The sequence below is a fragment of the Scardinius erythrophthalmus genome, assembly GCF_964197995.2.
Source record: "Scardinius erythrophthalmus genome assembly, chromosome: 25".
NCBI lineage: Eukaryota > Metazoa > Chordata > Actinopteri > Cypriniformes > Leuciscidae > Scardinius > Scardinius erythrophthalmus.
This window is the reverse complement of record NC_138245.1, coordinates 2246453-2318541: the sequence shown is the minus strand read 5'-3', so window position 1 is coordinate 2318541 and position 72089 is coordinate 2246453. Positions and strand designations below refer to the sequence as shown.

At 42.1% G+C, this 72089-nt stretch overlaps 1 protein-coding gene across 1 annotated transcript; it reads right to left on the bottom strand.

The window, feature by feature from the left end:
- Positions 1-27938: 27938 nt before the first annotated feature.
- On the bottom strand, positions 27939-39343 carry LOC308685328 (uncharacterized protein; the record flags this gene model as incomplete). Its single annotated transcript, XM_081357027.1, has 14 exons — positions 38661-39343; positions 37699-37858; positions 37219-37441; positions 36999-37125; positions 36548-36846; positions 36367-36457; positions 36167-36283; positions 35982-36057; positions 35616-35873; positions 35296-35467; positions 34828-34976; positions 34598-34740; positions 33976-34027; positions 27939-28102 (listed from the first exon to the last, which is right to left on the bottom strand). Exons 1-14 carry the CDS (start codon positions 39030-39032, stop codon positions 27939-27941), a joined length of 2403 nt encoding a protein of 800 aa, XP_081213153.1. The 5' UTR covers positions 39033-39343.
- Between the last annotated feature and the right edge of the window lie 32746 nt (positions 39344-72089).

Genomic DNA, 72089 nt, shown 5'->3' with positions numbered 1-72089 from the left:
GCTCTGTTAAGTCTTTGTCGTCGGTTAGGAACCTGGTTGTGCTCTTTGATACCAATCCTTAATTTAAAAGTCACGCGTCTAGTATCTGTAAAACCGCATTTTTCCATCTTAAAAAAATAACTAAATTACTTCATATGCTCTCAATGACAAATGCGGGACAATTAGTTCATGCGTTCATGACATCAAGGCTAGATTATTGTAATGCTATTATGGGTGGTTGCCCTGCAAGCTTAATAAACAAACTACAGCTAGTTCAACACGCAGCAGCTCGAGTTCTTACCAGAACCAGGAAGTATGACCATATTAGCCCGGTTCTGTCAACACTGCATTGGCTCCCTATTAAACATCGTATACATTTTAAAATATTGCTGATTACTTACAAAGCACTAAATGGTTTTGCACCACAACACTTATGCGAGCTCTTAGCGCATTATAGTCCTTCACGTCTATTGCGATCTCAAAATTCCGGCCAGTTGATAATACCTAGAATATCAAAATCGACTGCTGGCGGTAGATCCTTTTCCTATTTAGCACCAAAACTTTGGAACAGCCTTCCTACCATTGTCCGGGAAGCAGACACACTCTGTCAGTTCAAAGCTAGATTAAAGACACATCTCTTTGACCTAGCATACACATAACACATTATAGACTTCTATAATTCAATGTTAGGCTGCATAGTTTTGGTCAGCCGGAACTGGGAACACTTCCCATAAATCCTGATGTACTCGTTACATCATAAGAAGAATGGCATCTACACTAATTTTAGTGTCTTTGTTTATCCCGAGGTTTTCCCGCAGCCTGCCGGATCCAGGCCGTATCCAGATCTGACGAAGGACCTTCGCCTGGACCCGATGACAACGCAGTGCTGAAGTGCCAGCTAGTCTCTCCCTATGGAGGATCCCTTTACCACTCTACAGATAAAGCGTTGTCGGGAAAATTTTGGTTTCGCGTATCTACCCCGAAGTGATCAAATTCTGTATCAAAATGTTAAGGCCAGACAAGTAGTTTAAGGCGTGGTTTGTAGGGAATTACAAACCTGCGCACATATATTCAAATGCGCATAACTATAGAATTAAATCTTGATGCGCACGTGAGCGCCATCAGCGTTTCTCACAGGTTCGTGTTTAAAGTCTGTGTAGAGAGAACGATGTCGTCTCAGCGGCCTCTAATTTATTATCTAATGATCCTTGCGACGGAAGTGAATCAATCAAAACTAATTTTAGCTGGAAAATAACTTTATTAAAGAACCGCTATAAAGCCAAAACAATCTCTGTTACCTTAAATTATCCGTTTGTTACTGTAAAGCCGCTTTGAAACAATCTACATTGTTAAAAGCGCTATATAAAGATGAAGATGACTTGACTTGGCTAGGCGGCCCATCCCCAATTTTCATTCAACCCCTAGCCACACGGGTCGAGGCCTGGCGAGCCATCCTCAAGTGCCGAACTGGGTTATGAACACAATAAGCGAGGTTACTCGCTCCACGGGTAAACGGTCCCCCTTCACTAGGCGCCCAGTTGTCATCTCTCAACCGGGCCACGGCCTGTCAAGCCAGCCCCAAAGAGAATATGTGCACAAATCACAACACAAGGGTATTAGGTCCCCCTATGCTAGGCGGCCCATCCCCAGTTGTCATTCAAACCCTAGCCACAAGGGTCGAGGCCTTGCAAGCCATCCCCGAAGTGTCAGTTTGGGTTATGAACATCATAAAGCGAGATTATTCGCTCCAACTTGCTCACAGACCCCTGCAATTTCAGGCGGTTGTCGAGACTTAGGTGAGAAGCAACGTAGCTCACGTGCTTCGCACCGAAATACAAAACCTATTATCAAAAGGAGCTCTCTCATCAGAATATAATTATTATGAGAGAAAAGTCCATGATCTCCAACCGACCGCAGTCAGTCAAGTTTCCTCCTCTTCATCCTTCTCTTCCCGTGCCAGCGGTGAGCTAGTCCAGCAATCTGAAACCGGTTTCCTACATTTGAATTCAAAACATATCACTTGAATATGATGTAAACATAAGTTCCTTCATGAGAAGCATATTAACATGTTTTATACAGGACCGTGTCCACACCCACCCACTCAGAGGAAGACGACGACTTAGTTGAATACAGGGCTGTGCAACCCAGGGCTGAGCTTATACGCAAAATTAGCTATGAATTAAGTGAATTTTTGTATATTCTGATTGTTTCAGTTCAAATTAATTTGACAATTTGAATTACTTGGGCAATTATTTTAGGAAGGTGACGATATGAAATATCTACTGCTTGTAAATTGTGTGGAGTAAGTTTTTCTTTTGTGTGTTCTCTCTTTCTTTCTCAGTTTTTTATGTAGCGAATCGTAAAGAGGACCATCATATACCTCAGAAGGAAAGTGCCATATCTGAAAGAGAGCTGAAGGCAGAAAATAATCGGGACAACTTTGAGGCCAATCTTAAACCCTGTTTAAAGGGGGGGTACAATGGTGTTTCATGTATTCAGAGTTGTTTACAGTGTTAAAGAGATGGATTCTCATGCTAAACATGGCCAAAGTTTAAAAAAAAATATTTTGGACGAATAACAGAGAATTTCTGTGCCGAAAATCTTACTTCCGGGTTGGTACAAGTTTCGGCTGTTTTTTTTCGATCGTGGATCTAATGACGTAGACGAGAGTGGAACTCCTTATATGAGCATTTCTCTCGGAAAAGCGCGCCCGCGCACACGTCGACCAGAGGAGAGTGAGACCGCGCACATTAACGCGCTTCAACAGGAAATCATCGGCAGCGCTGCATAGGATTTGTTCAAGAATGTCTCCAAAGTGTGTTTTTGGATGTGAGGGAAGGCTTACCGTGTTCAGCTTCCCAAAGAACCCGGCGTTACAGGAACAGTGGATGCAGTTTGTTTTTCCGGGGCAGCAACGGAGTGTAGCAAGTGCGGTTGTGTGTTCTGGTCATTTCAGTGACGAATGTTTTATTAACAAGGCCCAGGTCGACTCTGGATTTGCAAATCGTTTGCTATTAAAACGTGGAGCGAGCGTTCCCAGTGATAAAAGACCCCATTCATGTAAGTACAACTGGATCAGATTTCTGTCTTTTGCTGGAAATCAGCACATAAGTGAATGTTGACTCTATAGCTCCGCCCACGGCACGCCTCCAGGAGCTCGGCTTTTTCCGGAGAGAATCGGAAAGCTGTATTTTTCTTTTATAAATATGATAAAACTAAAGACTTTTTGGAGATATGAAGGATGCACTACTACTCTATAGGTACTCAAGATTAACATGAGATTAGGTGAAATTGTGTATGTTATGTACCCTTTAAAAGTGCTGAATGCACCAGAGGCCAAAAAAGTGTAATTACTTTTACATCATTGTTAAATGTTGATTTGTAAATAATCCAGTTTCAGTTTATATAGATCTGATTGCCAGACACTGACACTGAACCGCCCCTCCACAACACAGCTACTCTATTTTCCTTATCCATTTTAAACAATAATATATCATTACATTTTATTCATAAATTGTTTTATTTACAAAAGGTACGCTTTTTTTACTCATTATGTAGTTTTAGTCAGGGGCAGGAGCCGTCACTAGACTATGAAATTGGCACAGTCAGAGCTTACCATCTTAAAGGAACAGGCAGAGATGAGGAGCTTTTGTAGCCTGGCAAGCCAGACCTACATCAAGATGTTAGGTCTGGAAACTCACCATAGTCACGGCTCAATCCGAGGGGCGGGATAAACGGCTGTCTTTCAAATTCCCTCTGCACGCAATAGGACAGCGCTTCAACCAACCAGAGCGTTTTCCCAACAGCGGAGCTTAGTTGATAGATTCAACTTTTGCCATATCTGGCCGGCAAAACGACGAACACATCTTCCTTTTTTTAAGAATGACTTAAGTGCCGTTCTTTGCTCTTTTCTCAAAGAAAAACTTAACTCCAAGTCCTCCAGAGTCGCGGCCAAAGCCGATTCGAAAGACCGTTGTTCTCCATCAGCAGCCGCCATTCTTTGTTTTCAAGTAGCAGCAGCCAGGTAACCGTCGCAACTCTGTCGTGTATGTTAAGCCCGCCCCCGCCTACTCAATACACAACGTGGTTGGCCTGACCCAATCTGTGTTTTTGCAGCGAGAAGGTTTATTGAGAGTTGCTAGACGTACCTGGCTGCGAAATACATTTTGCTGCCGCTAGGGTGCGTCTAGATTTCTAGGCTAGAGCTTTTGTGCTGAAGTAGAAAAATGGGTAAATAAATACACACACAAACACATTTACATATAAAGACACACTGATGTCACTGTGTCTTCTGTACAGTTCTGTCTCAGAAGATTACAGACTAATCATGTGTTCTACAGGAAATGGAATCAAGTGAAGATTCACAAGAGGAGCTCCAGTACTCTCATTTGAAGGCCTGGGTCCAAAAAATATTCGAGAGGGTCACAGACGGGCCCTATCAAAAGAGCTTCTCCAAGTTTAAGGACCCCGTCAAACAGGTGGAAGTGGTAATAATGCACAAATATTAAAAATAATTGAAATCTTGAATCTTGAAATAATCTGTATTTGTTGTTGATGTTTTTATGTTGATGTATATCAATTCAGAACTGTTGTGCCCTTCAAACCACACAAGAAAAAAACGATTTCAGCACAACATTTGAACAAAATTCCCTTTATTTTGAACAATTCTAATAGCAAAAACAGTGATTTCTCACTACATGTATAGACATTCCAGAAGTAATCGTTTTCAAACTAATGTATTAAATATATAAAAAGAAAACAATAAATGTTTTAGAACATTTGTAATTACAAATTGTGGTTTTTACTCAAATAAATTGCAATAAACTGATAATTATAATGAATATCCTATTACTTTCTGCTGCTCTTCGTCGCTGCTCCTCTTCATCTTCATCTTCATCAAAAACACCTCCAAATCTCTTCTGTAGTCGACGATCCATGATAGAGATGCTTAGATATATGTTTTGGAGTAAATCCGTGCATTTATGCAAGCTCCATGTGTCAAAACATTGCGTGTATATGTGTGTTTACAGTCTATGGTCGGCGAACTATGTGTGTGCGTCGCGCGAGTGGCGAAAGCGCTCATGTGAATGAAAACATTGCGCACTTGAATTTGACGAATATGCTTGCATAAACTGTCTATCACTGCAATCGATTTTAGTTGGCTAATACTTCCATCAATCAAAACTGAACTGACTGGACATTGGCCGGCTTTATCCAGGCTTTTATCCAATCGAAAACCCAGGTGCGAGATTGACAGCGCGCGCAGCCTGTCAGGCACTCTCTTACTGTTTTGGTCTAAAACAAAGCCTGTGATTGAAAGAGAGAGAAGTGAGAGGGCTTGTTTGATATGTTAGACTTTGCTCAACAAACATGACACCCAAATGTAGTATTATAAGTCTCGAATGAGAAGTGAGAGTCGAAAGAATGTCCGGTAGTGAACTACTGTTTACAGTTTTTATATCGTAATTCGGTCAGAAATGACAAGATTGTGAGGCGAACAAATAGTTTTGGATTAAAAGGCTTGGATATTCCATTTCCTTGGACTCTTGGGGATTTATGAAAACAATTTGTTTTGGACAATTTCACCGAAGTGGAAAGAGGGAAGAATTTTGACGGTAAGTAAACAAACTGAATTGGCGCCGCCCAGTTCAGGTGACTAACAACTAGATTACAGTTTTATGACTGTTATAAATCATATTATGCTTTGTGTGTGGGCTTAATGGAATCTTGAGAGTCTACGCTTTCAAACGATGTGCTGTATGACCGTATATTTTGAAGATTTAATGCTTCAAAGTTACAATGAAGTTTATGCAGCGTCACTTCCGAGGGTGGGTGTGCCGTGTACGGCACAGCGATCCTTAACAGGTTAAACGAAAATGAGCTACAGTAAAGATTTAAAGTCGGCAAACAGCAATGTGTGATCAAATGCAACACACAAGCTGATGTTTTTTTCACAACTGCTTTAATCAATAACGTACTTGGTTACTTACGTAACCTCGGTTCCCTTAGAGATAAGGGAACGAGTACTGCGTTGCAAACGCTGTGGGAAAACTCCTTTTCTCGAGAATATTGAAGCCTTTATTTTAAAACGCATTGCATGCAGCACAGGCGAGAGCATCAAGCTCGCGCGAGCGAGCTGATAGGCTGTGCTGTGGGCAAGTGCACGAACCAATGGCGGATCGGCAGAGGCGCGCGAACCAATCAGGGAGCTTGGCACACTGCCAGTGTCAAGCGCGCGAAACTGCACGTGACCAAAGCATATAAATATAGACAATATTCCGCCATTTGACAGATATAATCGACTGAAGCGAAAACACCTGACATAAGAGAGATTGCACGGCAAGGCAACGCAGTACTCATTCCCTTATCTCTAAGGGAACCGAGGTTACGTAAGTAACCAAGTACGTTCCCTTACGAGAACGTTCTCTCGTACTGCGTTGCAAACGCTGTGGGAACGCTTATTTAAAACGCCGTGCAATTAATCTCTTATGGCCGCTCTGACTCACCAGAAGTTCCGGGAAGTTACAGAATAGCCAGGATAAAACGAGACCGAATTTCGGGCCCAGAAAATATCCAATAATAAAGATCTGGGCCAAGGGCCAGATTAACTTTACCACAAGTCCAGTGACAACTGAGTGTCCAATTTCACAACTAGTCTGGGTCCACAGAGCCAAAGTCTAGAAGGAAAAATTGTGTCTGCAGCAGAGACATATAAGTTGAAAAAACTCACAAATGTGGACGGAGTGGACTTAGCCGGCCGCCACACAAATATCCTGTATAGGAACACTCACGTGTTCAGGTCTGAAGTCAGACTGAGTCCGCAGAGCCAGGTTCTGAACAGAAAAGAGCTCGTGCCTGCAGAGCAGGAACATCCAAGCTATAGAATCTAACAAATGTGGACAGAACGGACCAACCGGCCGCCGCACAAATGTCCAGATAAGAACACTCATGTGTCTAAGTCCTAAAGTAAGCCTGGGTCCGCAAAGCCAGGGTTTAGACAGAAAGAACTCGTGCCTGCAGGGCAGGAACGTCTAGGTTATAGAATCTGACAAATGTGGACGGAACGGACCAGCCGGCCGCCGCACAAATGTCCTCGATAGGAACACCACTCGACCAGGCCCACGTAGAGCAGGCCCACGTAGAGGCGACACCTCTCGTGGAGTGAGCTCTAACACCTATGGGACAGGAAAGGCCCAGTGAAGTGTAAGCCAGAGCAATGGCGTCAACTATCCACCTGGACAGGGTGAGCTTAGTAACAGGAAGGCCCTTGGTTCGGCCCCCGAAACAAACAAAGAGCCGTTCAGACTGTCTGAAAGAGGCTGAACGCTCCAGATAAATTCTCAAAGCTCTGACGGGGCAAAGCGTGAGAGAATCACTGTCCTCTTCGGAGGAGGGAAGAGCTGACAGAGAAATAACCTGGGCTCTGAACGGAGTTGAGAGCACCTTAGGAATATATCCATGTCTTGGCCTAAGGATGACCTTGGAGTCATTAGGGCCAAACTCCAGACAGGAAGCGCTAGTAGAGAGCGCCTGCAAGTCCCCTACTCTTTTAACTGACGCCAGTGCCAGAAGCAGGGCGGTATTCAGATAGAGGGGCTTGAGATCTGCCGACTGAAGTGGTTCAAAGGGAGGTCCCCTAAGAGCCCGCAGGACCAGTGAAAGGTCCCAGGCCGGCACAGACGGTGGCCGAGGCGGGTTAAGCCTTCTGGCACCCTTAAGGAAACGAACTATAAGGTCGTTTTTACCTAAGGAGGCTCCAGCTTCCAATACGTGAAAAGCAGCGATGGCTGCCACGTACACTTTGAGAGTGGAGGGGGAGCGACCCGCGTCCAACATCTCCTGTAGAAAAGAAAGCACATTTGGCACTTCACAAGTGTGTGGGTCGAGGTTTCGAGCTAAACACCAGCTGGAAAACACTGACCATTTTAGGAGATAGAGGCGTCTAGTAGACGGAGCTCTAGCCTCCATAATAGTGTTTAGGACACCTTCTGGGAGATCCTGGGGTACCCGTTGAGTGGCCATACATGTAGGGCCCACAAGTCGGGACGAGGATGCCAGATTGTCCTGTTGGCCTGAGCCAGAAGGTCGCACCTCAGTGGAATTGGCCAAGGGTCTGTTACAGACAGTTGCATCAACTCTGGGAACCAAATCTGGGTCCGCCAGAGAGGAGCCACCAAGAGGACCGCGCTTTTGGTGTTCCTGATCCGTTCGATGACCTGAGGGAGCATCGAGACCGGAGGAAACGCATAGAGAGGGAGGTTGGGCCAGTCGTGGGCCAACGCATCCCTGTTCTTTGAAAAGAATATTGGGCAGTGACAGTTGTCTTCTGAGGCGAAAAGATCTACTTCTGCCTTCCCGAAGACCTCCCAAAGCAGGAGAACCATCTGAGGGCGGAGAGACCATTCCTCTGGGGGAACTCTGCCCCGAGAGAGCATGTCTGCTCCTGTGTTCAACGTGCCTGGCACGTGAGCTGCCCTGAGCGAGCGCAGGTTGGTGTGAGTCCATAGCAGGAGCTGCGTGGCTATGGCAAGCAGGTTGTGGGATCTGAGGCCGCCCTGGCGATTTATGTAGGAGACCACTGACATATTGTCCATTCGGACCAGCACGTGGTGTCCAGCCAGGTGAGGGAGGAAGGTTTTTAGGGCTAGAAAAACTGCTCTCATGTAGGCGTTTCTCCGAGCTCGACCAGAGGCCGGAGGCAGGCCTGCCCTCGTACAGCGCTCCCCAACCTGAGTTGGAAGCGTCTGTTGAAATCACCCTCCTCTCTGAGACCACCCCCATGCTTACGCCCTGCTGGTACCAGCTGGCGTCTTTCCAAGGAGCCAGGGCTTGAACACAGCACTGGTTCACCTTGATAACCAAGTGGCCTGAATGTCAGGCGTGGGGTGGCACCAGAGGTGCTAGCCACAGCTGAAGAGGACGCATACGCAGTAGGCCTAGTTGGAGTACTGATGATGCGGAGGCCATGAGGCCAAGGATCCTCTGGAACGTTCTGAGGGGTACATAAGAGCCCTCTGTGAACGATGCTGCGAGCTGCTGAATCGTTAGAGCACGGGCCGATGTGGGCCATGCTCTCATAAGTACGGAGTCGAGAACTGTTCCCAGGAACGTGATACGTTGGCTGGGCAACAGAATACTCTTGGCAAAATTGACCTTGAGCCCTAGACATTCTAGATGTCTGAGGAGCCAGGCTCTGTGAGTATGTGACTCCGCCTCTGACTGGGTCAATATGAGCCAGTCGTCGAGGTAGTTCAGGATGCGCATTCCCCGCTGTCTCGGGGGGGAAAGAGCTGCATCCATGCACTCCGTGAATCTACGTGGTGCCAGTGCCAGTCCAAATGGTAGGACTGTGTACTGGTATGTCTGCCCCTCGAAGGCGAATCTCAAGAATGGCCTGTGGTGGGGGTTCACTTGAATGTGAAAGTAAGCGTCTTTTAGATCTATTGAGAAAAACCAGTCGCCTGGGCGAATTTGCGCCAGGATGTGTCTGGTCATGAGCATTCTGAACGGCCGTGACATGAGAGCCTTGTTCAGATGTCTCAGATCTAAAATGGGTCTCAGGCCGCCGTCTTTCTTTGGAACAAGAAAGTAACGGCTGTAAAAACCTGACTCGCTCTGAGAAAGGGGGATCTTTTCGATGGCCCCTTTGGCCAGCAGACTTAACACTTCGGTGCGGAGGACATGACTCAGTGTGCTCCTTACCGTGGTTTGTATAACCGCACGGAAACGCGGTGGTCTGCGGGCGAACTGAAGTGAGTAACCGCGCTTTATGATGTTCATTACCCATTCTGAAACTCCGGGGATAGCTTGCCAAGCTAGAGCCCGCAGAGATAGAGACATTATCATATCTGGAACGCCCAGTGTTGGGGGTTCGAACTGACATGTATGTGAGGGAGAAATTTTGCTCGATTTGTGCTTTTTGTGGGTCGCTGTTAAAACAGCGTTTGTGTGCAGGGGTGCGTGACAGGTGACGGGCCCATGTTCTGCATTTAATACTGCTCCAACCGCCTGAACTGAAGAGCGGGCTGAGAGTAGCACTCGAGCGATCTTCGGGGCTGGTCCGGCCGCGGCGGGACAATGACCCCTTTTTAAGCCGGTTAGGACGGCTTCTTGGGCTCGTGATCGAGCGTGAGCTTCGGCCGCGGGCCCTGGCGCTTAGGGAAGGGGAACCGTTTTGCAGGCTTCATGCGCTGGCTAGTCTCAACCACTGGGCGGGGCTGGAGGACTTGTGAAGCTACCCTCTCAGGTCGCGGCGTGCTCTTGGGGCGCCGTTGGACTGAACTGGAGCGTTTAGGGAGGAAGTGCTTCATGGCGCTGGAGGCTTTCTGAGCCTCAGTGAAGCGTTCTGCGAAGCCACTGACAGATGGGCCGAAGAGACCAGATGCTGTGACCGGAGAATCGAGGAAGGCGGTTTTGTCTGCGTCCCTGATTTTGGTCAATGTCAGCCAAAGGTGGCGCTCTAATACTACTAGGCTGGCCATGTTGCGGCCCAGTGCTTGAGCGGTGGTCTTAGTGGCCCGTAGCGCTAGATCTGTCGCACTTCTGAGGTCCTTAAAAGTGTCTGGGTCAGGGCCTGACTCATCCATGGAGCGGAGGAGCTTCGCCTGAAACACTTGGAGGGTCGCTATGGCGTGGAGAGCAGAGGCGGCTTGACCGGCGGCAGCATAAGCGCGGCTGGCAATGGCCGAAGTAGTTCTGCACGGCTTAGATGGGTGCACAGACTTAGACCTCCAACTTCCTGCAGTGGGAGGGCATAAGTGTGCAGCGACCGCTTCCTCCAGTGGGGGGAGACACACATAACCTTTTTCTTCAGCGCCGTCAACAGTGGAGGGCGTTGAAGAAGCAGATGAGCGCGTTCGCGCTGAAAAGGGCGCGCGCCAGCTTTTAGTGAGCTCTACGTGGACCTCAGGCAGAAATGGAGTGGCGCGCTGACGAGGGGCCTGTTGGCGCCCCGGCAGGTACCACTCGTCGAGGCGGCTTCTGGCAGGCTCAACTGGAGAAAAACCAGTAGAGTCCCAGCTCGTTGACAGCGCGAGACATGACGCGGAAGAGTTCGGCGTCGATGTTCGCTCGAGTGTCAGAAGGGTCTAACTGAGACGGGGGGGAGGGGTCCGCGGAGCCCGACCAATCCTCGTTCTCAGATGCCGCCACGGAACTGCGTCATGCATTAACATCAGCAGATCCGTCAAAGAGACGAATCCCGCCGCTTCAGACAAGGGGCGTTGGTCGCTCTGAGAGAACAGAACTGAGAAGAGCGTGGGGGAAGCACGTGGAGAAAAGCCCAGCGTGCATCCGCTAAACTCACCGCGTTCAGGACGCCTCATGATCGCGCCGCTTCTTCCTACGGGGCTCGCGGGGCGCCGAAGACGGAAGATGGGCGGGATAACTCACCGACGAAGCGAGAGCGAGTCTCGAGCGGAGAGTAGAAACAGGCATCCCGTCGCAGAGAAGGCAGCCGCCTACAGTGAGCGCTGACTCGGCGTGCTCAGGGCCGAGACAGGCAGAGTGTGTCTGTAAACACAAGCAGGGGAAACCCGCAGTATTCACAGATAGAGAGCGGCATTTGAATCAACACCGCGCGCTGTGAAAACAGCGAATTTGCTCTTTTAGGATAGAGAGGAAGAGAAAAAGGATACTCGTCGGATGCCACAGGGAAACGCTCAGCTGGCAGATGCCGGGATGCGAAGCTGTTCAGCTGGACGGCTGTTCAACGACGAGCGGCTTCTTTATCCGGAGAAGATCAGCAACGAGGTGAGTCGAGCTGAAGGAGATAAAATCTGTCAAATGGCGGAATATTGTCTATATTTATATGCTTTGGTCACGTGCAGTTTCGCGCGCTTGACACTGGCAGTGTGCCAAGCTCCCTGATTGGTTCGCGTGCCTCTGCCGATCCGCCATTGGTTCGTGCACTTGCCCACAGCACAGCCTATCAGCTCGCTCGCGCGAGCTTGATGCTCTCGCCTGTGCTGCATGCAATGCGTTTTAAAATAAAGGCTTCAATATTCTCGAGAAAAGGAGTTTTCCCACAGCGTTTGCAACGCAGTACGAGAGAACGTTCTCGTAAGGGAACTTTTTTTGTTTGTTGTTGTTGTAATTTTCCCTCCAGGTTCAGGACTTTTTTCGGCTTGCGAGAGTCCAACAGTCTGACAAAGCCGAGACGAACCCACAACAAGATTAAGAGCTTGATGGTGATGGTGGCCTAGTTTTGGGGAATTTTGAAACATTAAATAATACATTTGAAGTAAATTGGCTTAGTTAGGTTTGAGAAATCCTTACTCCATTTGGAACTTTATCCCTTCCCATATGCTTTCTAACTTTGGTAATATACATTTTCTTCTTAATTGTAGTTATAACATTGACAAAATACCAGTAAAATGATCAGAATTTCGTCGCCGGGCCTTTTTATCTTCATCTAACTTTTCACCACATAAGTATTATATATTGAATAATAGGGCTGAACGATACATCGAATTTTCATCGTCATCGCGATATGAACTTGCGCGATGAACACATCGCAACAGACAGCCTGACACGATGAATAACACCTGGTTCAGATTTTAAGATTTTCGTGTCTGTTACGATAGTCACGGTGTCAAATTACACGATTTTGACTCCTAAAATCTAGTCGTGTCATGGACAAGAAACATATCAGACTACACGTTGCTTTCCGACCAGTCATCGCGTGCCGTCACACGCACACACACACACGCACGCACACACACACACACACACACACACACACTCACTGTCCCTTGCTCACTCACTCACTCACTCGCGCGCATTAATTTAAATGGTTTTCTTTTTACTTACAATGAGTTTTTGGCACATTATAAGATTCCTGTAACACCAGGGGACTATGCAAAAGTTTTTGATGCAATATCTCCTGAAATCTGTATGCTATTTAGACATCAGAAAAGACTTACTATTCAGCAATGATCCCCACCTACTATAGTAAGTTCTAATGTAGTTAATATTAGTTTTTCCCCTTAACTCACAAAACAGATCCATAAGAGCGTTAATTCAAAGAAACAATGTGTCTTTGCCTCATATACTCATACAATATTGTGTGGAAAAAGGTTTGGCTTATACCTAAAGAGTGCATTTTTGTCCCTCAAAGGTACATATTGGTACCAAAAGTGTACATATTAGTACCTAAATGGTACATATTAGAACCCTTTTGAAGGGTACATTCCCAGTGACAGCCTTTGTACCTATTTTTCTGAGAGTGTAATCAATATTTAATAACAAACAAAGCTAAGGAGGTATTCAAAATTATACATAGAATTTACTCAGTTAAACATTACTTTGTGAAATTTAAAATAGATATTGATTTTAATTGCACTTTTTGCGACAGTTGCCCTGAAACTGTGGTTGATTTATTTTGGCACTGGCACTATGTGACAAAATAGGTGGAACAGTTTCAAGTTTCTTATACATACACAGGCATGTGACGTCATGATTTTTATTTTATTTTTATTAATTTTTATTTAAAAGGGACAATGCACATCAATTGACATTTTTTGCTTACACTCAAAATGCAGAAAAGCTCATTTTCCTCTGTAGTCCCATTGCAGGCCCATTGAGGCGTAGGCTAGAGAGATCCACTATCCACCGTGATAATCTCTGTTTCGTGACCGGAAGCCCTTTGGTCCGGCCGCCGAAGCATACAAAGAGCTGTTCTGACTGTCTGAATGAGACAGAACGCTCCAGATAAATTCTGAGAGCCCTAGCAGGACAGAGTAGACTCAATTCTCTATCGTCTTCTAGTGAGGGAAGTGCCGATAGCAAACTGACCTGGGCTCTGAACGGGGTTGACGACCTTGGAGTCGTTAGGCCCGAATTCGAGACAGGAAGCGTTCATTGATAGCGCTTGCAAGTCCCCCTCTCGCTTGACCGATGCTAGTGCTAGCAGGAGTGCGGTCAGCCGATTGAAGCGTCTCGAAAGGGGGTCCCTTAAGGGCCCTGAGGAGCTTGGATAGGTCCCAGGCAGGTGTCGAGGGGGGTCGAGGTGGGTTAAGCCTCCTGGCCCCTTTAAGGAAGCGCACGACAAGGTTATTCCTTCCCAAGGACTGGTCAACCAAAGGAGCATGGAAGGCTGCTATGGCCGCCACATATACTTTGAGTGTGGAGGGGGTCCGACCGATGATGTACCATCGGTACTTTTCTTTCTGCAAGAGTTGATGGCCGCGACCCGAGCCGACCCGACGCCGAACTGGAGCGCTTTGGCAGGCAGTGTTGCATGGCTTGCAATGACTTCTGAGCCTCCGTGAAGCGATCAGAGAATCCCTTCACCGTGGGGCCAAAGAGACCAGCACTTGAGATCGGAGAGTCCAGGAAAGCAGCCCTGTCTGCATCCTTGATCTCAGTCAGGTTGAGCCAGAGATGGCGCTCTAACACAACTAGGCTGGCCATGCTTCTTCCTATAGCCTGGGCAGTGGACTTCGTGGCGCACAGGGCAAGCACAGTGGCGCTGCGCAGATCCCTGAAGGCCGCGGGGTCCAGTCCAGACTCGTCCAGGAGCTTGGCCTGAAACACCTGGAGGACTGCCATAGTGTGCAAGGCCGAAGCAGCTTGGCTGGCGAAGGTATAAGCCCAGCCAGCGAGAGCTGAGGTGGTCCTGCAGGGCTTTGATGGGTGAACCGCCTTGGGTCTCCATCCAGCGACGGTGGGCGGGCAGAGGTGCACGGCCACTGCTTCCTCCAGAGGGGGCAGTGTTGTGGCAAAAATTCTCATTAAATAATCATCACTGCCTAAGAGACACTCTGAATTAAATGGTCTTTTAAAAAGTATTTATTCTTGCAAGAAGGTTCAGTCTACCACACAGAAGTTACGCTGTAGGGTGAGTGACACACAGACAGGAAGAGATGGGCAGCCTTTATACCCTCTTTCAAGGTTCCTCCCCAGCAGTTGATTCTTCTTCTTCTTCTTCTTTGGCCCATATAGATAAGGGACCCATTGCGGTTCAAGTTTCTATACCTAAAGACACAAACAGTCAAATACTAGGTCCTGTCCCATATGTTCCTGAAGTGTCACACCCAGCCCCTCCCCAGGCACGTACATACATACATCTTGTTTCACACATTGACAATATAGACATGTGACACATCACTTTGCAATATATGTTGAAGATCAATGGAAATCAAATTTTTCCATTACAGGCAGTTTACCCTCTCTCTTCAGAGTCGTCAACGGTGGACAGCGTGGCTGAGGTTGACGAGTACAGGCGGTAGTGAGCGCGCCGTGACTTTGTCAGCTCATTGTGCACCTCCGGGAAAAACAGGGCTGGACGCTGTCGAGGGGCCTGCTGGCGCCCCGGAAGGAACCATTCGTCGAGGCGGCTTCTGGTGGGCTCCTCTGGGGAAGACCACTCGAGGCCAAGGTCTTTGACGGCCGTGGTGAGGACACGGGGATATGCAGGGTCTGTGACAGAGCCCGGCCACTCCTCGCTCTGTGATCACTATAATAATACCGATTCATAAAACAGGTGATACATCTAAGGTCTGTAACTACAGACCAATTAGCATAGTACCCATAGTGTCAAAGGTAATCGAAAGACATGTAGTAGAACAACTTACTAGCCACCTCAACAACAGCCCTTTCAGATTGCATCCTATGCAGTTTGGTTTTAGATCCAACCATTCAACGGAAACTGCAAACTGCTTTTTCCTGGAGAATGTGAGATCTAAATTAGATAAAGGAGGAGTTGTTGGGGCTATATTCTTAGATCTAAAGAAAGCCTTCGACACTGTGGATCATGGTGTCCTACTCATATAATGGTGTCAATGCAGGCAGATCAATAATATTGTTCAATATTAGTCTCACGTTTAGCTATGAATGTATTTTTACTATTATAGGATTTCGAAGGACAAAACATGAACTTTAGCTATTGGCTTTACATCATCAAGTCAACTGTCGCTTTACTTTGGCACGAGGCCCGACGGCTCTGTTTATAATAAATACTGCAATATTCCATACAAAAAGAAAGAAAAAAGAAAATAGTGATGCAGGGAATATGTAAATCAAACAAAAACTGTTGTCGTAATCCCTCAACAAAAACTTTTTTGCAAAGGATTTTGAATTTTTGCACACAAAAGCAAAAATATATATAAATATATGTGTGTTTGTGATCAACAAATGTTTATCATTCTTACACGTTTTGTCCAAGATCATTTTCACAAATGACCACAACTTTTATGAATTTTGTCAAATAAAACAAATTACAAAAATATTGTAAATATGCAGAGTAGGCTAGAGAGAAAAAAACAATGTGGCTATGTCAAAAAGTTTTACATTCAAAATGCAGTAAGTTTCATGTTAAAGTATTTTATTATTGTGTAAGTTTAATGCTAAAGGAGTGATTGTGATAGTTAAAGTGTGCGGTTTTTGGTTAAAGTGTGTGAAGGGTCTGACCGTGTACGCTCCGCCCTGAGAGATCAGACTTAGACAGGAAGTGAATTGAGACAGGCAGAGAACAGGCCAGAGTTTCACACACACTTTCATGAAATAAACTCATGAAACATCAGCTGAGCTCATCTCTGAACAACACACACATCTGCCGCGCCGCAGACGGAAGAAACTCCGCGGATCAGATGAGATGAGATGAGCTTATTATAGAGTCACCTATTACCTCGGAATACTGTTCGGCTGACGCCCCCATGCCACATGAGACTCTGCGAATGAGAATTCTCTGACACGAACGACGCATTGACTTGATGAATTAACTTATTCTGTCCTCAGTGTGTGTGACTGTACACAAATCGACAGACAGGCTTCAAGAGAAAGTCAGAGGCTGGAGTAAAGTTCAAGGCTCTTTACTGTTGTCGTAATTCTCAAGAAGGAATCTTTGTAAAACTGAAATGATACAAAAAGATACCACCAATTACTGAATGCTATTCAAACACGTCATACATTAACAGACATAAAATAATATACCTTTAAGCTACAAAGTTGTAACATATATATTACATTCAGCTGGTATGCTTATAGCCAGGGACGTGCACAGGAATTTTGAGGGGCAGTTGCTCTGACCTGAAAAAAGCCCCCCCCCCCCCCCCATGGGCTATATGAAGGACTGAGAATAACAGGGTCTTTATTAAAATATATATACACAAAGAAGTAAAACACTGAAATACAGCACTCAATCACCTTAACTACTACTAATAATAACACAGATTTTATCAATAATAATGCCACTGACGATTCTGATTATCGATCCGATTCTTTAACGGTTCTTCTTGATAGCACTGTGTGGAAAAAATGTAGTATGCTTTTCAAAAAAACAAGTGGTTTTATTTATTTTAAAGCTTAAGCTTGAGTAAGCAAACTGTACTTTTTATGTAATTTATGTAATAAATAGAACCTTATTGTAAAGTGTTACTGATTAGTTATACACCGATTCAGACGTCTCCTGAGTTCACTGTTGGAAAGATCAGTTGTTTTAGCCATTCATTAAAATGAATCGGTTCAAATTAGTCATTAGTTCGCGAATTGGACGTGTCATGCGCCTTGTGTGATTATCCCAGCAGTTAGGACATGGACATCCAAGATTTCTGTCAACACAGAAAACATTTCATCACTGGATAGTTTTTTTCGTTTAATTAAAGTGTTGTTTTATGTCAGCTGAATGTCCGGAACACTTTTCAGAGAAGTTAAGGAAACTTATTTAGCACAATTCACACCCAGCGGTAATTCAGGAAAACAAATCTCCGAATGCTCCACATGAAACTTTTGGTCTTCCGACCTTTTACCACCGTATCGATTAATTTTGATTAATATGTGTGAGGGAGAGAGAGCAAGACAGCTCTCTCTCTGCTTGTTCTTTCAGTTAAACATGCGCCGTCACAGGCGCAGCAGTTCATCTACATTACTCACCGATCAAATAAGACTTTGGCGGGACAAAAATTCACTTTGGCGGGCGCTAAAACAAGTTCAATGCAGGAAAATTCTTGCGTGAATTTAACTGAGTAGTACATGACCATGCACTCGCACAAATGTGACCACATAAAACTCGCACATTCTCAAAAAATGGTCGCAGTCTGGAACCCTGATGATGATCGTTCGTTTGTTATACATCACAAACTCACCTTTTCCGACAACGTTGAGTCGTCTCACCCGACAACCGCGACAATCTCCTTCTAGGGCCGCTCATGCAGGCTCAGCTCAGGTGCCGGTCGCGTGCAGCGCTGCAGCCACGTAAACAGAGTTTGCCCTTCCCCTAGTGACTTTCACTTTCGGTGCCCGAATGGAATTGAATGAGGCTTTGCGATTTTTTTTAATCTAGGCCTACGTGAAATTCTGCATCCATTGTACTTTTTATTTATTTATTTTTTTCCCCCTCGGAAGGGCAACGTGAGTCAAGAAGGGCATATGGGCAGTTGCCCGGGCAACCTGAGCAACCCCCCTGTGCACGTCCCTGCTTATAGCTGTAAATAACTTGTAAATATAGTATGTGCAGCTCAACAACTAAACTAACAAACTATTGATGACCTTGTCGTTGAAAGGCTATACAATAGCAGTTTTCACATGTTAACAAATAAATATTCAAGTAACATCACAGAACATCATACATGACGCATGTGTATCAATGAAGTTAACTATAAATTCAAAACAACTTACAAGCGATGCTTTTCCAAGGCACAAACAGAAATGGAGACAAGATAAGGTGACTAGAGCTGCAAGCTGACCGCATGGAATATAACTACTAATGTGTTTCCAGATCAGACTGCATCATGTGATAAAATCAACCAATGAAAGTAATGTAAGAATTATATATGAACATAATGAATTACTCCTAGATGACCACTAGGGGGAGAAAGTAACAAACTAAATGCAAAGTATTCTTACAGAACATGACAGAACTTATGCCTTACGGCTCCTGGATGGTGGATTAGCGTCCTTGGCTGAGGATACGGGAAGCGCCTGCACTATCCACCCCATATGGATGGGTCTTCTTTGCCCTGAGAGAGGGAAGTGTTTTTAATCTATTCATGTATGTGTGGACTGGTTTGATTGTGTAACGGACAGTTAAGGAGGGAGGTCAGGGAATTGAGAACGGAGAAAACACGCCTTACTTTTGTCCACTGTGTGCTGTGCAGACTGGGGTGTTACGTTGAGTATAAAACACTATGTGACGTATTAAACGTGAAACTCACTGTGTGTAGATGAAGTGATGTGTGCCCTGCAGGTCTTCCCGTGTTTCTCTTCCCCTTCTCCGTATCTATATCTGTGCCCGTGAATATGAGTTTTATCTTTTCTATCTGAAATAAAGTGTAAACCCTTTTTGATCAAACCGGCTGGCTGTTGAGGGTTTTTGACCACCGTAGGGCTGTTCTATGAGGTTTATTACACTAGTTTAACCAGCTCTACACACGAGGAGAAACATGGTGAGCGTGACAACATACATATACAGAGGAAACACAATGTATTATTATCTATTACAATCAGAATAGCATCAAAGAAACAATAAAATTAAAATAAAATAAAAAATAACAGGGGAAAAAATTACAAAGAAAAGGATTCAAAATTTTTATACATCTGTTTCGCTTTTTTATTTCTAACATCTTTTAGGGCTTCAATATAATGTTTAAGCTCAATTTTAAATAATATAATGTTAGGTTTATTATTTGTCCATTTCTGCTTATGTATATGGTATTTTCCATACATAATTATTAAGTTAACAACAAAATTTTGTTCCACACTCTTATTTTTGTATAACAAAAATATATCTTTACCAGATAGTTGAATCTTTAATTTTGTGAATTTAAATATCAGATATTCAACATCAATCCAAAACAGTTGGGTAAATACACATTCAAAGAATAAGTGTTTTATTGATTCTTCTTCTGTATTACAAAAGTTGCATGTAGTTTCCATGTCTCTAAAAAATCTTGAGACTACTTGTCTCACTGGATAAATCAAGTGAATAATCTTATATGTAATTTCTTTAACTTTATTGGTCAGACAGTATTTACTGGGTAAGTTCCAGACCTCTTTCCAATCAATCTGATTATACATTGAGTTCCAAAAAGGTTTGCATTTAGGCAATAACGTAATCCTACATAATTCTCTAATATAAAAGTTATTAAACTTTTTATCTATAATTTTCACGCCATCAATACTTAACTGATTAGTAGTATATGGGTGATTCTTCAATTGGGGGCTATTTTGCCATCTTACATTTTGATGAATGAAATTTGGTTGAATTTTGTTAGAATTATGTCAAGACAATATTTACATGCTTTGATGTAAAGATATAATAATGGCCGCGACTGAGCTTAAATATAATTTGAGTATTTTATATCTATTTGCCAACTGGCACTGCAAAACGTCATTCCCATCACAACATCAAAAAGTCTCATAATGCAAAGAATGTATCAAGGAGATCATTTAAACTCATTTATCTTGCAAACATTGTTAACCTTCAACAATACGTATAAAAAACAAAATGTTTCCATTCAGCGAATTACATATATTTTCTTGTTCTTACCATCAAAATGTGTTTTTCTGTGTTCATCAAAGCACACTTTTGTTTAATTTCTGGAAAATTAATTTTAGATGTTTTTTCTTTTAATAGGTGGATGAGTATTTCATTAGGCTTTTTATTTAGTACCTCAAGATTGAACATAAAACAGTTTTAAAGGTATTTTTGATGTAAATTAAGCAACGTTGCGGTAATGACATACTGTTTTGGTAATGACATAGTGTTTTGGTAATGACATAAATGAAAAGTGCACTGATACATAAAGCAAATTTAAAGGCTTAAATAATGACTTCTGGTGAGTGTTGTTGAAAGAAATGGACAGATGTGAGGAGATATATATAAATATGACAACCATCAACTTGAACATGTTTATTTCAATCATGAAGAAACCATACAATATTTTCTAGAGAATCAATTGTCACAATGGGATAAAACAGCATAAAAATATCCTTCATACACATTTCATAACTATGACTATTACCATTAGGTGAAATACTATATGTTTAGGTTAAAAACTCATAAAAGTTGCATTGGGTTAAAACTAACAATGGATAATGAAATGTGTTTGCTTTCAAACATGTATTTGAACATTCAAAATGTGAATTAGAGATGATAAAGGGAGATGGATGGGATGTGGAGAGAAAGAGATACTGTGCCCTAGTTTAAATGACAGGCATAGTGTAGTCACTCAATGAGCAAAGTGTCAAAGAGCAATGCCATTGTGTGTCATGTGGGAGTATTGTGGTAACCCAATGTTTTTGCTTAGGATCTTGCTCATGGTATTAAAATAAGCTAATTTAATTTCATAAAGAATTGTCCTTGTTGTAAAATTAGGTTTTATTTAGAATTTAGACTTTGCACATGTCATTACCACCATCACTTGTCATTACCATCACAACAAGTTTTGTGTTGGTAATGACGTGTTGCGGTAATGACATTTTTTATTTTTTTCAGGAAAAAAGATGCTAGGTCATGGATTTGCTAACATCACTCAGCAGCTAGTACAAAAAGAACTTTAAATACACATAAATCATGTGAATATATATATACATTTATCAAAATACTGCTGTTACAGCATTTATGGTAATGACGCTGAATAAGTCTACTCCATTATCAGAAGGAATTCATGATTAAATTACTTACTTTTTCAGACATCAAATATCACTGTTCTTTCATGGCTGACATGTGCTCCTCTGCTAGTCTTCATTTCCATGGTTACGGCATAAACAAGTCTTACCCTCAAAAATATCCTTGTTGTAATCGTAGACTGTCATGGTAATGACAGTATTGTTGTGGACAATACTAAATTGTTAAAAATATTCACAAATTCCACAGATATGAACCCGAATTATGCATCAAGTGCCTTTTTAAGTTACTTTTTAAACATATATTGTGATTTTTTAATGAACTGATAACATTTTATCACATTTTCAGAGCAGATAAGTTTTAAAGTCTGGGTTGGGGACAAGGCCTTAGTAGCCAAATGTTAGTGATGAAAACATTTTTAAAAATGGAAATCATACTGATTTTAGTGTATAACATTTTTTGGTGGTTCAATAAATATTATTTGAAATAACTAAACTATTTATTTTATAATATAGTATTTTTAACATGAATGTATAACCTGGGGACATAAAAGTTCCCCTAATTGAAGAATCACCCATATATGGGGATAGCTTCAGAAGATATATTGCCTGATAAAAGTTGAATAAGGCCACTAGGAATGGCATCAAAAACCACTGCAAACTCCTTAGCCGCTACAGGGATCTTATAATAGTTAAAGGAGAACTCCGGTCAATTTTAACATTGAGCTCATTTTTTTGTACATTTGGAGTGCTGTCAATACAGAGAACAACGACAAAAATCGGTGTTGCCTACACCGAGTTATTCTATTTTTAAAATTTGCACCCTGTTGACTTCAATGGGGCAAGTTTTAAACCAGCTTTTAGCCTCTTAACATCCTTGATGTGTCATTACAAGTGCACAGAAAATGTGAGTGATTCCTTCAGAGTGAACACGAGTGAATCTGACTGCAGTAGATGTGAAAGAAATGTATAAAAATGATGTTATTTAAGCCAGCGCAAATACCTGTGTTTACATCCTGTTTTCGGGTGAAGTCCAAAGTTATGGAAGGCATTTTCTGCCAAATTTAAATAAATAAATTAAATGATTAAAATTAAAATTAAAACCAGATTAACAATTTCATTACAGAAAACAGTACGCGAAAAATGTGACAAAATTGAGAATGAAATTAAATGATTTCATTTTCACAGCATTATCCCTGTCAAATTGAAAAATAAAATGCAATTGGTGATTTCACATTTCATTTCCACTACAGTCTCGAGGCAAGACTGCCAATATTAAAATGAAAAGCCAAACGTGAAAAATAAACTACAAATACAGTTTTTACAATGCTCTTTAGTAACGCTCACGCAATAATAGTGACAATTCAAATACAAATGTAAATTTTCGTTTTCATTTTAATTCCTCTTTTATTTCACAGTTTTCATTTTCGTTTTCATTTTCAAAGACAACCTGCATGCAAATTATATGTTAATGAGTGGGTGTGGCTTATTCTAGTAACGGCGCTGAGACACGCCTTCTGTAAAGCTAAGTCATCATCCCGTGTGCATGAGTTGAATGTGTGAAACAAAATTATTTAAAATTGTAATCGAGACGACGAGATATGGCGAAATCTGTTAATGAGCTTTTGCGGGAAGCTGCCGCAACATTAGAACATGGAAACAACCAGCCTGTGTCATGAAATGATGGCAGGAAGCAAGATGCAAGTTAAACTCTTTATTGTGATATAGAATGACGTAACGTCCAGAGAACAGGCTAGCGGCGCAGGGACCCCGATGGCCAGATGAAACCCGGTGGTGAGGTGCAGCAGTGCGATGAGGTGAGTCCAGAGGTGAGATAATCCAAAGTAATCCACAGGAACACGAACAGGAACAGGAACAGGAACAAAGGAAGGCACACGACTGGGAAACAAACCGGGACACCATACACAACGATCTGACAAAGGAGATGAGGAAGTGGTGAGTATATATATATAGGGTGATGAGATGAGCTGCAGCTGGTGACGGGGATGATGAGCTGGAACACTGATGAGCACTAATGAGTAGACACGCCCACACAATTAGCACTAACACACACACACAACAACAGAACACGAGACAAGGAAGAGACATAGGATTTATGAACCGTGACAGTACCCCCCTCCCTAGGAACGCCTCCTGGCGTTCCCAGGCTCCCTTACCTGCCGATTGTAATCATCGATAAGGGAGTGATCCAGGATGTCTCTAGCTGGTACCTTCTCTCCTCCGGACTGTAACCTTCCCAGTCCACCAAGTACTGGAATCCGCGTCCCCTTCGTCTTGAGTCCAGAACACGATTGACCGAATAAGTAGGTTCCCCGTCTACGAGTCGCGGCGGGGGGGGGGAACCGGGACTGGCGGATTAATGCGAGCAAAGAAAACGGGCTTAATTTTGGACACATGAAAAACGGGATGAATTCTCCTGTACACTGGAGGGAGATTGAGGCGGACTGTCACCGGACTAATGATTTTAGTGACAGAAAACGGGCCAATGAATTTAGGTGCAAGCTTATTTGAAACGGAGCGGAGAGCAATATCCTTGGTAGAAAGCCACACTTTAGAACCGACGACGTATACGGGAGGCCTACTGCGGTGGCGATCGGCTTTGGCCTTGGTGCGCGCCCCCACTTGGAGTAGAGTCTCACGGGCTCTGGTCCAAGTACGGCGACACCTCTGGACGAAGGCGTGGGCGGAGGGGACCGCGACTTCGGATTCCAGACTAGGAAAAATTGGTGGCTGGTACCCTACACTACACTCAAACGGTGATAGGCCTGTGGATGACACTGGCAACGTGTTGTGGGCGTACTCCACCATAGACAGTTGTTGCCTCCAAGATGAAGGATTCTTGGACACTAAACATCGCAACGTTCTCTCCAAATCCTGGTTGGCTCGCTCAGTTTGACCATTGCTCTGGGGATGGAACCCAGAGGACAGACTAACAGTCGCCCCCAGGAGTTTACAAAATTCTCGCCAAAATTTGGACACAAATTGGGGTCCTCTGTCAGAAACCACGTCTGTCGGGAGGCCATGTAGCCGAAAGACGTGGTTAACGACAATCAACGCTGTCTCCTTGGCTGAAGGTAATTTGGGCAAGGGAACGAAATGGGCCGCCTTCGAGAACCGGTCCACCACGGTCAAAACTACCGTGTGACCCTGAGAGGGTGGGAGGGCGGTGATAAAATCTAGAGCGATATGGGACCAGGGTCTCGAAGGCACCGGCAGCGGTTGAAGTAACCCATCTGGAGGTCGATTAGAAGTCTTACCCGTGGCACAAACTGAGCAAGCCAAGACAAAACTGTGAACGTCACGAGCCATAAGAGGCCACCAGAATCGTGCTTGACTAAAAATTTAGTTCGATTAACTCCTGGATGACAAGCCACATTGGAACAATGTCCCCACTGAATAACGCTGGACCGTAAACCCTCAGGCACAAATAACCGATTCGGTGGACAACGAGCCGGAGGCGTTACCCCTTCTAAGGCCTTCTTGACCTTCGATTCGATCTCCCATGTGAGTGTAGAGATGAATAGAGTCTCTGGTAAAATGCACTCGGGAGTAGACGGGCGTTCGGAACGGTCAAAAATACGTGATAAAGAATCGGGTTTGATGTTCTTGGAACCCGGGCGGTACGAGAGAGTAAAATCAAAACGACCGAAAAAAAGAGCCCACCGAGCCTGCCTGGAGTTCAATCTTTTAGCAGTCCGAATGTATTCCAAGTTCTTGTGATCGGTCCAGACGATAAAAGGTACCCCCGACCCTTCTAACCAGTGGCGCCACTCCTCCAATGCTAACTTGACCGCCAACAACTCTCTGTTGCCAATGTCATAATTGCGCTCGGCAGGGGATAAACGATGAGACAAAAACGCGCAAGGATGCATCTTGTCGTCTGAAGGAGAACGCTGGGATAACACTGCACCTACCCCCACCTGAACGTCGTTCTGGGGGAGGTCAAGGCGGTCAGAGGTGCGGCTAGTTGGCTGAAATTGCGAATGAAACGCCGGTAGAAATTGGCGAACCCCAGAAACCTCAGTAGGGCCTTACGGGAATCTGGACTTGGCCAATTCACCACAGCCTTGATCTTCTCAGGATCCATGCGCATTCCCTCATCCGAAATGATGTAACCTAGAAAAGGAACAGACTGTGCATGAAAAGCGCATTTCTCCGCCTTGACATAAAGCCCATTCTCTAGCAACCTCTGAAGCACTTGTCGGACGTGTTGCACGTGTTCCTGGAGAGACGATGAAAAAATCAATATGTCATCCAGGTAGACATATATAAACTGATCGACCATGTCTCGTAACACGTCATTGACAAGTGCCTGGAAGACCGCTGGGGAGTTGGAAAGGCCAAAAGGCTTAACCAAGTATTCAAAGTGCCCCCTGGGGGTGTTAAAAGCGGTCTTCCACTCATCCCCCTCCCTGATGCGGACCAAATGATAAGCATTCCGTAAATCCAATTTCGTGAAGATAGATGCTCCCTGCAACCTCTCGAAGGCTGAAGACATCAACGGCAAAGGATAAGTATTCTTTACCGTAATGCTGTTCAGCCCCCGGTAATCAATACAAGGTCGCAACGATCCATCCTTCTTCCCCACAAAAAAGAACCCCGCCCCCGCTGGAGAAGAGGAAGGGCGGATGAACCCCGTTGCTAGAGAATCAGAAATGTATTTCTCCATGGCCTCTCTCTCAGGGACAGAGAGTGAATATAACTTGCCCTTAGGCGGAGACGTACCTGGCAATAACTCAATAGCACAGTCATAGGGACGATGCAGGGGAAGAGAAGCAGCCCGAGACTTACTGAACACCTCCTTCAGGTCCAGGTACTCCGCGGGCACGTTAGATAAATCCACTGCCTCCTCCTGAAACACAGGGACAGAAACAGACGGACAAGCAGACACAAGACAAGACTTGTGACAAAAATTACTCCACGCTGACACAGACTTTAACTGCCAGTCCACTTTGGGGTTGTGACGGGTGAGCCAGGGGTGACCAAGGACGATGGGTGCAAGAGGAGTGTCCAGAATGTAAAAGGAGATGGTCTCAGTATGGTTGCCTGATGTGATGAGGGTGATGTCTTCGGTGGCTAGTGAAATGGTGGGGAGCTTCTGACCATTGAGGGCGTGTACTGCAATCTGGTGTGTGAGGGGTCTGAGGGGAACTTGAAACTTGTATGCAAAAGTGTGGTCCATGAAATTACCCTCAGCCCCTGAATCCAGAAGTGCCCGACAGTCGTGGAGGTGAGTTGACCATCGGAGTCTTACCGGAAGGAGAGTAGATGTTGATGAGGTCTTCTCGGCAGAGATCCCACCCGACAGTAGCCTCATACTTACTGTCAGGGCTGGGCCTTTTAACGGACAACTGTAAGCGAAATGTCCAGCTCCTCCACAGTACATGCAAAGGCCCAGGGATCTCCGCCTCTCCTTCTCCTCCCGGGAAAGCCGGGCTCGACCCACCTGCATGGGCTCGTGATCGTAGACGGGGCTGACTGCGTCCCCACCTCCGGAATGCTATCCCTCGGTACCTCCAGAAGGACGGTTAGGTTGATCACGTCGCTCTACACGAGAAAGCCGTGCGTCCACTCTTAGGGCCAGAGCAATGAGGTCATTAAGTCTGGTGGGAAGGTCCATGGCATAGATTTCCTTTTGGACGCGGTCAGCCAGCCCATGCAGGAACATGTCCCACTGCGCCTCCTCGTTCCATCGGCTCTCTGCTGCAAGGGTTCGAAACTCAATCGAAAAATCCGACACGGATCTCTCGCCTTGTCGTAGATCTGCCAGCACTCTAGCAGCCTCTCTTCCTGCAACAGCGCGATCAAATACCCGCCTCATTTCATCGGAGAGCCTCTGGAACGAGGAGCAGCATTTGTCCCGATTCTCCCACACCGCCGTTCCCCATAGTGCCGCTTTCCCAGTCAGGAGCGTCAGTACGAACGCGACCTTGGTCCGCTCATCATGAAATGTTCTGGGCTGAAGAGAGAAATGCATCGAACACCTGGTTAGGAAAGCACGACAGTAATTAGGTTCACCTGAATAGGCTTCGGGAACCGGCAGGCGGGGCTCCGACTGGGAGGGCTGTACTGGTGGTGGGGGAATCGGCGGCGTGGGTGGCGGAGTGGGAATGCGAAGCTGTTGAATCTGCTGGGTGAGCCCGGACACCTGCGCCACTAACGCCTGAACAGCGCGAGCTGTATTGTTGAGGTTTTTCTCTTGAGCGTCCATTCTCTGTCTGCTGTTGCTCACAAACGTTTCCAGTGAACTTGAAGAGTCACTCGCTGCTTCCATGGTGAGGTCAGATCGTTCTGTCATGAAATGATGGCAGGAAGCAAGATGCAAGTTAAACTCTTTATTGTGATATAGAATGACGTAACGTCCAGAGAACAGGCTAGCGGCACAGGGACCCCGATGGCCAGATGAAACCCGGTGGTGAGGTGCAGCAGTGCGATGAGGTGAGTCCAGAGGTGAGATAATCCAAAGTAATCCACAGGAACAGGAACACGAACACGAACACGAACAGGAACAGGAACAGGAACAAAGGAAGGCACACGACTGGGAAACAAACCGGGACACCATACACAACGATCTGACAAAGGAGATGAGGAAGTGGTGAGTATATATAGGGTGATGAGATGAGCTGCAGCTGGTGACGGGGATGATGAGCTGGAACACTGATGAGCACTAATGAGTAGACACGCCCACACAATTAGCACTAACACACACACACACACAACAACAGAACACGAGACAAGGAAGAGACATAGGATTTATGAACCGTGACAGTCTGACCATGTTAGACTCAGACTAGACCATAATCGACGATGAGGTTCATTCATGTATTAGGCTGTTTTGGAAATTCAACTATTTGGGTGTACAGAAGTCTTAGTAACACAATTTCTACAACAATTATAGCCAGACATTAATACCCGCTAGCTTTAACCGAGAACCTCGGCCAATGTTTCATATTCGCGTCGTGCCTAACAACGCCCTTCAGCCGTGACTTATTCAGATGATACAGCACTAGCCTAGAGTACCTTATTGCTTTTATAAAACGCGCGTGAACTCGGCAAATGTACAAAAAAATGAGCTCAATGTTAAAATTGACCGGAGTTCTCCTTTAAGGAATTCACAGTAATTAAAAAGATGTCCATTATTCTTAAATAACTGTCTGACCAAAATTATACCGTTATTGTACCAATTTCTGTAAAATAAAGATTTATTTTTAAATGTAATATATTTGTTGTTCCAAATCACAGATTTGTGTGGAGAAAAATTATGCTTAAAAATGAGCATCCATAATAGAAAAACCTGTTTATGAAAAGAAGAAAGCTTTATCGGAATCTTATTTACCGGTACATCAAAATTACACCTCAAAAAAAATTCTAAGCCCCCCAGCTTATCAAAAATGAACTCAGGGATGATATTTCAAATTTTGCCTTTAGAGTTAAAGTAGTTCTTTATCCACTTATTTTTAAATACGCAATTAGCAGTATTAAAGTCAAGTACATTTAGACCACCATCCTCAATTGGATTGCATAAAACAGTTTTTTTTAAATAATGAGGTCTGTTCTTCCAAATGAAATTGAACAAAACAGTATCCACCTCTTTTATAATTGATTGTGGAACATCTAATGCAAGAGCTGTATATACCAAGCGTGACAATCCTTCAGTTTTGGATAATAATATTCTTCCTTTAATGAGAGATCTCTCATTAACCATGAATAAAATTTTTGTTTAATTTTCCTTATAATTGGTGTAAAATTTAAATTATTTCTCTCTTTTTGGTCTTTACAGATCTTAATGCCTAAATAATCTACTAACTCCTTTACTGGAATACCAAAAATGTTATTATGATTACATGTTTTCAAGGGGAATAACACACATTTTTTAATGTTTAAACATAAACCAGATACAGAAGAGAAAACATTAAGGCACTCAATAGCTTTTTTAACTTCAGTTTCACTTTTTAAAAAAATAGCAGTGTCGTCCGCTAATTGAGAGCATTTTAACTCTTTCTCCAAAAGTCTAATACCACAAAATGTATCTCTTTTAATATGTATGGCCATGGTTTGTGTGAAAAAAATGCACAAGGCATGTCATTACTCTAAAGAAGTTGTTATACTTGATCTAACTCAAAACATTTAATTTTCTGTCTAGCCATCAATGTTACGTAAAAAGTTTCGGTTGAGTCAAATTAAAAGTAAGTCTTGTTAGTGTAAAGTAAATACATTTCTTTAAATTAAATTAAAAATATTGGTTCCCATTGTCACGTGACTTCTAACGTCATCCGTGGTCGTGCGTGAGGACGTTCAGCTTTCCGCCATCTTGTTACACCGCATGGAAGAACTCAGCGTGGTAAAACGGGAATCAAGAAAATTGGTAAGTAATTTTAAACATACGTTTGGCCGTATTATTATCATTATACATCAGGGCTTGACATTAACACCCGCCATTCGCGGGTGGATTTCAGCTGTGGCATGTAACACAGTCACTCCCACTAGCCACTTTGGCGGGTTAAGTCTTCTCAAAAGGCATCTCTTATACAGTAATCGCGTTGCGCATTAGAACAAACACACGCGATTCTTTTAAGTTTATGAGTGCAATGTCTAATAATCAGAATTACAAACGCGGGAGTTTTGTTCAGATTACAAACGCGGGAGTTTTGTTCAGAGCACGCTCTCACTCACTGAAATTTGCACTCAAAAAAGAGTACGAGCGATGTAGTAGCCTACTTACTTAGGAGATTAATTCTGTTTTTGTTCTATTTCAGCAGCGAATATAGTTTCAATCAAAGTTACCGCAGAACCGTAGCGCATCTGATGGGATTGCCATAAAATTGGCTTGACATTGGACGTTCGATATTCGCATTTAGGGACTGTCTCTAAACTTAAACACGACATATGTCGTTTCTAACTTCAATAGCATTTGAAGAGAATGACTTACAGTCACAAAACCAACTGCAAAGTGTTCATCTAGGTGTTAGGTATGATGCACACCTTTTGGATTTTTGATATTTAATAAAATAAACTGTCAAATCACATATTTCACTTGGCTACTGTATAGGCTCATACACAAAATATGCTAAATTTAAATATGTCATAGCTGATAAAACACTGATGAGAATATTGCTTGAGAATAAATTATATTTACAAAAAAAAAAAATTAGACAAGCAACTGTTTTCTCCATCTAGATTTAAGGAGCTTTACACACAACCATATCAGAGCTAAAAAGGCCTATTTGATGACCTGTCCTGTTATGCATTTCATGTAGACTTGTGGTACAGTGGTCATTTACATATAGCCAACAACAAATTTCCGAACCAAAACATTTTGGCCAGTGAAAATGCTGAGTGGTTAGTAACTTAGGAAAACCACTAGTCACAGTGGCTGGTGAGCAAAAAGTTAATGTCAAGCCCTGTTATACATGTATGATTTCATAAAATATTATGTTGTACTGTTGTTTTACATATGGTTAGTATTACTAGTTTGACAGCTCTAACTCGGCTAGAAGGTTTACAAGTTTCCCTCATCACGATGTTAAACCGAGTGGAAATAAAATAATACACTCTAAAAACTGCTGGGTTAAAAAATAACCCAACCTTAACCACACCGCTGGGTCACTATTGGACAGAACACGCGCTGGGTTGGTTTGACCCAAGTGCTGGGTTTTACCATTTAACCCATATTTCTGGGTCATTCATTTGACCCAACCAGTGGGTGAAATTAACCGTCTTGCTGGGTTAAGTCTTACTCATGTGCTGGGTTATTTCTTGTCTCATTGCCTTAATAAAATTAGTAACAAATATTTATTATATTACGAATGTAAAATAATTATTATCTCTGTAATACAATAAACCAGAGAGGCCACTTTATATGTGATTTCAATCTCATTTTTATTTTTATTTATTTGATACATTTCTTTAATACTTTTCTTTAACGAATACAAATGTTAATCAATGTCAAAGGTCTGACATGTCCCCCTCGTCTCATCCCTGAGGCACAGAATGTGCAGCAATTCTCCAGTCATCTCATTTTGTAAATATTCAACCATGTTGGTCCTCACCTGTTGATTATACAAGTCAAGTCAAGTCATCTTTATTTATATAGTGCTTTTTACAATACAGATTGTATCAAAGCAGCTTCACAGTGATACTGTAACATGAAAATAATACAACAAAGTTTGTTTATAGAAGAAAATTGCGCCATCGTCCACCTTATAATAATATTGTTGAATATTAAATGTCCCCAACTAAGCAAGCCAAAAGCCAAGGCAACAGTGGCAAGGAACAAAAACTCCATCAGTGACAGAACGGAGAAAAAAAACCTTGGGTGAAGGCTCAGTCGTTCAGTTCTCCTCTGGCCATCGAGCGAACAGTGTATAATTATGATTCAGGCAGCATTACAGGTCAGACTGAATAAGAACATTCAGAATATTTATCCAGTTCCATCTGGTTGGAAGTCGGAGTCATCACACCGGTATGGAGACGAGTTTGTTGAGGATCAGTCGTGTCGATGAGGCCTTCACAGGGCTAATGAGGCTGGCACTTCAGGGATGCGTCATGGATGGGTCCAGGCGCAGGTCCACCTTCTGATCTGGATACGGCCCGGATCCGGCTGACTTTAGTAAACTTTAGAATGAACATAAAGACAAACATTAGCATAGATGCCATTCTTCTTATTAAATACGAGTACATCAGGTGTTATAGGAAAGTGTCCTAATAATCATTTAACTGATTTGAATAATATAAATGTATAATGTTCTATATGAATGCCAGGTAAAAGAGATGCGTTTTAGTCTAGATTTAAACTGATAGAGTGTGTCTGCTTCCCGGACAATCACTTAGAGTGTTGCAATAAAACTGACATGCAAGTTAAGCTTTTTTTTGTGGAAGTATCAATTTATTATTGAATATGCAATTAAAATTATTGCAAACATTACCAAATGACCAAATGTGAAAAATAAACAAAATGTGTATTCAGTATTTGCAAACTGAATTATAGTAATAGTAATAAAAGAGTAATTTGGACAAATATTATCAACATTAAGGCATTGAAATAAAACATTACTTTATTAAAAGTTAAAGGCCATCTTTCAAGTTGAAGATCCCTGTGAATGAACGTGTAGATAAATAGTGTAGGAACTCGATTTGCGTGAAGAAATTAATCATAAATGTGCATGAAAAAAGTTTTTAAAAAGAAAGTGTGAGTAAAATTACTTCCGCTGTCAAAAACGCTCTGATCGGAAGTGACGCAACGGCCGGTAAATCTCATCTCTTCGTAATGGAGTCAGACAGTGAAGAGGTTGCAGTAGGGGTTAATGTAAACTCTTACGATGGGCCATTGCCGTATAATTATGAGCCACCTAGGCAAGAGAGGGGTCAGGCAGAGTTAAGGGGAAGGGTAAATGGACAGAGGAGAGAGATAGAGTTGTGGTGTGAGGAGAATCGGTGGAGAATTGGGCAGGTGTCTTGGTGAGTGACCACAGGCTATAGCTAATTGTGGCTAACGTTGTCTCCATGTTTATCACATTGCATCTTTAATAAATCATATTTTGCAATATTGCTGTCAACTTTGTTGTTTTTCAAGCATCCATGTAGATTGTCACCATATGCAACATGTGTCTTAAAATGTTGAGTTTAGATCCCAGATTCTAATGAATGCTGTAGGCTATAACGTTAGCTTACATCTGTGACGGTCAGCTAGTCTGGACAGGGATGGAAAAGCTGTGCATTTCTGCACAACATAGTTTATCGTGAAATTTTGTAGAAATTGCTAGCTGATTTTTTTAATCAGTAGCTGCTTTCAGACCTAGGTGTCCGCATGTTCTGCTTCTGCAGATGTCAAGCGTTTGGGCCGTATATCTGAACAACATAACCGGCCAGCTGGAATTCCGAACTTAGCCGGCTGTTATACTATTCCCCTCCTAGTATTTCCGACGGACATTATGTAAATGAGCTCGCATGTACTGCGGAGTACATGTATGAAAGCAGTTAGTGTTCCGGTTAGGACGGGAATATGCTGTTCATGTAAATATAGTCATTGTTACAAGGATATTTTATTGTCAATTGGAGGGATACTGGGTGTAAGGCATGCAGATAAATGCATCTAATTGACAGCCTATACTGTGCATAAATGTGTGTGTGTGTGTGTGTGTGGGGGGGGGGGGTCGTCTTTTTACAGTGCATATTTACATAAGCTTTAGGAAGTAAGTAGGTAGTCTACATGTCGTTTCTTACAAGGTCTTACACCAACCACTAGAGCTACAAGGAGGGAAGGAGAGTGAGTTTATCTTAGCACATTTTGTTTAACAGGTGCTTGTGTGGTAGATGTGAGGCTATGCCATCAGCAGTGGAGAGTGTGTGCTGTAGGGAGGTCGACGCCTATTGGACCCTTGTCCAAACCCTAGATCCCCCAGAAGACATTACCTGCCTCACACTCCATCCAGGGTTTGAAGCATCCTGTCTGAATCCTTTTGTGCTGCAGATAGCATACATGAACTTCAGACAGGAGCATGGCCCTCTCCAAGCCAGCAGACCAGAGTATGTTTTGAGCAAAAATTATTTCACACTGCAATTTAAAGAACCAGCTTTTCTACACCAAAATAGTAAATCCTGTTAAGCAGGTTTTTAAACTCAGTGGTTTCCATATACTTACTATAAAAACAATTTTGGTGTTGTGTAGTACAGTAGAATATCAGCCAACAGGACATGCAATATTTACCATTGGAATTGTTTATTATGAAACCATGGTATGATCAAAATGTAATTATGTCCCAATCTCCACCACAGGCAGTTCCGATACACCGCATACAGGCAGGTTGTCCGCTGGGCGTACGGAATACTAGGCAGGGACATTAGGAAAGCCATACCTTCGTGTGTTGTGTCAGCAATAAGGAGGCAGTTTGCAGAGGAGGGACAAACATACAAAGGTTTCCAGTGGCCCCGCTTGGAAGATGATTAATAAATCCATAGTGAAACAAACTCAACTGGTAAAATTGATCTTTTATTAGATGTTAAAGCGTGAGTGTTGTGCGAGATGGAGGCTGACTGCCTCATCCTTGGCAACCTTCTGGAGGGAAGTGGTGAGGGGGGGCGGGGCAGCAGAGGACAAGACAGCACTGCTTTCTTGTAGGGCCTGTGGTGACTTTGAGTATTCCTCTACCAGAGAGACCATAAGATTTGTTGCGTATCCTTGAGGAGAGAAATGTTTAGAACACATTTAGTAACATGGTTGACCCACATAAAAAAGATATTGAAAAACTAAGTGAATCTACTAACCGTAAGATGGTTTCTCCTTGATGGGGTGGACTACCCAGCCACCTTTCCGAAACCGTGGGTAGCGAACGGCGTAGCGTGCCTCACCCTCACTGGTTCGAGCTACATCTCTGTTGCCATTACTATTGTAATGTAGGGCCGCCAAGAGAAGTCTGTAGGAGATAAGTAGATAGAACATTAGGTCTCCAAAGCTAACCCAATGCAGTGAAATGCAACAGAAATACATGACATTAATGTTTTCAGTTCAAATGGGTCTAAGACAATGACTCATCTTTGCAATTTTTTTTTTGTTGCAAATAATATGTAATGCAGTTATCAATCAATAACATTTTGGTCTGCTATACAAGACTGCATTAGTTTTTAGCCATATTCATTCTGTCATCATCCTGCTACAAAAGTATTGCAATATCCTGAAACTGAAAATAAATGCCTAATTTTATTAGTATTGATACTTTTGAGTGATAACACTACCTGCTGTACATCCCAAGAAAAGAAAAGCCAGTGTGTTTGGGCGCAAAGTGCAGAATGAGGGAATGGTAGGCCTCCAGGGAGAATGTCTGATGCTGAGGTGACAATTGTCGAATATCCTTTACCAGTGCTTTCCTGGCAGCTACACTCTCCAGTTTAGTGGCTGCTGGTGATCCTAAATAAAACATATTATGTCATATAGTCTGTCGCATTTCATAACACAAGTAATTATTAGTACACATGGGGTTACGTATTGATAAAACCAAACTAAACTTGACAAACTAAACATTTGACATCTTTTAACATAGGCCACTATGTTGTACCTGGTTCCAGCCACTCCTTGTTTCTTGCCTCTCCTTCCAACGGTGGATGTGCGCAGCTGGTAAATGCAGGAGTGCTGTGTTCATGTATGTCCTGTACATGATTTATCATACTCTGCCATTTTGCCTGCATCTCATCTGGATCTCCTGTAGGAGTGGAAGCTGCGGTCCAGTACAGATGGTTGATAATGGCTGGCCTCCACAGCTTCAGATCCTCACAGTCCCTCTCTTTTGCAGCAGCATCCAGTGCTTTCTGTACGCCTGTTCCAGAGCAGACAAACAGAGCAGAGCAAACTAATTATTAGGAAAGTGAATTTAACTACAAAAAACAAGTCTATTATATAGAACTACCAACATCACAATACATACTTTTCCCAATATGCCAGACATCAAAGAAATGCCTTGTTCCTTCTGAACACATTTTCTCACGTACCCACTTGGCCACCTAAAACAAATAAGACACAAATTGATTTTATAGAATTTAGAACTTATTTTGAGTGATACGGTGCATGTCAATATGCTGTTCAGCTTTAGATCTCTCCTAGCATCATTACCTGCCGATTTCTGTCTGTTATCAGAGCAGACACTTGCATGTCTTGGTCCATCAGGAACTGCATACTCCGCTTTAGACCCTCTAGCTCACACCAAGAGCTGCTTGGGACTTCTGAGCTCTGTAAAACCAACGGATTATTAACAGTAACAGTAATATTAGTAACTAAATCAGACGCAAGATTTTTATGTGACATCAACTTACTTGGACAAGTTGAACATCCAAAACTTTGTTAATTCCATCCTCAATCAAGGAGTAGCTACCATATTTGGCACAGTGTCCAGGAGAATCTGATCTAAGAACGTCAAAAACAGTTACATTTAGAGGTTAATGCAAAAATACACTGACCTGTTCTACATCAGTGACGTGAGCTGGACCATTCTACCTGCAGTCACCAGACAGGATCAATCCACCCCCAGTCTCCTTCAACTCCCTGATGATCCCCTTCTGCTCATTCCTCCAGGCCTGCACGATGGTAGGGATAGTGTAATAGCGCTGATGGCGGAAAAAAGTGCCGGGACTTATGCACTGCAGTCCAAACAGCTTCAGCATCCTGATTGTCTGAGTAGCCATGCAACCTGAGAAGTGGATGGCACCGCTGAGTAAAAGGTTGCAGGCAGGCATGTTTCGATGCACCTTCTCTTGGTTTTGCCAGTAACGCTCATAACCACAAGTTCCGCAGGCCTGAAAGATGAGAGAAGATTCAAGACTCAAGCAGCTTTAAGATGAGGCAGTGAAATACCTGTATAGTTAAGACACAAATAATGAATATACATACTGTACATTCACAGACTATAATTCAGCTCCTCACAGACAGTTGACAAATAAGACATTACCTGCTTGACTTTTATGAAGGTTCCTTCCGGGTGCATTATGTGTCCCTGGGTTTCCCCACAGCATGCAGGACAAACCGTGAACAAAGACAGCAACTGCCTCTGGCAAACAATGAACTTGTCAACAGCACTGAAAACAAGAAAAGGAAAAAACACATTAATTCTGACTATGACATTTTTTGATACACAATCAGACATTTTCCATTAATAAAAAGGTTTTTACTTTGGGTCACTGAGAGATTCCAGCTCTTCTGGTTCCTCCTCAGAGGACTCGCTCAACATCTCCTCCCCGGGACTCCATGACATATCACCAGAATGGTTGATGATATCAGAAAATGACCATTCATCATCACTTTGTTCAGGACTGGCCAGTGGAGTTGATCTGCGATGCTCAAACCTTTCGGTTTGAGTCCCCACATCCACCATCTGAGACTTTACCTGAACAGCTTAGATGAAAGAGATTCATCTTAATAATTGTTCACCATTGTACATTCATTGGCAACAACACATGCACTAATCTAATGCATCCCAGTACAAAATATATTTTTCTAACATTATGAAGTTCATAATTTTTAATGTTTACTGTCTGAAAAGTGTAAATTACAAAATAGTAACCATGGAGATCATGAAAAATTTTGGCATGTAATCCTTATTTGTGATTGTATATGGCATGTATGGTGAATGCTAGATATAAGCTAACTACCTAATGAACGATGTAAACATCTTATGTTGCACTGTGATCCACGATGGACCACTACTGGCTCAGGGTCCGTTGTAGAGATGTCTCCATCTACATCATCTTCAGGATCTGAAGTGGCAGTTGCACCCGCCCCGTCTTTGCTGGCAGCACTCTCTCCCAAAATCTGAAAACAAAATCACAACTTTAAACTTTAAAAAAATGTAGTCCTTTCATGAAAATACCCCATTCATGCATTATTTAAAAGACTGCTAATCTTTTCAAAATCTTTTCAAAGTTGTCCCGAGCTGCATTCCCTCGCATGTGCCCTGTTGATACCAGCTTCACAGAGAGAGAGAGCCCCGGTCGCGCGCGCACTCTCTCTCTTCGGATGCCAGGCGAAAGTGTAAAGCATTACTTGGATGCGTTTTGGAGACGGTGAAGTCTTGTTTACAGAGTGCGCGCGCGCGACAGGGTCTCTCTCTCTCTCTGCTCGAAACATGCACACTGTCACAAGCCAAGCGCAGCAGTTCATCTATTACTCACCGATCAAATAAAGCTTTGGCGGGACAAAAATTCACTTTGGCGGGCGCTAAACCAAGTTCAATGCAGGAAAATGTATGCGTGAATTTAACCGAGTAACTTAGTAGGCTAACGTTACATGAACCTGCATGCACTCGCACAAATGCGACCACATAAAATGTTGACTCCCACATTCTCAGAAAATGGTCGCAGTCTGGAAGCCCGTCTTATTAGTTCAATAAAATAAGTGTCAGGAGGCTCATGTGCAGCCTCACGGGGTGTAACAGGAGTAAGCTAACGTTAACAGCTAGGCGGGCTTTCGTGCCTTCATGGTGCTAACGTTAACTTCTCAAACTAAGTCATGCCAAGACTAATCCATTATAACATCAAGAAAAATACATTTGCAGAAATTACATGCAGAGCTACATTTCGATGCAACAATTTGTATACAGTATTATAAGACTTACTGTGCAAAGCTCCCGTTTTCGGCGCGCAGATTCTCTGCTAGTGCTAACGGACTCTTCACTCCCGCCAGATTTTGCTGGTGGACTTGCATGCACTGATGGGACAGCTCCATTTGCCAGCCTAACCCACTCTCTTCGTCGAAATCCCATGCGAAATTCCATAAGATCTCCCTGGTTGTAGTTGTCCGGTGTGAAGTGTTTTTCGCATACCACCGTGTGTCTTGTCACCGAGGAGGCAGCGAAATGGCCTCTCTTTGCCTGGACGAAACGTATCCAAGCACGGAAATCTTTGTGTTTCTTGTTTGGAAATCGGTGGACCCGATGGCCAGACAAGTTGGAGTTGTTGCATCCAAAACAAACACAAGAATTCACCATTGTGACAACTCAAACGTACTATATAATAATGATAACGACAAGCTCTCTTTTCTATTACCACCTCTCAGACTACGTAAACCCACACTGAGAACCAGGGTCCAGGGCAGCGCCCCCGCCTTTGTTTGCCTGTCCTTACGTCATATGACGCGTTCTCTGGAAAAGGGCGGTTTTTTGAAGCCTAGCTTAGAATAGGTACACTTTTTTCTTAATTTCTGCCCGTGGGTCTTATAAAACATATGAATTCTTATGTATGTCTTTTTGAATTGACATTTTCATACAAAATTCTGTATAAATTAAGTTATAAAATTAAATTGAAAGATGGCCTTTAAATATTACTGTAATGTTGATAGTGTCTTTAACATTAAAACTCACAAACCCACAAAGTTGCTCATTAATCTCCTGACTGGCAGCGCTGATGATCGCCTCGTTTAGATGTTACACAATAAAATGAAAGATGACATGCATGGTGATAGGGTAGGCTATCATGTAAGTTTACATTTTTTAAGTTTTAAATATTGACGATCATTCGTTCAACTAAACGGGTATCATTTTCTTCTCAAAACCTGTCCATTTATTTCTCCTTTCCTCAGTCGCTGTTTATAAAGATTGCAAGTCATACATTTACTAAAAAAACTAGGCTATCAAGCTCTTGAAAGCCTTTTTTTGGCAGAAACGATGGTTCGAGACATTACAGAAGACACATGTAGACTGTGCTGGAACTTACCTCAGTCACTTCATCTGACGAGTATTTCTAAAACTACGCCAGCAGATTTTTCACTCACACTAGCTAGCCTACATTAGAGACTCATTTCCCGCTGATTTTACGTGCGAGCCCTGTGAGGGAAACTGCGCGTATGGATTTCATACAAAACGCTTTTCTCACTTTTAAATACGCAACGTCCACAATGAATAGGCCTACGATAATTACATGATGAATTTAGAATTTAAACAAATTTAAACTCAAAAAGGCTGCATATATAGCTGGTTTAATTTCAACTAAGGATTTAACGATGCAGCATTTTGTCAAAAATTCTAACCGGCTAGCTGTGGCTATTTAATGTTTCACAGAATAAATACGTTACCCATCACACTTCCACATCAAAGACTGTATGTTGAACAGTGAAATTAGCTTGCTGCTACCACCACAACTTATTAAAAATATAGGTAAACATTCATATTAACTTACCATAAAACACTGCCTGCTCCGAGTGGCGTGCTCCTCGAGTCAGAAGTGAAGAATCCAGAAAGTTCCGCAAAGAATGAAAAAAGTAACCAGTTGCTGGGTCAAAATAACCCAACCAGCGGTTTATTTGTGAATGACCCCCTTACAACTCATTTGACCCAGCATGAGCAACCCAATAATGTGTTTACAGTACCCCAAACAACCCAACTTTTTGACCCAGCACAATCAACCCAACAATTTGTTTACAGAAACAACCCAGCATTTTTTTGAGTGTAATAATAATAACACAAGTGCTTGAGGTGAGATGGATTGATATTGAAACATAGTATAAAAACTGTTTCGGGTATGCTGGAGTGCGATATTGTACGGCACCATCAGCCATCAATAAAAATCACCATAATAGTAAAGCTTCATAACAACGTTAAGTCCATACAAAACGTCTGAAGCATGCATGTACTTTATACATGGCGCCACCATGTACATGCACGCTTCAGACGTTTTGTATGGACTTAATGTTGTTATGAAGCTTTATTAGTATGGTGATTTTTATTGATTTATAATGAAGCTCGCGTTCGCAAGGTATTCACTCTGCTTACTTGTATGATCTCTCATTTATGATTAATGTTAACACATAACGTTAGCTTTACATGAAGGCCCAAACACATGTAGGCTATTTAGTGACGTGCCTAAACACCTATTTTAACCTATCGTGTCAACCAGCATACCCGGTAAAGAAGTCGTCTGTTTACTTTTATGTGAGCCAGTTTGTTATTTCTCTTTGTCTTTTGTAGGATAGGGTACTGCTGAACAACAATTAGGACCGGTTTTGAATAATCCAGTCACATGAAAAACGTAAGTAATTTGCACCTTTTACTTATTGCTTTGGAGGGTCAGTTTTGTAAATCTTTCTTCTCCTATGCTCTACCTCACCATTCTTGTTGGCAAGTAACTCAATGTGGAAATGCAAAGATTGTGGTGTCTCCAAAGTCAAGCGTTCTGAGCTTCTCAAGCATTTTAAGCTTGATCATCGGAATTTTGGACGTCGTCATCCTTATCCTTGTGTTTATTCAGACTGTCCTTGTTCATTTAAAACTTGGAGTTCTCTGAAGAGCCATGTGTCAAGGAGGCATCCTCAGCATCCCCCTCAAGAAGATGCATTGATAACTTATGAATGCTTGCTTTGTGAATACAAACACACGTCATCGTTTAAAGACTACTTCCATCACATTGGGCAGCACCTGAAAAATAATGAAACTGTTCCTTGTGTTTTTAGTGGGTGCTCACTGCTCATACAAAACCAATATTTATGGATCATTTAGAACGCACAAGGCAAGAAAACACAAATCATTCTCTGAAGAAGACTTAAAGCCTGGCATTGTTGTTAGTGAAAGACCAGTCCCTATTTTTTCTGCAGAAGATGACATTGAGTCAGACGAAGATGTCTCACTTGATGAACCTACATCCTCTGGTGTAATAACAGAAAATACTGAAGACTTGTCCAAAGCTATAGAGCACAAATTAGCCTCAGTCCTAATAAAGTTAGAGCATGTTTTTCTTGTACCTGGTGTGGCCATTGATGACCTTTTGCAGGAGTTGCAGTATTTAATAAGTACAGTTTCAGTTCCAGTTGTTAATCAAACTATTCACCAGGTACTGCAGGAACATAATTTGCAGGTTGATAAAGTTGTTGTAGATGAGTTGGCCACCTTTCTTTGCCAGTCACATCCAATTCAAACAGCAATCAGAGAGCAAGGTCCACTTTCCACAACATGGAAACGGCAGGCATACTACAAAGCCCATTTTTCAGTAGTAAAGCCTGTAGAGTATGTGCTTGATCGGAGTGATGGAAGGACATTTCAGTACGTTCCAATTCTACAATCCCTGCAGCAACTTCTGAGTTGCCAGCCAATACTTGATAATACACTTCATTTAAAATCAGTGTATAAAGGAGATGAATGTAAATATACATGCTTTTTTGATTCACTCAACTTCCAAAGGAATGAACTGCTTTCTGAACCTGCTATCTCTTTAATTTTGTACGTTGATGAATTTGAGATATGCAACCCCCTTGGCACGTCCAAGAAAAAACACAAAGTTTTGGCAGTTTACTGGATATTAGGCAATTTACATGAAGGATGCCAGTCATCCCTGTCTGCTATAAATTTAGCTGCTTTAATTAAAAGCAGTGATGTTAAGCGTTTTGGGTATGACAGAGTGCTGGAACCATTGATTGATGACCTTGTCACTTTGGAGAGACATGGACTTTTCATTGAAAAACTCGGAAAGACTGTGAACGGCACAGTTCAATGTATTGTTGCTGACAATCTTGGTGCTCACAGTATTGGCGGATTTGTCGAAAATTTCTCTGGAAAATATATCTGCAGATTTTGTACAGCAGAGAAAGAAGAATACCAGACTCAAGAAGTTGGATCTGAAACATTCTGCATCAGAACTGAAGAACTACATTCTGCTCATCTTCAGTTTATGAAAGACAATGACTTGCCTCACCATTTTGGTGTGAAAAGGGGGTGTGTGTTTTCAGAAAAATTATCACACTTCAATGTTTGCACAGGATTCCCGGCTGATGTTGTGCATGATCTCTTTGAGGGTATAGTCCCTTTTGAGATCGCTTTGTCCTTGACAGTCTTTTCATCTAAAAAGTATTTCACCTTGGAACACCTGAATAAAGCAATTCAGAACTTTCCATTCAAATGGAATGACAAGACAAATCGTCCACATTCTGTTCCTCTCACATTTTCTGCAAGAAGAACAGTAGGGGGTAATGCCCATGAAAATTGGAGCCTGTTGAGGTTTTTTCCTTTTTTGATTGGAGACAGAGTGCCTGCCGATGAACCTGCGTGGCAACTTCTGAATGATTTGAAAGATATTGTAGATCTTGCTGTCGCTCCTTCACACACCAAAGCTTCTATAGCATATCTGGCCTTCAAGATATCTGAGCATAGAATCAGATTCCAAGAAGTTTTTCCCAAGACTAAACTTTTGCCCAAACACCACTACTTGGAGCATTATCCTGAGCTAATTGAGAAATTTGGCCCTCTGGTTGCTCTGTGGACAATGCGATTCGAGGCTAAGCATAGCTTCTTTAAAAGAGTTGTGCGTCACACCAACTGCTTCAAGAATGTGCTCCTGTCGTTGTCACAAAGACATCAGTTTCATATGGCATATCATCTGTATCAGTGCAGCTCTCTTACACCAAGATTGGAAGTATCACATGTTTCTAATCTTCCCATTGATGTTCTGAATGAAGACATATCACGGACTGTACAACAGAAACACCCAAACCTGGATGTTGTGTGCTTGGCCTAGGAAGTAACATTTAAAGGCTTCAACTACAGAGAAAGTATGGTCATTGCTCATGGAGAATGTTCAGGACTTCCAGAGTTTGGCGAAATTGTGCAAATGATTGTGTTGCAGGACAAACCACTGTTTATTGTCAGAAGACTTGATGCATGGTATACTGAACATTATAGAGCCTATGTCTTGGTCCAGTCATCTGACAAGAAAATTGAACTTTTAGAGCACCATGACCTTACAGACCCATATCCACTTGTTCAGTACACAATTGGGGGGAGACGCATGGTGGTTCTGAAGAGATATATACATGTTTGAGGTTAGAATTGTTTATAAATTCTAAGAAAAGTGCACAAGATGTAGTGAACATGTACATTTCTAGCAATTATCTATTACTTGTACTGTATCTAATCTTATTTATTTTTCCAGAATCTGTTAGCATGTCAGGAAGAACACCTGCTAAGCTTTTGGTGATTGTGGGTCAAGATGATTCAAGAAAGTTGCTTCTGCCAGATGGGATTCCCAAATCAGTGGATGAGCTCAGTGAAAAAATGAGGGAAGCTTTTGGATTAAATTGTAGATTCAGACTACAGTATCAGGATAAAGATTTTGGGGATCTATTTGTAAATTTTACGAACACTGGAGAACTTCAGAGTCTTGGCACTCTAAAGATTATCCCATTGCCAGACGAAGACTCAATCACTGCTCAAGCAAATGATGGGACCCAGACTAATGATGATGCTCTGTCCTCCGTTGGCTCTGGCGACACTGATGATACAATCATCCTCTCACCCCCTGGCTCAGAAACAGTTTCTACAAGAAATCAACAGTGGCCAAAAGAATTTAATATTCCACGCTTTTCTTATGACACTGAACTCCAATTAGAGAGAGGAAATTCTCTTTTTAAGGCTAATGGAACAAGGCTGACTGTCACTCCAAAGATGAAGTCTGATATTCTGGAGAAGGTTTGTGATGAGATATACAAGTATAAATCTTATCCAAGCAGTGCAAACTTCTGTGAAGTTTCAGAGGCACTTGTCAAGAAACACCCTTGCTTAGCAGAAAAAGGATCCTTCAGTGGCTGTTACGGGTGGACACAGAGACTTAAAATGAAGATGGGAAACCTACGCACACAGTTGAAAGGTCTTGGATGCCCTGAGTATTTGGTAAATTCTCTGAAAACCAAAGCCTTAGACCATGCTTTTCCAGCAAAAAATGTTAAACGACCTAAACGTGGTGAGGCCAATCATATCCCATCCCTACCTGCTGGAGAGACATCAGCAAACCTTGAAATTGAGCGCCTGGCACTTGTAAAGGAAGCGAAGAAAAGAAACAATGCTTTGACAATCAGAGAAAAAATGACAAAGACATTTGCCTTACGCAGACAAGAGATTGTGGAAAAACAACCTAGTGTTCAAGAACTGCAAGAAAGATGGCCAGCTCTGTTTCAACAAGAGGAGGTAAAAGCATTTATTTTTTATTGAAAAATGTTAAAATGTAAGTGACTAATCCTTAATTTTTTAATGGTATTTTAGTATTTAGTGTATTTGAAAATGTCTTAGATGCCCTAATTATACCTTTTGTTGTTTAATGCTTTGTGTGTCTATGTATTTTTACAAGTAGTTCTCAAAGTAAAATATTGTTTTTTTTTATATTAGACTTTTCCAGAAGTCTATTTTCTGTTTCTCTTTCTTACAGATTAATGCAGAATTTTTTCGCATCACGACCTTACCTTTACAAGCGAGATTTATGGCCTCTTTGGACAGACAGAGCTCTCAGCTTCTCCAGGTTATTAGGAGCAAAGGTGGAGTCCTCCGCGAAAAAACTAAGGATACTATTAAAGTTATGGATCAGGTATTGGTTGCATGCGAACAAAATTGCTTGTGGCAATCAATTTAGTAGTGTTTTGGTCTAATAAAAACAATACATCTTGAACATTTTGTAGAGTCTGGACATAGACATCAGAAGAGAGTGCCTGCTGAAGTGCCTGATCATGTACCTTGGTGAAGATGCAAGCTGTCTGATCAAAGAATACCAGGTAATGTAGGCAATGCAAACTACTGAAATTTTCTCCAACCATGTTTGCCTTAAAGTTATATTTCACTAGCAAGTCAACATTTCCCCATGTTTTACTTGCCCTCAAGGCATCCTAACTGAATATGGTTACAGGTGCATCTCAAGTTGTGGAAAAGTTCATTTATTTCAGTAATTCACAATAATAAATAATAAAATAATAAATAATAATAACTTTGCCTGTTTTCTCAAAGAATATACAGGTGCATCTCAATAAATTATAAAGTCGTGAAAAAGTTCATTTTTTCTTGCAAGTACAATGTGGGGAAATTTTGATTTGGTAGTGACATATCACTTTAAAGTAGTTCAAGTAATTGTATCATCATTTACACATCAGCCTGTGTTACTTTCTTCCACAGAACACAAAAGAATATATTTTGAAGAATGTTGTTAAAGGCAAGGGCGTAACTTTGGGTCTACCATTGGGGGGGTTAAACTCGCTGCATATTTATTAATTTATTTATTGAATAATTTTCTTGTGTAAAAGGTAATTTGCCGTTCCTGTTTTAGAAATACATTGTGATACTTTTACTGATTTAGGCTACTTAACGTAAATGCAGTTGTTCACTTGACTATTTATGCCATAATGACACAGTGTTTAAGCACTAGCCAGCAGTGGCAGCTTCCAATTAATTGATTTTTTGTGTGTTCAATATCTTATAAAAAAAAAAACTAAAAAAAAAAAAAAACTTAAAGATTAATCAATTGCATCACTGTATTGGCACCTACATGCAGCAAATGTATTATGCACAATTCAACTCTCAATATTACAATATAGGGTGGCACACTGGAGTGCAGCTTGCACCTTTATTCTGAACAGATTTCACATATTGGTGGGCATCACCAAAACTCACCATCCACTAACAAAATCTTTAAGTTTATCTGTTAAAATGTATTTTATTAACATCACATTTTAAAAACTTAACATGAAATAACAGCATTAAAAACTTTCAAAGAGAGAAAATGAAAGTGCAATTATATTATCACTTTGCATGAAATAAGACTCAAAAGTAGATAAAAAAAATTGTGTTTGCATTTAGCCTCTGATAACATCAAATTCAGAAACTGGGAAAGTGTGGACTAGTTGTGCTTTGATTCATTTTGTCACTTTGCAAACTGCAAAAAGAACAAAAAAATTATAAAAAAATAAAAATAATGATAATAATCTCAAATTGAGCCGGAGGTGGTAAATTCCTAATAATTTACGTATTTTTGTTTTTAGGTATTTTAAGATAACTTACCTAAAATACGTTGCGCATACAACTAACGCGATCGTTATAAAGGTGTTTAAACAACAAAACACATCCACTTGCACATATTTGACAATCGGAATATCAGATATATCCTGCTATAGCTAACAAATTTGTGAAATTTTGAATAAAAAGAAATAAAAGCAGATCATCAGTCATTCATTCAGCGCTATTGTGGCTGCGGTGTGACAAGCAATGAATGACGCGTCTCCATGGGAACCATAAAGTGATAGCCTAGCTACTACTTTTAAACTTACGTGTAAAAAGGTTCAGCAAGGCTTACATTTAAATGTGTCTTTGTTTTGTTTTGAGTGTATGGTCAATAAATAAAGGAATTAAAAAGATGGGCACAAAACCTGTTTGTCGCGCCCCATTTGTCATGTCTCTATTCCCCCCCAGCAGTGGGCCGCGCACGCGCCCGCGCCTCACACTTTGAGAAACGCACCTCCGTTTGGTCAGGATTTTTCCTCTTTTTGGCTGGTGTCGACCATAGACTGTAAAAAATGGTGTCGACCAACAATGAAAAATCGTTGTCTGGCTGCCTTTCAGTGTCCTTTTTCATCTTTCCATCCGTTAGCATGCACCGTCAGCTTTCTCCAACCATTCATCCCAGCGACTGCGCAATATAGTGAACAAACTTGGTAGAGAAAGCGGGTTGGGTAATACCAAGTAGTCGGCGGTGCGGTGGGCGGGAAGTACATTACAGATTATTTAAAATATGATACTATCTTTCTTGCTGGCAAATGAAATAAAGAAAACGAACAAAAGTATTCATTCGGAATATTTCATATTTATTTTAATATGGGGGGGGGGGGTTATATTAGCTGGATCAGATTTTTGGGGGGGTCATAACCCCCGTAACCCCCGTGCAAATTACGCGCATGGTTAAAGGGGTCATATAATGGTACATGCACTTTTACAAGTTGATTGCACTGAAATGTCTGTTGGCAGTGCCTGTACACAACCATCCTATCATGATAAAAATCCATCCAGTGGTTTTGTTTTAATCTCCTTATATGTTTGACCCTCTCTGAAATCAAGCCGTTCGATATTGTGACGTCATAAGATCGTACGCCCCTCCCGCTATTTTGATTGACAGCTGTGTTTCAACACAAGACCCGCCCTGAGCGAGCTGTGACAGCCGTCGTCATAGTAGTCCGCCATTGTTGATATGCTGGAGTAGAATGGCGTCTAAGCGATTGTGATGTTCTGTTCTTAGATGTAATAAGGAACACAGCAGTCATTTGGATGTTCCTAAATCCGAGCCGTTGAAGAAGCAGTGGCTGAGTTTTGTTTTTGAAGCAATATGCCCAAAGGATTGACGCGGGGATTCCCTCACGGGGATTCCCCACGATCGTCTGTGCTTTCATGTTTGCGCGAATCATTTCACACCAGACAGCTTCACAAACGAGAAAAAACGGATCGGTACCAACGTGTTCCTGCTGAACCTCCAGAAGATGTGAGTGTAATGTTTTATTAACCTTTATATTAGTATTTATATTAATCTTTGCGAAATTTGCAAACCTTGCTGCAGGCTTCACGATGAATGCATCTAAGGTTTACACTCAGGGTACATTACGGCATGTTTTCTATGTACGACGTTCTCAATATAATTCATAATCCCACGTTTATAACGAATAACACGTGGTTATTGTGTTAGATACGGTCAGAGAATGTCTAATACGGTGTACCCACAGAACAGAGGGGCGCGGTGAGCAAAGCTCATTATCATTTAAAGACACATGCACTCAAACGGCGTGCTGAAAACAGAGCTGTTTTTGACCAGGTAAAATTAGTGTTTTCTTACAATACTAATGAGAATTTTTAATTAAAGTATATTACAAACTTTTAATTTAGACCCTAAAGAATCATATTAGCTTGTACAAAAATGGCATTATATGACCCCTTTAAGAGCCCCCCATTCACTTGCATTGGTTTTGTGTCCATACAATAATAGTGAATGGGGGCTGTGCTGTTCTGTTACCAACATTGTTCAAAATTCTGCAGAGGACTAATTACATACAGGTTTGAAATGACAAGAGGGCGTGTAAATGATGACAGAATTTTGATTGTGAACTACTCCTTTAATAGGGGTTGGTTCAAGTCAAGTCAAGTCAAGTCATCTTCATTTATATAGCGCTTTTAACAATGTAGATTGTCTCAAAGCAGCTTTACAGAGATAAGCGTATAATTTAAGGTAACAGAGATTGTTTCGGCTTTACAGCAGAGTTAAGTTATTTCCATCTAAAGTTAGTTTTAATTGATTTGGTTCCGTCACAATGATCATTTGTTATTAAATTAGGGGCCGCTAAGACGACACCATTCTCTCTACACAGACTTTAAACGCGAACCTGTGAGAAACGCTGATGGCGGTCACATGCGCATTTAGAATGGGTTCTATAGTTATGTGCGTTAGAATATACGCAGGTTTGGAATTCCCTACAAGCCAAGCCTAAACAAAATACTTGTCTTTCCTTATAAATTTTGATAAGGAATTTTATTTTATTTGTTGCTTTGGGGTAGGACCGCAAGACAAATTTTCCCGACAACGCCTTATCTGTAGAGTGGTAGTGGGATCCTCCATAGGGAGAGACTAGTTGGCACTTCAGCACTGCGTTGTCATCGGTCCAGGTGAAGGTCCTTCGTCAGATCTGGATACGGCCTGGATCCGGCAGGCTGCAGGAAAAACCTTGGGATAAACACAGACACTAAAATTAGCGTAGATGCCATTCTTCTCATGATGTAACGAGTACATCAGGATTTTTGGGAAGTGTTCCCGGTTCCGGCTGACCTAATCTATGCAGCATAACATTAAATTATAGAAGTCTATAATGTATTATGTGAAAGCTAGGTCAAAGAGATGTGTCTTTAATCTGGCTTTGAACTGACAGAGTGTGTCTGCTTCCCGGACAATGGTAGGAAGACTGTTCCAGAGTTTTGGTGCTAAATAGGAAAAGGATCTACCGCCAGCAGAGGATTTTGATATTCTAGGTATAATCAACTGGCCGGAATTTTGAGATCGTAATAGACGTGACGGACTATAATGCGTTAAGAGCTCGCTCAAGTACTGCGGAGCTAAACCATTCAGTGCTTTGTAAGTAATCAGCAATATTTTAAAATTTATGCGATGTTTAATAGGGAGCCAGTGCAGTTTTGACAGAACTGGGCTAATATGGTCATACTTCCTGGTTCTGGTAAGAACTCGAGCTGCTGCGTTTTGGACCAGCTGTAGTTTGTTTATTAAGCGTGCAGGGCAACCACCCAGTAGAGCATTACAATAATCTAGCCTTGAGGTCATAAACGCATGAACTAATTGTTCCGCATTTGTCAATGAGAGCATATGACGTAATTTAGATATATTTTTAAGATGGAAAAATGCAGTTTTACAGATACTAGACACGTAACTTTCAAATGAAAGATTGGTATCAAAGAGCACACCCAGGTTCCTAACCGACGACGAAGACTTAACAGAGCAGCCATCAAGTGTTAGACAGTATTCTAGGTTATTACGTGAGGAAGTTTTTTGTCCAATAATTAGAAACTCTGTTTTTTCAGAATTTAGAAGTAGGAAATTACAAGTCATCCAATTTTTTATATCCGCTATGCATTCCGTTAATTTTGTGAATTGATAAGTTTCGTTAGGTTTTGAAGAAATATAGAGCTGAGTATCGTCAGCATAACAGTGAAAGCTAATTCCATGTTTCCTAATGATATCTCCTAACGGTAGCATGTACAGAGTGAACAGCAGCGGTCCTAGTACTGAGCCTTGTGGTACGCCATACTTAACCTGTGATCGATGAGACATCTCATCATTTACTGCTACAAACTGATAACGGTCAGATAAGTATGATTTAACCCTTAATCGCTGTTAAAAAAGGACAACATTTAAGCTGTTTGGGGTCATTTTGACCCCAAACTTTTAAAGAGCAATTGCATAAGGAAATATACATTTTTTATATGGAAAACTATATATCATTTTTTTATTTACTTCTCAACTATACATTTATGCTGTGTTTTTGTGGAAATTTTGAAGTTTTTTACCTATTTACTGCACAATTACATAACTAGGCCATAAATTGGCTCATGAAAAATGATTTTTTAAAGAAAAAATCACTTAAATGATGATCTTAATTAAATCTAAATAGTTTTTGGACATTGCTCTATGTGTTAGAGATAGAATACTGACATCTGCTAGTTTGTGGAAAAACTTTAGAAATTATAATTAAAGAAAGAAAGTGCAATGACCACATATATCCAATAGAGGGCCATAGAGACTCATTCATTTTCACTTTATTGTTTGTGATGCTTCAACTTCTCCTCACAACTTTGATATATATATTTTGTGAATATTTATTTAAACATTTTGAAATACATAAAAAAATCTGTATTTTTGTCAGAGTTAGAATTTGTTGTTGTTTTCTGATATATTTTGAATTATCTGCTTTTGCAAATGATTATACATACATTTGCAGAACCATTACAAGTCACCACTATGACATGACTGTGGTGTGTGTGTGTGTGTGTGTGTGTGTGTGTGTGTGTGTGTGTGTGTGTGTGTGTGTGTGTGTGTGTGTGTGTGAACAAGCTTGTTCCATGTTGCATATGTGACATTTTTCAGATTTATGCCAGTTTAGTTGATTTTATTTGCCAATTTCTATAAAAATGCTCTCTGTTGCAGTGACATAGATGTGTGTGTTTGTGTGTGTGTGTGTGTATGAGATAGAAAGTTCGTTCCACTTTGGGTTTATGCTCTAGGACCAGACCTTGATTTAAATGTAATTTTTTTTTAGATTTATGCCAGTTTTGTTTATTTTATTTGCCAATTTCTATAAAAATGCTCTCTGTTGCAGGGACATACACGTGTGTGTTTGTGTTTGTGTGTGTTTGTGTTTGTGTGTGTGTGTGTGTGTGTGTATGAGATAGAAAGTTTGTTCCACTTTGGGTTTATGCTCTAGGACCAGACCTTGATTTAAATGTAATTTTTTTTTTAGATTTATGCCAGTTTTATTTATTTTATTTGCCAATTTCTATAAAAATGCTCTCTGTTGCAGTGACATACATGTGTGTTTGTGTGTGTTTGTGTGTGTTTGTGTGTGTGTGTGTATGAGATAGAAAGTTCGTTCCACTTTGGGTTTATGCGCTAGGACCAGACCTTGATTTAAATGTAAATTTTTTTAGATTTATGCCAGTTTTGTTTATTTTATTTACCAATTTCTGTAAAAATGCTCTCTGTTGCAAACACATACATTTGTGTGTTTGTTTATGTGTTTGTGTGTGTCTGTGTGTGTGTGTGTATGAGATAGAAAGTTCGTTCTACTTTTTATTTATGCTCTAGGACCAGACCTTGGTTTATATGTATAAATTTTCAGATTTATAATGGATTTAATTTTATTTTTTTGACAAACAAAATAAAAAAAAGTCATTTTTTTCATTTTCCCATTCATTTTCAATGTGGGGTCATTTTGACCCCAAACAGCTTAAACGGTAAATTTTTTTTTACACACCTTTAGAACAACCAAATCAAGCCCAGTTTTTTTGTGCATGTTTAGATAGGTTATTTAGGAAAAGTCCCAGAGTTTCATGCCTCTGATATGAAGGTAACATTTTTAAAAAATGAAAGAAAAGTCCAGTGGGGTCATAATGACCCCAAACAGCGATTAAGGGTTAAACCATGCTAGTGCATTTCCTGTAATGCCAACATAATGTTCTAATCTATTTAAAAGAACGTTGTGGTCGATGGTGTCAAATGCAGCGCTAAGATCGAGTAACACTAATAGAGAGATACAACCACGATCGGATGATAAGAGCAAATCATTTGTGACTCTAACGAGAGCTGTTTCGGTACTATGGTACGGTCTAAATCCGGACTGGAAATCCTCGCAGATATCATTTCTTTCAAGAAAGGAACACAGTTGTGAGGATACTGCCTTTTCTAATATCTTTGACAGAAAGGGTAGATTCGAGATCGGCCTGTAATTGACTAATTCTGAAGGATCAAGTTGCGTTTTTTTAACAAGCGGTTTAATCAAAGCCAGCTTAAAGTTTTTTGGTACGTATCCTAGAGACAAAGACGAATTAATGATATTAAGAAGAGGATCTATGACCTCTGGAAGTATTTCTTTCAGTAGCTTAGTCGGTATAGGGTCTAACATACATGTTGTAGATTTAGATGATTTAATGAGTTTAGTAAATTCTTCCTCTCCTATAGCAACGAATTAATCAAATTTTTCCTTAGGGAGACAATGCACTGCCTGATGCGATACTGTAGTAGACGGTTGCATAGTTATAATTTTGTCCCTGATATTATCAATCTTATCAGTGAAGAAGTTCATAAAGTCATTACTGCTGTGTTGCTTGGAAACTTCGGTGCTTGAAGCTTTATTTTTTGTTAGTTTAGCCACCGTTTCAAATAAATACCTAGGATTATGTTTATTTTCTTCTAATAGGGTTGAAAAATAAGCAGATCTAGCAGCTTTTAAAGCCTCTCTGTAAGTAATTGAGTTCTCTTTCCATGAAATGCGAAATACCTCTAGTTTTGTTTTCTTCCAGTTGCGCTCCATTTTTCTGGCTGCTCTCTTAAGGGCCCGAGTGTGCTCGTTGTACCACGGCGTTGGACTATTTTCTTTAATCTTCTTTAAGCGCAACGGAGCAACTGTGTCTAAAGTGCTGGAAAAGAGAGAGTTAAACGTTTCTGTTGTAATATCTAGTTCTTCTAAGCTATCTGAGATGCCGAGATGATGAAACTGATTAGGAAGATTATTAATAAAGCAATCTTTAGTAGCAGAAGTGATAGGTCTCACATATTTGAAACACGGAGTCGGCTTTGCAGCCTTGGCTAAATGCAAATTACACGAGACTAGATAATGATCTGAGATGTCATCGCTCTGCTGCAGAATTTCAACGGCATCCACATCTATTCCGTGTGATAATATTAGATCTAGAGTATGATTACGACGATGAGTAGGTCCTGACACGTGTTGTCTAACTCCAATTGAATTTACAATGTCTTTAAATGCCAATCCCAATGCATCTTTTTCATTATCGATGTGTATATTAAGTTCACCCAAAAATGCATTTTGAACACTGTTTGAGTAGATTGATAAATGCTTCTGAATGGGCATTGTGGTACTGCACTCTACAAATGTCTGTTATTGTCTACAATGGTCAACACATGGGAGCGTTTGATTGTACAAGTGTTTAAAAGCATTTTAAAAGCGAAGGAGAGTTTAAAAGTACGTCTTCAACCAAAAATGAAAATTTTGTCATCACTTACTCTACTCTTGTAATAAACCGTATAAATTTTATTTTTACACTGAACACAAATGAAGATATTTTAATGAAAGTTTGCAACAGACGTTTGGGCTCTACATTGAACTTCATAGTAGTACAACTAACTAAATTTTGTAATAAATTTTAAGATGAAGGGGTGTTTTTTTTTCTTCCACTGTCCCTCACTCTCTATTCTTCTATCTTTTTAGGCTGACCAGAGGGAGGAAGCGGAGAGAGAATTTGAAAACACCACGATGGCATTTTTTGTAATCCGCGAAAGTGATGCTCTTAGTCGTGCACTGGACATTTCCATTGTCATTGAAGGTGTGGAAGTACTAAATGATTTGCCCTCTGTTGCATATGCCTGTGCCATGATGTTTGGACTCATTTATGCACTGAACTTAAAATATCCTGAAGGACTCAAATATACATTTGAGGCCTTTCAGAAAATAATCATGGACATAGAGAGTAAGCAGATGAGCCGAAGGGTGCAGAACCTCTCTTCAAAGCTGCAGGAGTAAATTTGTTTCCCTTTCGTGGTCACTCCGAGTTACGTCGGATGACGACGATTGGGGTTTCGCTTAGAAAGCCTCTCACCTTCGAGTATATAAAACGAGCCAATGGCAATGAAATGCCATGGGTCTGCGGAATTTGCATAGCGTATCTCTGCCCACCGCAGGGGGTATATAAGGAAGTACGCTGCAATATGCAGATATGTTTTCGCTTCGGAGCCAAGTTCAGTACTTCACTCCACAAGCCTTTTGAGTGTCATCTCAAATCTCTTCGAGACGAGCGGCTCTTCAGTGTGTTTGTGTGACGGCGCTTTCCAGCGAGATCGCATTTCCTGCTGCTGATTTGTGCAGTAATCTGCCGACAGTGAGTGTGTTTCTCCCTGGGCGCTTCAGCACTCTGCTGAGCTTTTCCACTCTCTAAAAGAGCTGCACGCGGCACGTCTTTTTCAAGACGGTTCGCCCGTGTATTTTCTGGATGTGTGTGCGCACTGTGCGGTCATCTGCCTAACGGTCGCGAGCGCTGTTTTGCGTGTTGGGCTTAATCACGCTTGGCAGCGCTCGTTGATGAGTCATGTTTTCATTGCAAAAAAATAAACTAAAAAAAAAAAAAGAAAAAGAAGGGAACATGACCATCGCGATGTTTATAGATCAAGACTCAATGATCTCCATGTGAGTAGAGTCCCCTCTGCCACACCCCAATTTATCTCTTCCTCGAGAAGAGATACTTTGGCTGGTGGCCAGGGTGATCTGAGGGTTTGGTGTGGCACAACAACCGACGAGTCAATTCCTCGGGCCACACCCCCCTCCACATCGCAGACCATGCACTCACAGCATCACAAGGTGGGCTTGATTCCTCTGGAAATGAAGTTTCGACTGCGTTGCCTCCCACGGGAGTGCCATCGTTGCCGGGACCGATCCAGAGCTGTCAGCCATGCTTTCCCGGGCAGCTGAAAGCATCGGCTGGAGTGGCCCCGCCCTCCCCCCGAGCGCTGTAAGCTTCTCCCGGACGTGCATCAGGACGCCTGCGCTGCGCGAGACTCCCCGTGACTTTCGCGGCTCGCGGGTGTCCTCCGCCTTCGCTGCTTTCGATCGCATGGTGATCATGGTCTGTATGTTCCCCGTCACTATCGTGGCATGGTCATGCAGTACTGTGTGTCGCCTAAGCCTTCGATGCAGTGCTGTCCCGGGAGTTCTGTCGAACCGGCCGCAGTGGAACGCTAGTCCTTCCCTGGCCAACCCTGGCAGAACGCGGAAAATTTTAACCACGCCCCTATGCTGGGACGCTATGCCTCCCATGCCCGGCCTGGTTGTTCCGCCACGCACACTACTGACCTCGCTCTCGGGCGACATCGGTACCTGCGTGATCCTGGGTCAGGTGATGTCCACTATGTGGTCCAGACATGGGCTTAGTCAGGTTGATGTGGTAGGGTCTGAGAATTAATTTTCTCAGCTCCCCCATGTCCCAGGCTGAGCTCTTTGGCGGGTGGCTTCGGCCACCTGAAGCAGACTCAGGTTCTGTACCGATGGTCATCCATCCGTGCGGTCTCCTTAGTCTTCTTCCCGCCAAGGCCCCCTCCATGCGGCTGCTCCCCTCGGGCCTTCACCAGCTCTGAGTAGGAGGAAGTCGCAGGAGGGTGGCGCTGCCCGTCTCCGCCCCTTAGACTGCCACGTCAGTCTAAGCAGCACCCTTGAGGCGGGCAGCCTGGTCGGCGGTGTGGTTGAGGACTGCGCCCAACAGTCTTCGATCACTCCAGAAGCGGACTGAGGCTATGCACTGACGGTCATCCGTTGGTGTGGTCTGCTTAGTCCGCTTCCCGCCGACGCCACCTCCATGCGGCTCCTTCCCTCGAGCCTTCACCGGTCCGAGCACGAGGAGGTCGCTGGAGGCTGGCACTGCCTGTCTCTGCCCCTTAGCCGGCTAACACCTGGCTAAGCAGCACTCCTGAGATGGGCAGCTTGGAGTTAGGGCTCAGTTCTTCGGGGAGTTGGGAGCAGGACCACTCCTTCCCCCAGTGGAGGGCTGGGGGAGAATGTTGTTCTAAAGAACTGATGCTCTTTCTCTGAGCTTTAAGAGGCAGTGGATGACAGCACGCGCCGCCCACGGGCCACGCTCCTCTCATCCCCCCTCTGTCGCCAGACCCCTGCCAGAGCACGCCCCCGTGGGACGCGCGCCCTCCCCTGGCCTCCTCTGGCAGGATGCGGTTTATGACCGTGCCCCCGCACAGGGCCGCTATGCCACCCTCGCCGGTGCCGGTCATTCCGCCTCGCTGCCCCACCGACGGTACGTCTGTGGTTCGTATGACCCCGCTGGTGCACTTTCTGGAGGCCTGGTTAGAGCTTCCCAGACTGTCCCGCTGGGTCACGAAAACCATTAGATTCGGCTACGCGATTCAGTTCGCGATATCTCCTCCCCGCTTCAGGGGAGTCCGCTTCACTATGGTCGGGGGCAATGCCCCTGTCATGAGAGCGGAGGTCGCCACCCTACTGGCGAAGGGTGCGATCGAGATTGTCCCTCCAGCCGAGATGAAGTCCGGCTTCTACAGCCCCTACTTCATTGTACCCAAGAAGTCCGGTGGGTTACGGCCAATCCTCGACCTGCGCGTCTTGAACCGCTCCCTTCACAGGCTGCCGTTCAAGATGTTAACGGCCAAACACATCCTCCAGTGTGTACGGCCGCAGGATTGGTTTGCAGCGATCGACCTGAAGGACGCCTACTTCCATGTCTCCATTTTACCTCGACACAGACCGTTTCTACGGTTTGCTTTCAAGGGGCAGGCATACCAGTACGCGGTTCTCCCTTTCGGGCTAGCCCTGTCTCCTCGCGTCTTTACGAAGGTCGTCGAGGCAGCCCTTGTTCCCCTCCGGGAACACGGGGTTCGCATCCTGAACTATCTCGACGACTGGCTAATCCTAGCTCACTCTCGAGGCCAGGTTTGCGAACACAGGGACCTAGTGCTCCGGCACTTAGCTTGTCTGGGCCTTCGGGTCAACTGGGAGAAGAGCAAACTCTGCCCCGTGCAGAGGATCTCTTTTCTCGGTATGGAGATCGACTCGGTCGCCATGTGCGCGCAGCTTACGAGCGAGCGCGCGCAGTCACTGCTGACTTGTCTTCGCCAATTCGAGGGCAAGAGTGCGGTTCCACTGAAGTTATTTCAGAGGCTCCTGGGGCATATGGCATCCGCAGCCGCAGCAACGCCGCTGGGATTGCTTCATATGAGACCGCTTCAGCTTTGGCTTCGCGATCGAGTCCTGAGGTGGGCATGGCAACACGGCACGCTCCAAGTCCCAGTGACTCCAGCCTGCCGTCAGACCTTCACCCCGTGGACGAACCTCAATTTTCTACGGGCCGGAGTGCCCTTAGAGCGAGTTTCCCGGCATGTTGTTGTATCAACAGATGCCTCCACCACGGGCTGGGGCGCCATGTGCAATGGTCATGCTGCCGCGGGCTCCTGGACAGGACCCCAGCGCCTTTGGCATGTCAATTGTCTCGAGTTGCTGGCTGTACGTCTCGCCCTGCACCGCTTCCATGCGCTGCTCAGGGGTCAGCACGTACTAGTCCGATCAGACAATACCGCAACAGTAGCGTACATCAACCAACAAGGTGGTCTACGCTCCCGCCGTATGTCGCAACTCGCTCGCCACCTCCTCATATGGAGTCAGAAGCATCTGAGGTCGCTTCGAGCCATTTATATCCCGGGACACCTGAACCAGGCGGCCGACGAGCTGTCTCGAGTTCGGCCTCTCGCTGGAGAATGGCGGCTCCATCCCCAGACGGTCCAGCTGATTTGGGATCAGTTCGGCGACGCACAGGTAGACCTGTTTGCCTCCCACGACTCGTCCCATTGCGACCTGTTTTATTCCCTGACCGAGGGCACGCTCGGCACGGATGCACTGGCGCACAGCTGGCCGCGGGGCCTACGCAAGTATGCGTTTCCCCCAGTGAGCCTCCTTGCGCAGACCTTGCGCAAGATCAGGGAGGACGAGGAGCAGGTCATTTTGGTTGCCCCGTATTGGCACAACCGGACCTGGTTCTCCGAACTAGTACTCCTCGCGACAGCACCTCCCTGGCCAATTCCTCTGAGGAAGGACCTCCTTTCTCAGGGACGGGGCACCTTATGGCACCCTCGTCCCGATCTTTGGAACCTCCACGTGTGGCTCCTGGACGGGACGAGGCAGGTTTGAGTACCCTACCACCTGCGGTGGTGGCTACCATCACTTCCGCTAGAGCATCGTCCACGAGACATGCCTATGCGTTGAAGTGGAACCTCTTCGTCAACTGGTGTTCTTCTAAACATCAAGAACCCACGAAATGCCCGATCAGTGTCGTGCTTTCCTTCCTGCAAGAAGGGTTGGAGCGAAGGCTGTCTCCCTCCACCCTGAAAGTGTATGTTGCCGCCATTGCCGCACATCACGAAGCAGTCGATGGTAAGTCTTTGGGGAAGCACGATCTGATCGTCAGGTTCCTGAGGGGAGCGAGGAGACTAAATCCTCCTCGTCCTCCCCTCGTACCCTCTTGGGACCTCTCAGTGGTTCTAACTGCCCTGCAGAGTGCTCCATTTGAGCCTTTGCAATCAGTGGAGCTTAAGTTCCTGTCTATGTAGACAGCGCTCCTGGTTGCATTGGCCTCCAGCAAGAGGGTAGGGGACCTGCAGGCATTTTCGGTTGACGAAGCGTGCCTGGAATTCGGGCCGGCTAACTCTCACGTGATCCTGAGACCCCGGCTTGGATACGTGCCCAAGGTTCCTACCACACCCTTTCGAGAACAGGTAGTGAACCTGCAAGCGCTGCCCTTGGAGGAGGCAGACCCAGCCTTGGCACTGCTCTGTCCAGTACGCGCCCTTCGTGCTTACGTAGACAGAACGCGGTGTTTCAGGACCTCAGACCAGCTCTTTGTTATAGTGGGAAGCTGAAGGGAAAGGCTCTCTCAAAGCAAAGGTTATCTCACTGGATAGTGGATACCATTGCTTTGGCATACCAGCAGCAAGGTCGTCAATGCCCCCTTGGTGTGAAAGCCCACTCCACTCGTAGTGTGGCTTCTTCTTGGGCTCTAGCGCATGGCACCTCGCTAACAGACATTTGTAGAGCTGCAGGCTGGGCGACACCCAACACATTCGAGAGATTCTATAATCTCCGAGTAGAGCCAGTTTCTTCTCATGTACTCGCTTCAACCAGCCGGTACTAGATTCTGCTCAGGTGTCTTCGCTTGCTCGCCATTCCTCTCCACGGACGGGATACGTGCGATCATCTTCTCAGGTGAGTCTGATAAGCTCTGAGTTCCTCCAGCACTGGTTACGTCAACGCCTGAGTTATGCCAATCTGCCATAACACAGCTCTTGCGCTTGACTAGGTGCCTCCATGTGCATGGTCCCCCCTTTGGGCGACCCCCACATGTGTATTCCACTATAAGTCTCTTTTGAGCGTGTGTCTTTCCCTTGGCAAGCCACCTTGCCAACCCTGGGGTTTAAATATTCCACCTGCGGCTGGACACCTCAGTGATACCCCATATGCATCCCTCTGGGTCATATGTGTCTCTCAAGTCCCCCCCTTAATGGTTGGGCATAATTGCATATTTCTCCTGAGATATGCTTCCCAGTGTACCTTGGTATTCCTGTGTTAAGTAGGACTCCTTCGTTCGTGCTATTCTCACAACAGGGAGCTCAGACTTACGCAGGGCACTGGATGACAGCCGAGGTGGCGTGATTAGACTGGAACCCCAATCGTCGTCATCCGACGTAACTCGGAGTGACCACGAAAGGGAACGTCTCGGTTACGGATGTAACCCTCGTTCCCTGAGTAGGGAACGGAGACGTTACGTCTTCCTGCCACTTCCGCTGTATCGCTGAAAAACGCCTGAGTTCAGTCTCGGCTCCTCAGCGAAGACATATCTGCATATTGCAGCGTACTTCCTTATATACCCCCTGCGGTGGGCAGAGATACGCTATGCAAATTCCGCAGACCCATGGCATTTCATTGCCATTGGCTCGTTTTATATACTCGAAGGTGAGAGGCTTTCTAAGCGAAACCCCAATCGTCGTCATCCGACGTAACGTCTCCGTTCCCTACTCAGGGAACGAGGGTTACATCCGTAACCGAGACGTTCCTTTGACACAGCTACAACGTTCTGCTGATGGTAAATTTCATTGAAGATGTTGGACTGTATAAAGCCTTTTATACAAATTTAACTGTACTACTGTTTATTAAACCGTATTTGTTTTATCTAGGGTTAGTTAAATAGTTTACCCAAACATGAAAATTCTTACATTGTTTACTTATTCTTAAGCTATTCAAGTATTTAACTTTAATTAAATTTGGTTCAGAGACAATTTATGACAATTATGAGAGAAGTTTCATTTTTGGGTAAACTATTCCATGAAGGTGAAAATACTTTTTTTTTTTTTCTACCATTGGCTAATTTGGTAGGTGTTTTATGAAGTGTTTGGTTTTGCACTGCCCATTTTAGACCATTTTTTGGGTTTTAAATTCAGAAGAATTCTAAAGGTTTGATTGTGTAGGCATGTCTAAGTTGACTGTTCATGAAAAGAATACAGAATTCTATAGGTTTGATTGTGTAGGCATGTCTAAGTGACTGTTCATAGAAAGAATACAGAATTCTATAGATTTGATTGTGTAGTCAGTTCTAAGCGACTGTTCATGCCATGGAAAGATTACAGAATTCTATAGATTTGATTGTGTAGTCAGTTCTAAGTGACTGTTCATGGAAAGATTACAGAATTCTATAGATTTGATTGTGTAGTCAGTTCTAAGCGACTGTTCATGCCATGGAAAGATTACAGAATTCTATAGATTTGATTGTGTAGTCAGTTCTAAGTGACTGTTCATGGAAAGATTGCAGAATTCTATAGATTTGATTGTGTAGTCAGTTCTAAACGACTGTTCATGGAAAGATTACAGAATTCTATAGATTTGATTGTGTAGTCAGTTCTAAGCGACTGTTCATGCCATGGAAAGATTACAGAATTCTATAGATTTGATTGTGTAGTCAGTTCTAAGTGACTGTTCATGGAAAGATTACAGAATTCTATAGATTTGATTGTGTAGTCAGTTCTAAGTGACTGTTCATGGAAAGATTACAGAATTCTATAGATTTGATTGTGTAGTCAGTTCTAAGTGACTGTTCATGGAAAGATTACAGAATTCTATTGATTTGATTGTGTAGTCAGTTCTAAGTGACTGTTCATGGAAAGATTACAGAATTCTATAGATTTGATTGTGTAGTCAGTTCTAAGCGACTGTTCATGGAAAGATTACAGAATTCTATAGATTTGATTGTGTAGTCAGTTCTAAGTGACTGTTCATGGAAAGATTACAGAATTCTATAGATTTGATTGTGTAGTCAGTTCTAAGTGACTGTTCATGCCATGGAAAGATTACAGAATTCTATAGATTTGATTGTGTAGTCAGTTCTAAGTGACTGTTCATGGAAAGATTACAGAATTCTATAGATTTGATTGTGTAGCCAGTTCTAAGCGACTGTTCATGGAAAGATTACAGAATTTTATAGATTTGATTGTGTAGTCAGTTCTAAGTGACTGTTCATGGAAAGATTACAGAATTCTATAGATTTGATTGTGTAGTCAGTTCTAAGCGACTGTTCATGGAAAGATTACAGAATTCTATAGATTTGATTGTGTAGTCAGTTCTAAGCGACTGTTCATGCCATGGAAAGATTACAGAATTCTATAGATTTGATTGTGTAGTCAGTTCTAAGTGACTGTTCATGGAAAGATTACAGAATTCTATAGATTTGATTGTGTAGTCAGTTCTAAGCGACTGTTCATGCCATGGAAAGATTACAGAATTCTATAGATTTGATTGTGTAGTCAGTTCTAAGCGACTGTTCATGCCATGGAAAGATTACAGAATTCTATAGATTTGATTGTGTAGTCAGTTCTAAGTGACTGTTCATGGAAAGATTACAGAATTCTATAGATTTGATTGTGTAGTCAGTTCTAAGCGACTGTTCATGCCATGGAAAGATTACAGAATTCTATAGATTTGATTGTGTAGTCAGTTCTAAGTGACTGTTCATGCCATGGAAAGATTACAGAATTCTATAGATTTGATTGTGTAGTCAGTTCTAAGCGACTGTTCATGCCATGGAAAGATTACAGAATTCTATAGATTTGATTGTGTAGTCAGTTCTAAGCGACTGTTCATGGAAAGATTACAGAATTCTATAGATTTGATTGTGTAGTCAGTTCTAAGCGACTGTTCATGGAAAGATTACAGAATTCTATAGATTTGATTGTGTAGTCAGTTCTAAGCGACTGTTCATGCCATGGAAAGATTACAGAATTCTAAAGATTTGATTGTGTAGTCAGTTCTAAGCGACTGTTCATGGAAAGATTACAGAATTCTATAGATTTGATTGTGTAGTCAGTTCTAAGTGACTGTTCATGGAAAGATTACAGAATTCTATAGATTTGATTGTGTAGTCAGTTCTAAGCGACTGTTCATGGAAAGATTACAGAATTCTATAGATTTGATTGTGTAGTCAGTTCTAAGTGACTGTTCATGGAAAGATTACAGAATTCTATAGATTTGATTGTGTAGTCAGTTCTAAGCGACTGTTCATGGAAAGATTACAGAATTCTATAGATTTGATTGTGTAGTCAGTTCTAAGTGACTGTTCATGCCATGGAAAGATTACAGAATTCTAAAGATTTGATTGTGTAGTCAGTTCTAAGCGACTGTTCATGGAAAGATTACAGAATTCTATAGATTTGATTGTGTAGTCAGTTCTAAGCGACTGTTCATGGAAAGATTACAGAATTCTATAGATTTGATTGTGTAGTCAGTTCTAAGCGACTGTTCATGGAAAGATTACAGAATTCTAAAGATTTGATTGTGTAGTCAGTTCTAAGCGACTGTTCATGGAAAGATTACAGAATTCTATAGATTTGATTGTGTAGTCAGTTCTAAGCGACTATTCATGGAAAGATTACAGAATTCTAAAGATTTGATTGTGTAGTCAGTTCTAAGCGACTGTTCATGGAAAGATTACAGAATTCTATAGATTTGATTGTGTAGTCAGTTCTAAGTGACTGTTCATGGAAAGATTACAGAATTCTATAGATTTGATTGTGTAGTCAGTTCTAAGCGACTGTTCATGGAAAGATTACAGAATTCTATAGATTTGATTGTGTAGTCAGTTCTAAGCGACTGTTCATGGAAAGATTACAGAATTCTATAGATTTGATTGTGTAGTCAGTTCTAAGCGACTGTTCATGGAAAGATTACAGAATTCTATAGATTTGATTGTGTAGTCAGTTCTAAGCGACTGTTCATGCCATGGAAAGATTACAGAATTCTATAGATTTGATTGTGTAGTCAGTTCTAAGCGACTGTTCATGGAAAGATTACAGAATTCTATAGATTTGATTGTGTAGTCAGTTCTAAGCGACTGTTCATGGAAAGATTACAGAATTCTATAGATTTGATTGTGTAGTCAGTTCTAAGCGACTGTTCATGCCATGGAAAGATTACAGAATTCTAAAGATTTGATTGTGTAGTCAGTTCTAAGCGACTGTTCATGGAAAGATTACAGAATTCTATAGATTTGATTGTGTAGTCAGTTCTAAGTGACTGTTCATGGAAAGATTACAGAATTCTATAGATTTGATTGTGTAGTCAGTTCTAAGTGACTGTTCATGGAAAGATTACAGAATTCTATAGATTTGATTGTGTAGTCAGTTCTAAGCGACTGTTCATGGAAAGATTACAGAATTCTATAGATTTGATTGTGTAGTCAGTTCTAAGTGACTGTTCATGCCATGGAAAGATTACAGAATTCTAAAGATTTGATTGTGTAGTCAGTTCTAAGTGACTGTTCATGGAAAGATTACAGAATTCTATAGATTTGATTGTGTAGTCAGTTCTAAGCGACTGTTCATGGAAAGATAACAGAATTCTATAGATTTGATTGTGTAGTCAGTTCTAAGCGACTTTTCATGGAAAGATTACAGAATTCTATAGATTTGATTGTGTAGTCAGTTCTAAGCGACTGTTCATGGAAAGATTACAGAATTCTAAAGATTTGATTGTGTAGTCAGTTCTAAGCGACTGTTCATGGAAAGATTACAGAATTCTATAGATTTGATTGTGTAGTCAGTTCTAAGTGACTGTTTATGGAAAGATTACAGAATTCTATAGATTTGATTGTGTAGTCAGTTCTAAGTGACTGTTCATGCCATGGAAAGATTACAGAATTCTATAGATTTGATTGTGTAGTCAGTTCTAAGTGACTGTTCATGGAAAGATTACAGAATTCTATAGATTTGATTGTGTAGTCAGTTCTAAGCGACTGTTCATGGAAAGATGACAGAATTCTATAGATTTGATTGTGTAGTCAGTTCTAAGCGACTGTTCATGGAAAGATTACAGAATTCTAAAGATTTGATTGTGTAGTCAGTTCTAAGCGACTGTTCATGGAAAGATTACAGAATTCTAAAGATTTGATTGTGTAGTCAGTTCTAAGCGACTGTTCATGGAAAGATTACAGAATTCTAAAGATTTGATTGTGTAGTCAGTTCTAAGCGACTGTTCATGGAAAGATTACAGAATTCTATAGATTTGATTGTGTAGTCAGTTCTAAGCGACTGTTCATGGAAAGATTACAGAATTCTATAGATTTGATTGTGTAGTCAGTTCTAAGTGACTGTTCATGGAAAGATTACAGAATTCTATAGATTTGATTGTGTAGTCAGTTCTAAGTGACTGTTCATGCCATGGAAAGATTACAGAATTCTATAGATTTGATTGTGTAGTCAGTTCTAAGTGACTGTTCATGGAAAGATTGCAGAATTCTATAGATTTGATTGTGTAGTCAGTTCTAAGCAACTGTTCATGGAAAGATTACAGAATTCTAAAGATTTGATTGTGTAGTCAGTTCTAAGCGACTGTTCATGGAAAGATTACAGAATTCTATAGATTTGATTGTGTAGTCAGTTCTAAGCGACTGTTCATGGAAAGATTACAGAATTCTATAGATTTGATTGTGTAGTCAGTTCTAAGTGACTGTTCATGGAAAGATTACAGAATTCTATAGATTTGATTGTGTAGTCAGTTCTAAGTGACTGTTCATGCCATGGAAAGATTACAGAATTCTATAGATTTGATTGTGTAGTCAGTTCTAAGTGACTGTTCATGGAAAGATTGCAGAATTCTATAGATTTGATTGTGTAGTCAGTTCTAAGTGACTGTTCATGCCATGGAAAGATTGCAGAATTCTAAAGATTTGATTGTGTAGTCAGTTCTAAGCGACTGTTCATGGAAAGATTACAGAATTCTATAGATTTGATTGTGTAGTCAGTTCTAAGTGACTGTTCATGCCATGGAAAGATTACAGAATTCTATAGATTTGACTGTGTAGTCAGTTCTAAGTGACTGTTCATGGAAAGATTACAGAATTCTATAGATTTGATTGTGTAGTCAGTTCTAAGCGACTGTTCATGGAAAGATTACAGAATTCTATAGATTTGATTGTGTAGTCAGTTCTAAGCGACTGTTCATGGAAAGATTGCATGTTTCTCTTCAAAACCATAACTGATTCTTATGGTGAATTTACATTGTATCCAGTGTGTCTATGTATATGGATACTAAAACAATACTATACACATTGTATAAATGTTTTATGTCAAAAATTGTCAAGTTGATGATGTTTATATTGTTAGACAGTGTGTATTTGTATGAGGATACTTTACACATTGTAAAAAAAAATGTATTATGACAAAATAAATTGTCAAAAGTTTGATGATTGAAGTCATTCATCTTAGATGATAAAATTACACATTCTGAAAGTAAATTAATTAATTTATATTAAATTAATATTTAGGGCCCAAGCCCTGAAAGGGCGAAGGCCCTATTGTTTCCGGTAGGATTATTATTATTATTATTATTAGGGCCCAAGCCCTGAAAGGGCGAAGGCCCTATTGTTTTCGGTAGGATTATTATTAGGGCCCAAGCCCTGAAAGGGCGAAGGCCCTATTGTTTCCGTAAGGATTATTATTATTTTTATTTTTTTTTATTTTTCATTATTTTTTTTTTGCCTTTTTGCCACTTTTGGGGCCCTTAACATGCTCAAAAACTCTTGAAATTTTGCACACACGTCAGAACCTGCGGCCATCAGGGCCGGGCTGAAGCTGGTACTGGGGCGTGGCAGGGGGGCTCGACAGCGCCCCCTGGAATGGGGTCCGAAAACTTGGTCCATAAATCAAACACGCTTGCATGTAATAATATGAAACTCAGTACACATATAGATCTCATCGGGCCGAACAACTTTCGTGCTCTAAGTTTTACAAAAGCCCAACAGGAAGTCGGTTATTATACGTTGTTTGGAAAACGCATACAATGGAATGTGAAATACTCCTCCTAGGGATTTCATCCGATCGCCACCAAACTCGGTGAGAATAAAGTCAAGACATTGAGGATGAATTCTTGCGAACGGATTTTTGATATCTCGAACGGTTTGGCCGTGGCGAGGAAACTAATTTATGGCGAATAATGGGACACAGGAAGTGTGTTATAACTTCTGCATACATTAACTGATCTTGATGAAACTTCAGCAGTGTGTTCGTTGTAAGAGGCCGATCACATGGATGTGACTATTGTGAGTCAAAGTTATAGCGCCACCAACTGGCAGCAGGAAGTGTGTCACTTTCAAAATGCTTTGAAGTCACCCTCTTAATTTTACCCGATTTGCTTCAAACTTTATGTGTATAATGTAAACACAGGGCAGATGTAGACCTGTGAAAGGATTATTGATATCTTAGATACTGTTGCCGTGGCAACGCATCAAGTTTTAATATTCTTTTCGGATGCGTTTGAGACTCTTAACATGCTTGAAATTGGATGAAACTCGACAGACACATAACACTTATTAGCCAGTAGACATGTGAAAAGTTTCAGAAACGGGCGTGGCAGGGGGGCTCAACAGCGCCCTCTTGAACAGGGTCTGAAAACTTGGTCCATATATCAAACACGCTTGCATGAATTAATATGAAACTCGGTACACATATAGATCTCGTCGGGCCGAACAACTTTCCCTTTGTCAAGTTTCACGCCAGCCCAACAGGAAGTCAGCTATTATGGGTTGTTTGGAAAACGCTTGCTGTGGAATGTGATGTACTCCTCCTAGAGAATTCATTCAATCACCTCCAAACTCAGTCAGAATGAAGTAAAGACATTGAGGATGCTAAATTGCGGACGGATTTTTGATATCTTGAACGGTTTGGCCGTGGTGAGGAAACGAATTTATGGCGAGAAAAGAGAGACACGAAGTGTGTTATAACTTCTGCATACATTAACTGATCTTGATGAAACTTCAGCAGTGTGTTCGTGGTAAGAGGCCGATCAGATGGATGTGACTATTGTGATTCAAAGTTATAGCGCCACCAACTGGCAGCAGGAAGTGTGTCACTTTCAACATGCTTTTGACAAAAGTGGGGGGGTTAGTTTTAAATACAGTAAAAAAAATTGTTTTTATATTGTTCTCATCAAGCCGGACAACTTTCTAATTTACGTTCATTAGCTCAGAGCAAAAGGAAGTCAGATATTTTGTTCTGAATGTGGATTTTTTTGCAAAATCAGCCTATGAATTTTTAGCCACTCCTCTTAAACTATTTATTTTATTCCCACCAAACTTTTTCAACATGATGAAAATACATTAAATATGCTAAATTGTGAACAGATAATAAATATCTCAAACGGTTTTGCTATGGCGAGGGATTAAAGTAATGTCCAAAAAGGAAAAACTAAAAGCATCAAATTTTCTAAAAATGTAATTATATACCATTTATTTCTATATAAAAGTATACAAACATCACAACTAAACATTTTATTCTTTTTTTCAATTTAAGAATGAATTTTAAGTTTAAAAACTGCCAGAATGGTTGTTTAGTCTAAACAATACATAAATAAAGTCAAACATAGTGCTATACTGCCCTCTTGTGTTCAAAATCAGGTAGGCCTATTATATCTATATAAAAATATACTAGGTATGTGACGGTGAGAATATTTTACCACCGGTTAAAGCTACAATATGCAAGAATTTTTTGCCACGAGAGGGCGCTACATTCCAAACAACAACAACGGCGTAGCTTGATGACGATGTGAAGGAGCGGGAATGATGGGAACTGTCGTTTTAAACTCCACCGTGGATGTAAATCAGTCAGATGGGAATCGAAAAATCATGTTCATGGATGAGGCTAAGTTCTATTTTTATAATGACATGCTTTTTGTGGCGAGGGGGGCATGGTTCAGCGCGGTCTGTAATGGGAGAGAGAAGAGAAGAGCGTGGGACGCAAGTAGGTCAAGTGCAAATGACGAACACCTGTGTCTTATTGCTGTGATCCGCTTGGAGAGACTGCTTATAAGCCGTGCTGGAACGAGAGAGAGACTGAAGAGAAAATTGGACGCAGAGAAAGAAAACCGGTGGATCCGAGCTCTCATTTTTGAACTGTTTTGTGCCGTCGCGGTTGCCACGGTGAATGCGCGTTGTGCATGACTTTAGTTTGTTTTGCTTTATTTTAATAAAGTACCAGTCACGCTGACCCCTGTCTTCTTCCTTCCTGACTCTTAAACCTCATCACACTTTTATTTTTTATTAAAATTAATTAACCGCAAGAAAAGTAAGGTTTAATACTACACTGGTTATCATAGATGTTACTGTGTATGTCGAATTCATTGTTGTGATAAAGCGGCGCAGTTTTACGTGTTCTAAACCATTGTTGTAAAAGTACATTCGAACATACCCACATCATTTGCCAAAATACTGATTAATCTTTATGTATAACACATGCTATATTTATTTACATGGCCATAAACACTAGACGTGATAAACAATGTCAATGAACTAAACACAAATCTAAAGCAATAATACTTCCCTTACATAACTATTACAGAATGCTACATTTGGAAAATATAAATTTAAGCATGCTTTGTCGACAGAACCAGCTGCAATCGGTAAAGAATAATTGTGTTCCATAACGACTGCACGAAACAAGCTAACGTTTGTTGCTTGATAGACGCTACAATTACAACTTCCGCATTTGTCTAGGACTCCACGCAGTACGAGCGGAAACAGAGGGTAACGCGGATGTGACGCAATTGACTGGCGACTCCCAGGTCCCCCCTGCTCTAACGCCCCATTTCCTTGGTTAAAATCGCAATTTTCTCACGATTTAAAAATAGTTGGAAACATTTGGGATATTGTAAGTAATCAACTTAACAAAATATATAACACTGGCCTTGAGATTATGGGATATTTTAATGCAAAATTATTGCATATTGTACCTTTAACTGACGTGTGACACCGCTGGGGGCTTTTTAATCGCTAACTTAAAAACGAAAGTAAAATATGTTCGTCCGCACTGACATTTATATTGGTTGAGCGAGCGTTTCAAATGAATTCCTATGGAAGTAGGAATTAACTGAAAAACGTTCACTCTGTTCTGCTCGTTCCTCGCAGTGGACGCGCACCGTTATGAATGCCCGTGCCGCCATGAGCATTTTAGTTTCATTTTAAAATTAGCGCCTTTCGGGGGGTGGATTGCTTGAAATTATTTTACAAAAGCACAATTTTGTGTTTTATTGCAACTGTACACAAATATAAGTTAACACTTTGCAGTTTGAATGTCGTCCTGTATAATGACGGAGTATGTTTTTATGTGTCTACTGTTCAATCGCGCCCACGCCACACACACACACACACACACACACACGGTTTACTATCTTTGTGGGTACTCTCCATGGACTTAATGGTTTTTATACTGTACAAACTGTATATTCTATCTCCTCACACTAACCCTACCCCTAAACCTACCTATCCCATAAAACTTTCTGCATTTTTACATTTCCAAAAAAACTCATTCTGTATGATTTATAATCTTGTTTACCCATGGGGACCTCTATTTAGGTCCCCACTGTGACACGAGTCCCCATGAGCCTGTGTGCATTCAGGTTAAAGTCCCCACCGGGATAGAAAAACATGAACACACACACACACACACACACACACACACACACTCCAGCATTACAATCTTGACATCGCAGCCTGTTCATTATAGCCTTAATAAAATATAATAATAAAATAGTCAACCTAACATATAAAAATTACACTGCTCTAAATAGTCAGTAGTACAATTCGTACATTCACAGTAAGCACCGCTCGCTCCACTGTGATGTTTCCAAGCAAATTTTTACGCATGTGAAGAGGATGATTTTTTTCCGTCGATATTGGAACACGAGTGAAGAACAAAGCCTATAATAAAGAATAGTTTAGCATCCAATGCAAATGTTGAAACATTTTGATTCTGATGAGAGGGTTACGTGAGCCCAACACTGCTTACTTTCATTTTTACTTTACATTAAATTTAAAGGATTTGTTGTGGAATATTTTGAGTGTATCATAAAATCAGAATAAAATAATAATAATAATAAAAAAATTAAAATGAATGAATGAATGAATGAATAAATAAATAAATAAATAAATATATATATATATATATGTATATGTGTATATATATATATATATATATATATATATATATATATATATATATATATATATATATATATATATATATTGCAGCGATGAAGGGCCAAAGCCGGCGGCACCGCCACCCTAAAGGCACCGGGGTTGCGGTGCCACCGGCTTGGGCCCGTAATCGCTGCTCGCAGCTATATTTATTATTATTATTATTATTATTATTTTGTCAACCTTTCGGGCACTTTTGGGGCCCTTAACATGCTCGAAAACTCTTGAAATTTTGCACACAGGTCAGAACCCGCGGCCATCAGGGCCGGGCTGAAGCTGGTACCCGGGCGTGGCAGGGGGCCTCGACAGCGCCCCCTGGAACGGGATCCGAACACTTGTCCATAAATCAGACACGCTTGCATGTAATAATATGAAACTCGGTACACATATAGACCTCATAGGGCCGAACAACTTTCGTGCTCTAAGTTTTACGCCAGACCAACAGGAAGTCGGCTATTATAGGTTGTTTGGAAACGCATGCTGTGGAATTTGAAGTACTCCTCCTAGGAAATTCATCCATTCGCCTCCAAACTCGGTGTGCATGAAGTCAAGACACTGAGGATGCTAAATTGCGGACGGATTTTTGATATCTCGAACGGTTTGGCCGTGGCAAGGAAACGAATTTATGGCGAATAATTCAAACAGGAAGTGTGTTATAACTTCTGCATACATTAACTGATCTTGATAAAACTTCAGCTGTGTGTTAGTTGTAAGAGGCCGATCACATGGATGTGACATTTGTGAGTCAAAGTTATAGCGCCACCAACTGGCAACAGGAAGTGTGTCACTTTCAAAATGCTTTGAATTCACCCTCTTATTTTTACCCGATTTGCTTCAAACTTTATGTGTATAATGCAGACACACGGCAGATGTAGACCTGTGAAAGGATTATTGATATCTTAG